This window comes from Cryptomeria japonica, chromosome 3, assembly GCF_030272615.1.
Source record: "Cryptomeria japonica chromosome 3, Sugi_1.0, whole genome shotgun sequence".
Classification (NCBI taxonomy): Eukaryota; Viridiplantae; Streptophyta; class Pinopsida; order Cupressales; family Cupressaceae; genus Cryptomeria; species Cryptomeria japonica.
This window is the reverse complement of record NC_081407.1, coordinates 791061238-791133326: the sequence shown is the minus strand read 5'-3', so window position 1 is coordinate 791133326 and position 72089 is coordinate 791061238. Positions and strand designations below refer to the sequence as shown.

General features: G+C 38.0%; 1 protein-coding gene across 9 annotated transcripts; it reads right to left on the bottom strand.

Annotated features, from left to right (window-relative positions):
• Positions 1–14350: 14350 nt before the first annotated feature.
• LOC131069594 (uncharacterized) lies at positions 14351–64323 on the bottom strand. Of its 9 annotated transcripts, none has more exons than XM_058005106.2 (9): positions 64094–64312; positions 62508–62923; positions 60384–60585; positions 60212–60284; positions 25497–25577; positions 25322–25385; positions 15118–15205; positions 14928–15012; positions 14351–14781 (listed from the first exon to the last, which is right to left on the bottom strand). In XM_058005106.2, exons 3-9 carry the CDS (start codon positions 60506–60508, stop codon positions 14680–14682), a joined length of 618 nt encoding a protein of 205 aa, XP_057861089.1. In that variant the 5' UTR covers positions 60509–60585; positions 62508–62923; positions 64094–64312; the 3' UTR covers positions 14351–14679. The 9 variants fall into 9 exon arrangements, with proteins under 9 accessions (XP_057861089.1, XP_057861087.1, XP_057861088.1 ...); XM_058005104.2 differs by lacking the exon at positions 62508–62923 and adding an exon at positions 60995–61049; XM_058005105.2 differs by lacking the exons at positions 62508–62923; positions 64094–64312 and adding exons at positions 60995–61049; positions 63685–63964.
• Positions 64324–72089: the final 7766 nt, after the last annotated feature.

Sequence of the window (72089 nt, the reverse complement as noted above, 5' to 3'; positions counted from 1 at the left end):
CCCGGTCTCTTTTGGACTTCGGGTCTTTATGTTTGCAAATTGGAAATTAACTTCCCTGGTCGGCCTAAGGTCGGGAAAATCAGTCTATCAGCCCTAAATGACAAGTATATAAACTACATTTGCCTCTCCCATTTGGGTAAGAAGGTCATATGTGTACAAGCGTGGAAACTATACTCAAGCATTCAAGCATTCAAGCATTCCTTCAAGCAATTGATCATTTCAAGTCTCCATTCAAGGCTAAGTGTTGCATTCAAGACAAGGATTCAACCATTGAAGAGGAGATCACTTACTACATACTACTACAACATACAACATACAACATCTATACCTTCGCACATAAGGATACAAACATCCTTACAACAAGGTATTAGTACTTGTTTTACATTACAAACATTTACATTTACAGCATTGCTCATTTCTTGGTTTATTCCAAAACCGGGGTTTGACCTAAAGGCAAACCCCTAATTCCTAACCCCCCAATCGTCTTCGCTTTTCTGTGTGTAGGTTGCAGGTACGCGGCTGAAATTGAAGATCTGGAATCCTTGTGCAGAGACGAACAGATCCCCCTTCGTTTCGCGGATTTTTTGGAGGACCGTGGCGCTCGGGCGCCATCGTCCTGACAACTTTCACTCAAATTTGCAGGACAGCGCCGTATCGACATTTTACTGCTAATTCCAAGTCCGCAGCTTCATACTGTATTCCTACCTCAGTTTATGAGCGAATCTTTCTCACTTTCTATGCATTCCTAACTTAATTCTTCTATCAACATTCTTTACAAAAGAGGGTAGCCTTGCTTTCTTAACTCTTGAAACGCATTTAGCATCCAATCTTGCATTGTGTGGGATTGGATCTTGTGGGTTTCAACCCCTCTTTTGAATGTAAAGTCTCTCCCCTAAGTGAAAACCATCAACCCTAGTGAATCTCCCTTCTCTCTCCTTGGAGTTGGAAGAGGGGAGAGCAACTAGGGTTCGATCGCGATTTTCCGCTTTACAACATGCTAGTTGAAAAACAATTTTTTTTTCAACATGAGTTGACACATGATCTATGTTCTCGCTCAAATCATATTACCGTTATAAGGCCCCAACATGGGCCCTTTTGAAGAGGACCAAGGCATCTATTGCCTCAGTCCTGGATATCAGAGGCCCATGATCTTTGGGGAAGGAAGTGTAAATCATGAAAATTTGAGTGAAATACATAGTGTGAGTAGAATCAAGACTTCAATCAGGCCTTAGGGGACGAACGCCAAGGTGAGGGCCCAAGTGAGGACAAAATTGTAAGGGAGTACAATTTAGGATGCTACAAGAATATTCTACATAAATAAGTCACATGGATGGTATATTTCTGCCTCAATAGTAGTGGCAATAGTAAAAGTTGATATTATCTAATCCATTCAATGCAAATGAAAAGGAAAAAAACCTTGTGTGCTTGTTAAAGTGTACAATGTTCATCAACGGAGGAAAATAGAGAAATGAAATCAACAAAGTGTTATGGTTGTGAAAAGGAGATGATTTGTAGGATATTTTTACAAGACGTGTCTATGGAGGAAGTATAAAAAATATTTAGCCAAATAATGGCAAAGGTTTTGCAAGAAATTGTAACTTAAGGTAAGGACAAGATTAAAGAGGCCAAATAAAATCCAAATTTCAAATGGAGTTTGAATTGCTTATATAAGATTTTCTCATGAACTAATTGTTAAATAAACCTACCAAGATGAAGTGCTTATACTTTTAGCCACTAGAGATTTGAATTTGAACTAAACACTTATGTATTGCACTAGTGGCCAAATTCACTAGCACATTCCCACTAGTGTTCATGTAGACACAAGTTGTAGGAAGCTAAGAATAGGTAGGGAATAGTTGGTGGATTAAGATTTGACTTTCACAACACTTTATAGGGTTTTAAAGCTTAGATATAGGCTAGATGAATCATAAAACATATCTATGAGAATGAATGGTAAAATCAATTAATTTTTCAACTCTACAAGTTCTAACTCTAGATGAAACTTCCAACAACTATCCTTCAAATGCCAATCCTTCTCACAATGAAAACATTGAAACTTCCCCTAAACTCTTTCCTTGGGATCAAATATAGTAGTGGCTTTTTTATCACCTTTTTTCTTACTCTTATCCTCATTTTTATAACTATTGTGTTGTTTGTGTTGTTGCTCCACCCTATTGTTTTTTCTTGCAAGAATTATTCCCCTTGTCCATTTTTTATCAATGTCTTTGGGTTTGGCCCTAAGTAAAAAAAAAAGGTGTCTAAACAACCCACCTATATATATTTCATCAACACATCACAATCCATAATCATTTCCCAACTAAACGACTCTCTTCCTAAACCCACTAGTATATTCTTCAACGCATTTTCCTTACCTTTGCCAAATATAATGCTTATGTATCACACATTCTTCTTCTTGGTAAATAGGGTAGAGTTGCTTTTTGAGAAGCCCTTTAAAATACTCGCACTTGGAGATTATTGGCAGTTGTTGAAACTAAAAACAAATGTGTTAACTCTCGTACCATATAAGAGCATGTCCAAATGGCTTAAGTCTAGCAAAAATGATTTGCTGATGAGGAGCCAATTGCTAGACACTAAAATACACCTCCGTTTGGGACACCCACTAACCAAGCTTCTCAACACTTATCTTACTATCAAAAGATTGTATGTCAATCTTTGCTTAAGATTTGATGAGTGTCTTTCCTTATTTTAGCTCAATTTTCTCAAGTACCTTATCATCTTGTTACTCTCTTAAGATTCTAAGTTTATTTGCCATTGGTAGCATCGAGTTCTCAAGCCTATCAATATTTCCCACTATTGTAAAATTTATTGCAACATCATCTTCTAGTTTCTTCAACTAAGCTTCTCCATGCTCCTCTTCTCTATACATATCTCTTGTCATTTTTCTAGTTGAAGTATTCCACTCTTTGGTATCAATCTTAGTCTCAAAAGTAAACAAATACCCTCCATTAGACCTTGTGGATGCCATAACCTATGGAACATTTTTAAGGATGTCCAAAAATTTACATTAATACCACTAATCCAAAAATTGTTGAATATAGTCTCTAAACAATTGTCACTAATTTTTTTTTCATTGTCAACCTTATAAACACTTTCAACATAATTGATATTATACTCTTAATGGTTCAAATACTACTTAATCATGTTCAAATAGCACCATCAATAACAAATTCACATAAACTATAATAGTGCAATGCATTGACATAACCGAGACACGCAATGACACTTGGAGAAAGCCTCAAAAGAGAAGAAAATTCTAGAAGACTGAACTCTTCCTCCTAATGTCACTACCCTCTAGTCAAGTATAAGTGTTTACAATGACTAAGGCACATTAGAGCTTTGACGTCATGCATAACTAGATATGTACACCTAGAACAAGTCTCTACACCCTTACAAATTTCTCGCATCACCAATGAGGAAGATCATACATCAAGAAGGCTAAAAGAAATGAATAAACCCTTGACATTCCACTCAATACTTGTGTTGTGATGCTTATGCTGCTTCTTATGGTGTCAAATTTATAACCACCAAGAATCATAAACATAAACATTGTGGTAGATGCAATTTTGCTGCCTATAGGAACTCACAAAAAATGTCAATTTCTCAAAATGCTCTCAATCACTCCAAACATTCTTTGAAAACCAAAACAAACTACTTGGCAACTTGATCAATCGAAGATCAACAAACGCTCGTTTCCATGTTCTAGAACCTCCACAACTAGAAATGACAACTCTTATCCTCGACTTTGATTGAATTTTTGGATTGTTCGAGGCAATTATTTTTCTTGGGCACTAATTTGTAAGTTGTTTCCATGTTTACTTCGAGCCAATTTCCTCTCTACACTTTATGGATTTGGAGTTTGTGCTTCCCAATCGTCAATCTAGCATTCTCTTCACCAATGAATCTACTCATATAATGTTCCTCCTAAGTTCCTCCCACTAAATCAACCACCACCCCATGAAATATTACACCTTCTTCTACCTCATTTGGCTCTCCCTTGTAAGTTGCACACTTGGAAAACCAAAACAATCAAATCATCTTATGTAACATTTCAAATTACCTTAACTAGTCATTTTTTTTTCAATATAATTTATAAGCATTATTAACTAATCATATTTGTTAGACGATAATTAGAATGATTCGTATAGATCCTTAAAATTCTCCCATATAACCAAGGCAACATGATCCCTCGTCGGATTTTCTAGCAGATGTTAGTAATTGCATTAACTATTTCAAGATTCATAATGCTTTTCCTAAGTCATTTATCATTCATCCTAAACCAAAAATGAATCAAACATATGATGAATAATGATGAACAATAAATACCCTAACTAGTACTGAGAGGGGGGGGGGGTGAATTAGTACAGACAAAAACTTCTCAACAACTTATCAAGTTAAAACAATTATAACCGGTTGTCTTCATCACTGAACTTAACCATGGCAAACCGGTTAAACACAATAAGACTTCAGACATCTAAACCAGTAAAACTGAATACTTCAAATATCAATCAACACTTGATAACTACTTCACCAATATACATATGCATGTGTTGTATCAGTAATACCATAACCATTAGCTTTGCATGCATAATCACCTAAACAAAGAATACTCAATCATCACATGAAAAATGCACAACTCATGACACACAAATTTTTCACGTGGAAACCCAAATGGGAAAAACTGCGGTGGAGATGAATAACCATAAGCTTGTTTTTGAACTCTTTTGAAGCTCGCTTTGTTAGGAGCCTAGTCTGGTTAAAGACTTTACAATAAGGTTCTGTTAGGAACTGATCCTGTTAAAGATCACCCAGTCAAGGGATGGCTATATATCTTGTTAAAGGTTGAAACCCTGTTAAAGGTTACCTTGCTAGAGGATTTGAAGAACTCAATGATATTGAGTCACCTGGTTAGAGGATTTACAATAAGCCTGTTAAAGCTACCCGGTAAAGAGATTTTCCTACTATTGAAATGGTTAGAAGACAACATGTTAAGCTCTGATATGATAACAACACTACATGCTAAGGCAGATCCTTTTCAATTCCTCTACTCTGCAATCACACTCTGCAGTTTTCCACTCACTGGTCTGGCAAGTATCTCATCACTCGGATATAAAACACAACATTTGCCAACACTTACAATAACAAACATCATCGACCTTATAGACAAGATTAGGTCGTTAACATATACCCTAAACCCTAAACATTTTATGTTTACAATTACAAGCGGTCCAATCCTGACCGTTCAAACACTTTGCATAGAATAAAATAAATTTCAAACAGATCACAACTCATTTTGCATCGTCCATTCTTCACTGCACATAGAAATCAGTAACCCATCACGCTTTCTTCTCACACCACTAAGAAGAATGTTCATTCCCGAGGTAGACATTTAATGCAATTGATCTTCACATGCAAGATCCTCAAGGAAATCTTTCACGTGCACAAAACAAACATGGCATTTCGATCTCATCCTTATTTCTTAGCTAACCCCTCACAGAGTATCACCGGTTGCATTGCACAAGCTATATTGCCAAACCGGAAACCCTAGCGCTGAACAGAGACTACCAACTGGTAATTACACTTAGTGAACCCCAACACCTGTCCACTCCATCCCGGTTGACCAAAACCGCTTCCAATCTTCGTACCGGTGCATACCAGTGTACCTATTTGAGCACTTATTGACATCAATGACAACATACTTTGTCACCGCTTCATCATATGCCAACAATCTCCCCCTTTGGCATTGATGGCAATACTCAATGTATCATTGCTCAGTATCTGCACCATCCTCAATAACATATACTGGTTGTCATAGACCAGTTCAAAGATCACAACCACCACCATCTAGATTGGTCAATGTGTACTCTGCCATATATCTTCATCATTAGATATCTTCTCCCCCTTTGACAACAATGCCAAAGTGGAGGCACAAGCTTCCATTCTCCACTATGTTGCTCCCCCTATGGAGTAGCATCCTTCAACACATCAACCTTGTAAGATTTGTCACTGTAGTACTTGACTGATGTGGAGCACACATTTTTAGTTTACTTCATGAAGGGGCAGAACCCCTAATTCACCTCTTAAATAGGTAAATGTAGTCTTCGGTAAGGGCTTAGTGAATATGTTTGCTAGCTGCTCCTTACTGGAAACATGTTGTAATACAACCTCTCTGTTTTGAACCTTTTCTCTCAAGAAATGATACTTGAGCTCAATGTGTTTAGTTCTAGCATGCAATACCAGATTCTTGGAAATATTGATTGCACTTGTGTTGTCACAAAATATACTCACCGGTTCAAATATAGGTACTTTGAAACCATCCAATACATGTTTCATCCAGATTGCTTGAGTGCAGTTCATAAATGCTGCCACATACTTCATACTCACTGGTTCAGATATAGGTACTTTGAAACCATCCAATACATGTTTCATCCAGATTGCTTGAGTGCAGTTCATAAATGCTGCCACATACTTCGCTTCAGCTATAGACTAAGAAGTACAACTCTGCTTCTTACTCGTCCATGAGACTAGTCTTCCACCAAGAAAGAACGCTCCACCGGTTGTACTCTTTCGGTCGTCCACATTACCTCCCCAATCTGCATCGGTATATACTTTGAGATTAAAATCACCATTGTATGGATACCACAATCCATAATCAACAGTCCCTTTCAGGTATCTAAGAATCCTCTTGACTGCTACCAAGTCAGATTCTCTTGGACTTTTTTGAAAACGAGCTACTATGCCCACTGCATGAGCAATGTCCAGTCTGTTGTGCACCACATAGTGCAACTTACCTATCATTGACCGATACTCCTCATTTACCAACGTTGAATCAGCTTCCTTAGTCAATTTACATCTGGTCACCATCAGTGTACCAAACAATTTGCTCTCCTCCATGCCAAAGGTCTTCAATACCTCTTCGAGATACTTAGACTGGGTAATAAAGATACCCTCTTTCATTTGCTGAATCTGTAAACCAATGAAGAACTTTATCTCTCCAATCAAAGACATCTCAAACTCTTTCTTCATTTCATCTGCAAATGCATGGCTCATTTCATCATCTCCTCCAAAGATTATGTCATCTTCAAACACTTCACAGATTAGAATCCGATCACCTTCAGATTTCATGTAGATGTTGTTGTCCTCCTTGTTCTCTGAAATCCTATCTTCACAAGATGAGAGTGTAATCGTTCATACCATTCCCTTGGTGCTTGTTTCAATCCATACAGGGCCTTGTGTAATCTACACACCATGTTACTATCTTGTGATAAGGAAAACCCATCCAGTTGCTCGATATACACTTCTTCTTCTAGGATTCCATTCAATAACGCAGACTTCACATCCATCTGGTATACCTTGAATCCCTTAAATGTTGCAAATGCAAGTAGCATTCGAACACCTTCCAGTCTAGCCACTGGGGAAAAGGTCTCTCCATAGTCTTCTCCTTCTTGAGCATATACCTTGCATACTAGTCTTGCCTTGTTCCTTACAACTGTGCCTTCTTCATTCAACTTATTTCTGAAGACCCATTTGGTACCTATGCCATTATTGTGTTCTAGTCTGGGTACCAAAGACCATGTTGCATTCTTTTCTATCTGCTCTAGCTCCTCTTCCATTGCCTTAATCCAGTCTTCATTTGTAAGTGCCTCTCTAGTAGTCTTAGGCTCAAATTCAGAAATCATGCAAGAGTTTTCTTTCACCTTTCTTCTTGTGAGTATCCCTGCATCTTTATCTCCTATGATCTGCTTCGGATCATGATGTAATTTCACATATCTAGGAATGACTCTAGTTGGTTCTACTTGCTTTTCTTCTTCTTCTTATTCTTCTCCATCTTCTTCTTCACCTACTGCAGCTTCTACTAGTACAGGAACACTGAGGTCTTTGCTTGTCTCTTTCTTAACCGGTTCGCAGAAGCTTACACCTGGTTCATCTTCCACTTGCTCGCTGCAGGTTTCCTCAGGCTTCTTAGGGAATTCATCAACCCTGACATTGATACTCTCAACAATTTTCTGAGTCCTATTGTTGTAGCACTTGAGAGATTTACTTTTAGTGGAATATCCCATAAATATTCCTTTATCACATTTAGCATCAAACTTGCTCAGATGCTCACCTCTCCTGATATAGCACTTACTGCCAAACACTTTAAAATAACCCACATTAGGAGTTCTCCCGTTCAAGTACTCATAAGGGGTTTTGTCTTTTCCTTTCTTGATGAGTACCCGGTTCATAGTATAGACTGCAGTGCTCACCGCTTCTCTCCAAAAAGTGTGAGTTATCTTTCCTTGGATCAACATAGTTATGGTCGCTTCAACTATGGTCATGTCATACCTTTCTACTATGCCATTCTGATGTGGTGTCCTTGGGGTAGACAACTGCCTCTTGATGTCATTCTCTTCACAGTACTTGTTGAATTCATCAAAAGTGAATTCACCTCCTTGATCGGTTCTAAGACACTTTATTCTTCTGCCGCTCTCCTTCTCAACCAATGCTCTAAAGGCTTTGAACTTTCCAAACGCCTCAGACTTGTCTTTCAAAAATGTGACCCACATCATTCTTGAGCAGTCATCAGTAAGAATCATGAAATACCTATCTCCCTGAATACTTCTATTTTTCATTGGACCACACAAATCGGTATGCACAAGATCAAGTAAGTTCTCTGCTGAAAAAGACTTACCTTTGAAAGTTGAGGAAGACATCTTCCCAAGTTGACATTCTCTGCACAAAGAATTCTCTGGTTTGTTTAGCAAAGGCAATCCTCTTACTGCCTTGATCTTACTCGCCTTTACAATATTATCAAAATTCATATGACAAAGTCTCCTATGCCATATCCATCTGTCATCAAACTTTGCCATCAGGCACTGACTAATCTTGGCATTCAGCTAAAACAGGTTTCCTTTGGTATGCTTACCGGTGGCAATAAGTTCACCACTCTTCCCAATTATTCTGTAGAATCCACCTTTGAACTCCAGAATGAGTCCTTTGTCGTTCAGCTGAGCAACACTCAAAAGGTTGTGCTTAAGGCCTTCCACCCAGTAGACATCATTCACACTGCTTTTTCCATTCAGTGAGATGGATCCTTTTCCTTTCACCATGCACGGTGCATCGTTGCCAAACCGGACAACATCTCCATCATATTCTTTCAGAGACATAAACTTTCTTCGGTCACCAGTCATGTGGTGAGAACACCCACTATCAATAATCCACTCATTAGAGTTGTCAATGCGAGAGACAAGGGCTTTCTTGTTAGACACTTCTTCCTTTACAACTACAAATACTATGTCTTCATTTTCTTCATCCTCAGATTCTTCATCAGTAACACCTTCATCAACTACAACAAGACAATTTCTCCTACCTCCTCCTTTATACTTTCTAAACCTCTCTGATTTATCCTTATTGTCATTGTTAGGACAGTTAACAACTATATGTCCTATCTTATTGCAAGAAAAATATTTTAAAGGAAGCTTGCCTCTGTTTTTTCCGGTGCCTTTTGGAAGTCTCTTGGCAAGAAGAGCTTCAAAATCCATCAGAATCTCTTCAACATCCATACCTCTGCTTTGCATGGATTCATAACTTGTACTTACTTATTTTCCTTTTCTGGTTGGTGTGGAGGAAACAAACACTCTAAAGGCTGACTCTGCCTCCTGAACACTACCATCATAGCTATTTAATTCATATGCAGTCAACTTTGCAATGATAGAGTCTAGAGATACCTTTGTCTTGTCGATAGATCTTAACTCCTGAATAGCAGCAACCCTAATTGCATAGACCGGTAACAATGATCTCAGAACTTTACTGACAACGGTGGCATCATCAATTGTTGCACCAGTGCTCTTGATATCTCCAACCACAGTCTTGATCCTTATGTCGTATTGTTGAATGGTCTCACCTTCAACCATCCTCATGTCTTCAAATTTTCCTCTAAGGCTTTCTTCCTTAGCTTGCTTGACATGCTCATCACCACCATAAATGGTTTCCAATGTGTCCCATACATACTTAGGAGTGTCTTTACCTTGTACATCAATGAACTCAATATCGGACAGACTGCTAATAAGGGCTTCCATGACTTGCCCATTTTCTTGAATCTCTCTTTTCTGATCATCGGTTAGAGTGCGAGTGGGGATTACATAGGCATTCTCAACATAGCTCCAGTGTTGAGCACCCAAACTCTTGATATAAATCTTCATTTTGTCCTTCCATATTTTGAAGTTATCTCTATTGAACTTAGGACCTTCCCTCTTCATCATTAAAGCAAGATCTTTTACCTCAAGTGGTTAAGCTTATATCACCGAGGACCTGGAGTTGCTCTGATACCAATTGATGAATAATGATGAACAATAAATACCCTAACTAGTATTGAGAGAGGCGGGTGAATCAGTACGGACAAAAACTTCTCAACAACTTATCAAGTTAAAACAATTACAACCGGTTGTCTTCATCACTTAACTTAACCATGGCAATACTAGTTAAACACAATAAGACTTCAGACATCTAAACCAGCAAAACTGAATACTTCAAATATCATTCAACACTTGATAACTACTTCACCAATATACATATGCATGTGTTGTATCAGTAATACCATAACTATTAGTTCTGCATGCATAATCACCTAAACAAAGAATACTCAATCATCACATGAAAAATGCACAACTCATGACACACAAATTTTTCACAACTCATGAACCACGGTGGGGATGAATACCCACAAGCTTGTTTTTGAACTCTTTTGAAGCTCACTCTGTTAGGAGCCTAGTCTGGTTAAAGACTTTACAATAAGGTTATGTTAGGAACCGATCCTGTTAAAGATCACCCGGTCAAGGGATGGCTATATACCTTGTTAAAGGTTGAAACCCTGTTAAAGGTTACCTTGATAGAGGATTTGAAGAACTCAATGATCTTGAGTCACCTAGTTAGAGGATTTACAATAAGCCTGTTAAAGCTACCCAGTAAAGGGATTTTCCTACTGTTGAAATGGTTAGAAGACAACAGGTAAAGCTCTGATCTGATAACAACACTACATGCTAAGGCAGATCCTTTTCAGTTCCTCTACTCTGCAATCAAAGTCTGCAGTTTTCCACTCACTGGTTTGGCAAGTATCTCATCACTCGGATACAAAACACAACATTTGCCAGCACTTACAATAACAAACATCATCGACCTTATAGACAAGAATTAGGTCAGTAACATAAGCCCTAAACCCTAAACATTTTAGGTTTACAATTACAAGCGGTCCAATCCTGACCGTTCAAACACTTTGCATAGAATAAAACAATCTCAAACAAATCACAAGTCATTTTGCATCGTCCATTCTTCACCGCACATAGAAATCAATAACCCATCACGTTTTCTTCTCATACCGCTAAGAAGAATGTTCATTCCCGAGGTAGACATTTAATGCAATCGATCTTCACATGCAAGATCCTCAAGGAAATCTTTCACGTGCACAAAATTGACGTGGCATCTCGATCTCATCCTTATTTCTTAGCTAACTCATCACAAAGTATCACCAGTTGCATAGCACAAGCTAGATTACCAAACCGGAAACTCTAGAGCTGAACAAAGACTACCAACCGGTAATTACACTTAGTGAACACCAACACCGGTCCACTCCATCCCGGTTGACCAAAACCGCTTCCAATCTTCATACCGGTGCATACCGATGTACCTGCTTGAGCACTTATTGACATCAATGACAACATACTTTGTCATCGCTTCATCATATGCCAACAACATATAGGAGTATTTAAAACCAATGCATCATATCAGGTCATTGTCTATAAAGTCCAATCAAAATTACCTTTCAAATCAATTTGTTAATCTTTCGTAACTATTTTTCAAAATGGGCTAGGTCTAGGGGATATTACACAAGACCCATTACTTTATTTGTAAGGTGTTAGGCATTTCTTTGGTGGATAGATTTAAAATTTATGTAATGGAAGCCGACAAACCAATAATTAAGCTTTAGGTTAATTTTATGTATTATGAGTCAATGGGGCCTTGGTATGCTAGTGAAGTTAAATGGTTCTTAATGAGTCCACCAGGGATCAAGTCTTGCTAAGTGCAAGGTTCCAACATCATAAGGGATGAGGCCAAGATCGTGCCTTGGACGAATTTGACATAATGGATACCTTTTAGTCATTGGCTTTTAGTTGAAGAGGTTTCGGCCTAAGGCTTGTGCTCCTATATTGGATAGCTAAAATGACTATGTGGATAAGAAACCTCCATTAAATAAAAAAGTAATATGAAAAAAAATCAAAGAGTCTTGAACTTATCACAAATTCCTTATTTTCTCAGTGAGTTAATAGAGTGTATGCCTAACTGAAGACAATGAAAGGAGACATTCCCCAAGTCAGGCAGGTGAGATCGACTTGCAAAATTCCTCGAGCATCAACTAAGTGATGGTTATTATGAGTTTGATCGTGGGGACCATGGCGAGGGCAAGTAACAGTTGGAAAACAAACCCTCCATGAACACAGTCTAAGCCATACATTCTCCCTTGAAAATTTGAGTTTTTTTTTTCGTTCATTGGATGGAAATTTTGCATGAATTTTAACTCCTACCAATTTTGAAATAGTTGCAAATGATACGCTTTCATCTTTGGTTCTAGAAATCTTTATTTTTTTTCTATCACATCTACAAGAGGGGATCCATTGTTTAGAGCTCTCACTAGATCTTCAAGTTCTTTCCCTAATGAGCTTCTTTTCTCTAAGGGGCATGATGAATTGACATCATCCTCACCTTCCTCTGGTTTAACATCGAGTAAATTTTCATTTCATCCTTGTATTTTATCCTATAATTTCAATTGGGTGCTTGCATGATTTGATTAACATACGAAATTAATCACTTGCAATTTTAAAAAAACAATTTGTCTAACTATAAGCTTAATCAAAGTTTAGTGTTATAGACAAGTGGAGAATATAATTTATTGTGATTATTGATCATCTTATGCTATAGCTAGTGGATGATAATAACAAAGAGAAAACACATGCAATTGTCATCATTTACAACCTAGGAATTATAGCCAAATATTAACTTGAATTCTTGTTTTAGTTGGTCAATACCCATGCCTCTACTAAGATTGGATTTGGATAATTTATCAATGAGAAAGCTTACCATTATGCATACAGTAGATATTGCTACATACCACTGCTTGCAAACCCTAATGTAAAGTAGGAGTGGGTGTGACATTACCACATGTTTATTTTACTTTAGTGTGTATGTTAGTGCCATGAATTTTATTTTTCTTAATGAGCCCAACAAGGATCAAGTCTTGTTGAATGCAAGACACCAACATCAAAAAGGGATGAGACCGGGATTGTGCCACATACAAATTTGGTGGAATGGATACCCCTCAATCCTTGACTCTTAGCTGAAGCAATTCTCGAGCTACGAATTTATAGACAAAACCTCCATGAAAAAATATATATATTAGAATGACAAAAAACCTAACATCATTAGTGAGTCAATTAGTCAATAATAAATGTTGCATTTTAGTTGTAGGAAGCATACAAATTTATGAGGTTGACTCTATTCACAAATCAAATATCTCCTTTACAGGAGCACACCACTCACGAGTGACTAGACTAAAATAATAATATATGCGAAGAATCCGATGAGAGTCGCGACATTTGCATAATTTGTCATTTTCTAATGGATGTGAGGTACGAGGGAATGATGATTACACGTGACTATGAACCCAATTTATGGGTTGCATTGTTTTTTATGTTTTTTCCCGCAAGGTTTGAAATGACAATTTTTAGCTTCATAGTTGAATTTGCTTTTGGTTAAATAAAATAATAAATAAAGCAGTCAAAGTGGATTTAGAAATCAAATCCATGTAGAAACTGCAAGTCAGCTCTTTGTTTTAATATGAAAAGCACTATAAATTATTGCTGATTTCTGGTTACGATATTCCAGGGGCTTGAGGGATAATATCGAGCAATAGATAGATGTACGGCTCAACTTGTTAGCACGTACCAATCTTCGAAGCAAAAATGTTCTTAACGAATTCATTTAACACAACCTTGGTATGAATTATAGTTGATAAAAATAAATTAATTCCAAGTGAGCGGGTAATGAGTAATATACACATTATAGGTGAATTAAATTCATATATTTGGGAGGGAGTAATAATTGCAATAAATACTACATTACAGTTGAATAAAATTTATATTTTCATTGTGATTGAGCAATGCTTGCAAAACATGCATGCCAGACAGCTGCTCAGCGCATAACTAATCTCACTAGCATTTTTCTGCAGATCTAGCCAACATGCACCATTTGATCAACTCCTAGATAAACAAAATTCATCTATGAACACAGTATTGTGGTGATATCAGTGGCAATGACAGTCTTTATTTAGAAATATTGCATTCTGTTTTTATGTAGCATTTGAAGTCCAAGACATATGATGCTCCCATAAACATAACATAATGCTTGATGGACTAAATAGCTACCCACAATATCAAAAGACAGCACCACTGATTCTTGATGAAATAATAACCACACCATAAAATCAAGCGATTGGCAAGAGGTACTCATGTAAATTCATCATTTTATGGGCGTTTTGACTCAAATGATATTAACAGCTTAACCATGCCCCATTGAATATACAAAAGTGGAAGCACTAAAATTTGCCTATACCATTATCAAGAGTGACTAACTCTAGGCAAACACACTGCTGATTCCTAGAGCTTCTTGTGGCTCTCTGTATGGGTGTGATGAATATCTTGATGTTTGAGCAAATCCCCAAAGCTGCAACACAAACTTCAAGAATTTGATATTCTTATTCTTATAGCTTCCAAGAAACTCAAATAAGCCAAGAAGTGCATTCTATGATAATCATGTTCACTAACCAAAAGACAATCCACAAGCAAATTTTAACATCTGTAGATAATGGATGAACTAAGTACCTCAACATCTGTCACCACAAAGTCCTCTGTCTGAGCAAGGCAAGAGTTTCCAAATGTTTCAGAGGTAGCACTGGATCCATTCAATCTTAACCAGGAGAACATGATACAACACATCAAGCAGTTTCACCACATTTTTGTTCCCTCTTCCTATCCCAAATTAAGAACAAAAGATTTTAATAAACCAACTTACAAATCTTCATCCAAGTAGAGTGCGAAATGCCCACCCCCACCAATTGCTAGAGAGTCATTCATACATAAAATAAAATATCGATTAGCACCTGCAAGGAAAGCCCCAAAAAGGTGTTACTAAGAAACAAATAAACATACTAAAATTTTTATGGATGAGAATTGAATGAAAGCGCCATATTTCTATTAATCCAATTAAACTGCAGAATATCCAACTATATACCTTCAGAATTTCAAACCCTTGCTTTCTTTAAATTCTATTGCCAGGATTGGGAAATTTCTGTTATGGCACAATATTCCTATAACTATTAGAATTATAATATTCATAATGTGAACTAAACATAATTTTATATTCTAAGAGATTCTCAATTTTTTATAGCAAGCCTATGTTCAAGATAATTAACTCCATACCATTAGGGAAATGGGAGCGTTCAGGAAGAACTTTTAATGCAAATTTACTTTTAGTCTCATAGAGGAAAAGTATTGTTGGAGATTATTATTTACCTGTATTAGCGTCTATCAAATATCCTTAAGCAGATTTCTTTTTCTTTTTTTCATTCCCTTAAAATGGGAACGTGGAATATGATAGGTGTCATGGGATAAGCATATGTTCAAGATAATTAACTATTCACACTAGTAGAGAAATGGAAGGACTAAGCATGGGCTTTAAATACATAATTCAAACTCATAGAACAGCACTATTGGAGATTAAGCATTAATAGGATATATCAGATATCCTTAGTGTTGAGGACGACTATCATTTTGTAAATTCCCTTAAAAATAGAATATTATAGGTGTCATGAAAATATTCTCCTACAATTATTCTGTCTTCCTATGTGGAATTACTTCGATATTTAAAAAAGTTGGCACCTTGCATGGGGGAGTTGGTAGCTATTAGATTCTTCATCTATTTATGGACTTCAATAGGTCTTTTCTTAAGATTTTATTTTCTCTCCTCATGTTTGTTTGACTATCTTCTTGAGAATATATTGTAAGATCATTGCAACTTTGCAAACTTTAAATACATGGGTTTTTTTCCCGTCAAATGGTTTATCCACTTGCCCACTTGATGTCTCAATAGGTGTGGGTTGTAAGGTATCTTGAACTATTATTATACACTTTTACTTGTGACTCAAATATTTTAGTAGTTGGTCTAGAATCCTTTCTTTCAATGGTCCTCCATTGATTTTCTTTCAATCTTTCTATGCGGGGCAATTACACATTAAACAACATTTTAGGCACTCTAACCTGAGGAACAATATTCCAAAGTTTGAGGGAAGTCTTATGAGTAATTGCTAAGGACCAGGAGCTAATCACAAGTCTACACGCTAAATTGTGGTCCTTGCCCCAAATCTGTCCATGATTTAGTCCATTTCCAGTCAGATTTTTCTTGTTGTTGGAGTAAAATATATTTACTCATAAGCTTAACTTAGGCTAATTATTAGTTATTTTGCACTTGGGGTTGGGCTGTATTTCACATTTACTATGTGCATTGATACTTGCATTAGGGTAGTTGGTCATACATAATCCTTACCTACCCTTAGACCTCATTGGTGCTCTCATAACCGCTCTTGCCTTTATAAGCAGAGCTCAAGCTCATGTACATTCCATTTTATCTCAATCTCAATTCATTTTCATCTTCTAGTGAATTATATTTCTCTTGTGAAGGCTTAAAGCTGTTTGCATGTCTTGGGAAATTGATAATTCCTACACTTTCATACCAGCACTAAATCTAGCTTCTCTTGTAGGAAGGTAAAGACACAAATGCAAATTCCCATGCAACATGGGGATTATTGAGCTTGCAATGCAATTCCTCTAAGATGGTCTTCTAGGAAGGACAAATTCTTGAAAAAATCCTGGAAGCCATGATATTTAACATCAATGGGTAAATTGATGTTAGGATATCTAAGAAATCAAGAGTGACTTTTCAACAGAAATTCCTTGGTTGGCTAGTTATGAAACAAGTCTACCTATTAAGATTAATATATGAAATTATGATTTCTCTAATGACTGTTTGATCAGTCGCCAAAAGGAAGAAATTGTGTGCAGTCCCTTCTGGCAATGTCTAGTTACCAGGGCATTTGAAACTGGATATTGTCATAAAATAACGGCTTTCTCCTTGGCCCTCTTTGTTTGAAAGGTGTGTTACAAGGTTAGATGTGTACGATTCAAAACACCAAAAAAGGACTACCATCAGGTTGGATGTGGATGATATAACACAACAAAATAGGAATACAATCTAACTTCTTGTCTCTCTTTTCTTTGGAGGAGCCAAGTTAGTTTTCATAAAGATTCCAAAAAACTGCATTTGGAGAAGGTGGAGTCTTCTAAAGAAAATTCAGCTACTCATATTATTGTTAAAATAGAAATTTTTAGATACTGTTTTCCTAGGTGCTGGCGCCAAAAAAGATTTATCAGCTTCCTTGATTGTGCTGGATAGGACCCCAGTATCAGTAAATAAACTGCCAATTGTTGCTCTTACAAGTTATGTTTTCACTTTTAGATGCAATCTATGATGCCTAATGACGGGGGTATTTAACATATGGATGCAATGAACATCCTTGTGAGCCACAAGACAATCCTAGAAACAATGTGGAAGCCAAAGATATCCAGAGAAATTGTACATTTTGGTCATTTCTAGGATTATACTATTGACAAATGTGTAGAATGAATTATTCAATGACAAGGGAAGTCTATTATGCCAACCATTTAGTTTCCATGCGAATTCTGTTATAACTTATTGATGCAGAAGACAGTGGGGTTTCCAACCATGAGATACCCAGTGACACAGCCATAGACACTTCAACACACAACAACAGTCTTAAGGACATTAGTACAGTAGGAAGAAAAGATTCTATTTCGTTAAAGTGAGGAAATACAATTACATATACACAATACAATAGTTTTTTGGAAGCAATATGGTTCACAAAATCAGACGAAGTCGGCATCTTGACCATTCAGATCATGTCATTTTAGCTCATTGGAGTGTAGCAAAAACATTTACGTGTAAAATCATCATCAAACTGGTGTGTTGGGGATGTAGAAAGGATTAGTGCAAGCCAAGGATGATATGTGACTCCTTGATATTACATTCATTCAAAGTTGCAAACCTGAAAATTGGCCAAACAAGTGAGATGGTAAATTTGCCAGTTCAAACAAGTGGTGAATGCTCCATTTGCCCCTATGAATTATGGTTTGCCCTCATGAATGCCCTGATGATGAGCAGAATTTGAGATGTTGTGGTATTTAAATTTCCACTCTGGCAATTCGCCTTTCAACTTCTTGTGTTTGGAAGGGAAAAATCATTCAATTGATGGTGATAGTGAATTTTTCGACTGTTACAAGTGATGTAGCAGTTTACCTTCATGTTGAAATGACACGAGTTCTTTATTGGAAGTTGGGGGTTGTAGACCTTCACTCAATTTTGTGGATAGCTTGGGCATGTATTGGGCAATCATCCTGTTGATGGGTAGAATAGCAGTTGTAGTCCATTTCTCCATATGTTTTGGTGATTGTTGTAAAATTCTGTTACTATAGCACAGGTTGTAGGTATTTGTTGGTGTCAAGGCATTGCTTGTGCTGCAGTTATTTGTTGATGTCAAGGCAATTTCATGTGTAGAGATCTGATACTTGCCATAAGGATGCTCTTGTATTAGTCCATGAGGTATGTGATCATTTGTATTGGCTGTCATATAGTTGTATGAGGAGTTATTCTTGTTGGATTTTTTCAATTTGAGGGTTTTTTCCAGTAGTATTTGTTGTCTTGTAATTTGCATATGAGTTGCACTGTTTTATTTATTTCACATTTGGATGCTTAGTTCTCTATTTGGCAATTCGCTATGTGGCAACTGCCTTTGCATGTCAAAATCCCATTGTAGATACCCAATAATGGGTGGGATAGGAGGTGTGCAACACATAAGGTAATCATTTTTTTTGTATGAAGGGACAAGGACAATGAGATGAGACAGTGTTTGCATTTATTTGCAAAGGTGGTGGCAGATGTCAAGTATTGTGGTTACAGGTGTGGTCGTTGCCATCGCATGTTGTTTATGATATGCAATGTTGTGACATATGGCATCCCCACAAGGTTCTCAGTCTAGGGTTGGGAAAAAAAGAGATAGGAGTAAGGGAACGAAGCAAATCTTAAGAGAAGAATGTGAAGCGAAGGAAGAGGAGAGTATCAGGCCAAGAAATGATAGTGGATTTTATGGTGTATGTTGAGAAGGAAATAAAAAAACTGGAGCTTTTTCGTTAGGTGGTAAGAATTTGGGAACTCGCCAAGGACATGGATGGGGCACTAAGTGTGAGGCTTTGCTTGGCTATGGTGAATTTTCTGCCCGACACATCAATCAAGATAATATTTGAACTGCCTCCTTGATCACTTACATGCTACAAAGAAAAGGCAATAATGTTTGTAGCATTCAGTGGAGGAAATTGTGTAGAGTTTGAAGAGAGGTTTTGTTGGTGTGTGTTTTATTACCCACCGAACATAGAATAAAATGTCCAAAGACACTCCATCCTCTCTTGAACAAAATCACCGCATATGCTAAGATTGCGAGAAGATCATATGGCGATTCCAAGGTTTCTTTTGTTAGGTCTTGACGTGTGGATAAGATCAATGGGCGTTGTGATATGCTGGTAGTAATTTAATTCACAATGAAGGTCTAGACAATGAAGGTCTACACAATGAAGCTCTATCGTTTGGGTCTTGGATCATGGACTTCAAGGAAACTAAAAAGGAGATAAGGGTTTAGAAGTTCTAATCTATTCCTAAGAATTCAAGAGACGGTATTGACTATGTGAAACCACTAACCATGTTTGCTTCGCCACGCTGGGGACAACTACACAAAGTGGATGAAATCTTCAAAGGGTGTGCTTATGATTTTCACGTCATGAATGACTACCATCAAATTGAATGTATTTATCCAGACAAAAGTTAAGCATCCACAAAGTAAGCTCAGACTAACTTTGCACAATGAACAAAAATCATCTGTTCATCATCGTATGAGCAAAAGATTCACCATAAATCAATACTTATCAGATATTGCATTCGTCTAACATACATGAAATAAAATCTAAACTATGATGAGGGATAAGAACCATGCAAACTCCGAAATAAGAGAGGTAATCACCATCAATTCGAACAATGCATTACTTATTGCTTTGGCAATCGTAAGCAACAACTTGCTTATCTCAACATGTTTTGCAACATGCTCCCATGTTTTACAAATGGGGGGTGAGCTCAATTTATAGGCTCTCCAATTACAATTCAATGGCCATGATTGATTTCGAATCAACGGTCGAGATTACAAAATAAAACCCTAATTAGGGTTTGTTACAACTAACTAACTCTCGACCAATGAGAAAATTACATTTGGGGACACTTGTCCTTTTGCTAAATATAAACCAATAATAAAAATAGAAGGTTGTTGCATTGCAGAGTGTGCCTTATAGAAGCTTCAGTTAGGTTCATTGAACTTGGACATGTTGACTTGGAACAATTTGATTGGTTGGAAGATGACGAGGTGCCACCTCAGGGTGTTGGATGTCCTTCATCATTTTGTTCTTCTTCCACGTACTTGCCTTAGAGTATCTTTCCTTGCCGACAACTCTGTCCTTTGTGCTTGCTTCTTCCAAGCTTTGATCTTGGATTCCTTTCGAGATTTCGATCTCTTCTTCTCACTTGCATTTGAATCTTTGAGGTCTAAAAGTCTCCCCTTGGAGCAAATGTCTGGACTTGAAGTTATTGAAATTTTCTTTCCCGATTGCTTTGAAATTCCTCCTGCTTGAACTGGATTGATGTTATCCCTTGAATTCTCCAATTTGTGTCAAGAATTTGTCTAAGTATGGAAATTTGTTTGGAATACTCTTCTTGTCACCATTTGATTCTGATTTGGAGCATGTCTTTAATTCTTTAGGAGATGAAATCCTTCAAGAAGTTGCCCTGATTGCTTCAATCGGTCTGGGATTGTAGATGAAATCCCCCAAGAAACCCGGATTTTTTTTTTTATATTTTCACCAAGTCTGAGGACTTTTCTTTCTTGATGCCTTGAAATTCCTCCTGGCAATAGGCGTAGGCAATTGTCTATCGAGTCCATGCATTCTCTTTTTGAATTCTTTGAGATCAATATGTCCAAGGTTGGTATCACCAACCTTTTTCCATGTTGAAGACATCTTCGATTCAGATTGGAAGTCCTTATTTGCTTGAAACTTCATTTGTGTTTTCCTCAATGAGTCCGCCTCAGCTGTCATCTACAATCTGCAAAAACCAAAACATTAAGTTAGAATCCATACTTTGAGTGTAAATTTGAAGTTTTGATGGTATTTATGAGTTCTGATTTTGGTCCTTTTCACCTCAATTCCTCAACACTTTAGATAACCAACAAGCTGCAAGTGCAAAAAAGCACCTTGAAATTGAAGAAAGACTTAGTAAAATTTTGAAAACTTGGTCTGATTTGAAAGTTTGGGACTGAAATTGGTCCTCAAGAAATCTGAAAATGAAAAACTCAGTCCCAAAATCTGTGAATTAATGTTGAAATCAGACCCAAATTCTGGAAAATAATGTGAAAATCAGACTAAGTCACTTCAATTTTTTTTTAAAAACGCTGACCAAAATCCACCAAAGACGTGCCTTGAAACTTTATCAAAAGGCAGGAAATGAACTGAAATACCTGTCACCTTGAAAATGAGATGAGAAATGGATGGAAATCTTTGTTTGTGTCTGAAAAACTCTAGTTCGCTTCCCCTTCACTGCCTTAAAAAACTTTTGAAATGTCTTGGAAATCTTCGAAATGCCTTGCTCTGCAACAAATGTGAGACATTATTATAAGCATGAACCTTCTCGAGAAGTTCAAATTGCATTTTAGAAATCCAATCTGCCTTTCCAAATTCAATTTCGATTTGTTTCTATTTTCTTTACATTCATCAAACTTGGTCATTAATTAAATCGTTTTGTTTCTTTATTGAATTCAGTCCTCATGGCAAGTTTGTAATTTCATTTCTAGTTGAACTCATGACTCACTCTCTTTCCTGAATCGTACTCTATCTTTCCTTGCTCAAATTGGACTTGGTAAGTTTCTTTCCTCATGCTGGGCGGAGTTTGTGATTTTCTTTCCTTACCAAGGTGGACTTCATGAACATTTTTCCACTTGCAAATCAGACTTCACCAAAAAATTTCCTCTTCTAGGCGGGCTTAACAAAAATCCTTCCCAATGCTGGGCGGACTTGATGAAATTCTTTCCTCTTCAAAATCGGAGTTCATGATTTTCTTTCCTAGTCCAAGTTGGACTTTGCAAACATTTTTCCTTCCTGGTCCAAATCGGAGCTAGCAAACTTTGTGACATGTTGAGTAGGACTTTATTGATGTGCTTGCGTAGGACTTTGAAAATAATATTCCTACCTTGTGTAGGACTTTGAAAATAATTTTCCTTCCTTGTGTAGAACTTTGGAAATTCTTTTCCTCACTTGGGTAGGACTTTGGAAATTCTTTTCCTTGCTTTTCCTAACTTCTCAAGAAATTTTCATTCTGACAAATTTTGAAGATAAATGCTTTCCGGATAAATTTGAATTTGGATGATATTTTTCCTTTGCTTTTTCATCCTGGAGACACAAAATTTTACCTTTGAAAACCATGAAACCTCATGACTTTGAACAGACCAACCAAACCCTAGATCCCCCCTTTCCAAAAATAGAAAAAGCGAGAATCCCTAAAAAATAGGAAGAATTTTCTAAAAATAGCCAATTCGGGGATCGGTCCCAAAGTGCCAAAAACAAAAGTTCCTAAAAAATAGGAAAAAGCAGAAAAAACAAACTTTCTAAAAATAGAAAGTTGTCCAATTTGACCCAAATCAATTGCATTTTTCGTCCTATAGGCCCTCTAAGCACTTTGATGGTGTCCAAACACTGTTTCGATCATGATTTCCTGTAATGTCCCCTACTTGATCTATTTCAATATACTAAAATTGATTGATATTCTTCAATAAATTATTAACAAGTTCTTATTTATTTTCCTCATTAGATGATTAATTTCATGATTCTTTGTTTTTAATATAGATATCAGACCCTGCTACTACTTCAGTTTAAGGGAGAAGGGTTTATGTATGTTACCAAAGCGCTTAGAGACCAAATACAATAGGTTCCCTCAAAGTTTACAGATCCAAGCCCTTACCTATCTTGGGTCCATACCCTCAAGGCTTACGGGTCGCTGATCCCCACCCTATCTTGGGACTTAACCTATTGCTTGGATTTAGACTGCCCCTCTTTGGAACATCTCATTCTCATCTTCTTAAATACCGACAGTAATAACATGATTTAGACTATAAGTATACTAATTTCTTATGTATTATGAATATATATATGAAATTAAGTATGACTGTCATACATATCGCAGTCCTTATTAATATTACTATTAATTCTGCATGAAAATATTATCAGGTTTCATATATTAAGCATACATTCTCAGCTCATCCCATGCATACCACCAAGAACAAAGATGTTACTGCCTGTAACATAATAACAGTTCTGATCTTATCAAGGGTGATGTTATTGGATGCTTTGATTCATTTCCTTTAAATCTCTCAATGTGAGGGAGAGGTCACACCTCTTCATCATGCATGCCCTTTGGCAAGAGACACACCCTTTCACCATTAGCACCTTTTGAAAGAGTGCAACTCTTCATTATTTCTGCCCTTTGGAAGGGACATAACCTTTTATAATCAGATCTGCACTTCTTATTTAAATTAGATCTGCACTTCTCATTTTTCAAATTCTCCCCCCACCCTCAAGTGAGTTTCTCTTCTCCCTTTTATATCTCACGTTTGAGGAAGTCACAACTTATCATTTCATGCATTTTGACCTTTCATTAACTTTAATCAAATTCTAATTATATTTAATTATATTTTTATTTTTATTTTTATATTTATTCTTTTGTATTTTAATTTTATTCTTATTTATTATTAAATTATATTTCAAAGTAGGGACATTACATTTCCCTAATTGACTTTGATGACCACCAAGAAACTCTAACTCCTCATTGTAAAAAGACTGGTGATTCGTACTTGCGACACCAAGGCAAAACCCTAAAAAGCAAAAATAGGGGGTCCCCATTTGCAATGGGGCGATGTGTGGAAAGGTCACAACAGGGTTGCTTGTGGATTCAATTCTGACATTTTCTGAATGTTGCGATGGTGATGATTTGGATGATATGGTGGTTGTGGCTCTGCCTAGTAAGGTAGTCTCTTGTGAAAAATGTAAAGTTTTTGGAGGGGGTGCTTGAGGCCAGAGTAATTTGCCCAGCTGCACCATTTTTTAATTCTTAAACCGTTATGGTTCTGTGTTAGGGTTTGGTACATGGGCAAATTTTTGTGTTAGTTATGGTCTAGCTATTTTCGTTTAGCTATGGGATAGAATGGCTGTGTGTAGTTCTATTTCTTGCTTTTGGGTCAATACAGTGATTATATTATATGAGGCAGGTTTGTATGTTTTTTTCTCTCTCAGCTATTGTGGTCAATATCTCATTAGTTAGGCAACTGGTCATGTGTCTCTAATCTGGTATTTTGGCTATGTACCTGGTGGTTGTAATGATGCCAGCATCTGGGATATGATAACCATTTTGTTCTTCAGTTCCTGGGCCTTCCAGGTTTATTGCAAAAAAGAAATTCCATTTTAGATGGTAAGAATGGGTGTAAAGGAGTGTTGAGAAATCTGAGCAATGCTAACCCGTATGTTGATGACTGCATTTGTGGAATAAACATCGCAATTTACAGATCATGGTATATCCACATAAATTGTTCTAAAATCCACTTGCAAGATGTAGTATACTTCAAAGCCAATTATCTAGCTACCCACTTACCTCCAGATGGACAAGCAAGAAATAAGAACTGCCCTGCCTGCCTATATGCCTGTCATCCCTCCTATATGTCTGCCTACTTGTTTATCTATCTCGATCTTTTTTTCTATCTATTCATATGTAGATTATGCTCAGATGCATGCATATACAATATGCCAAAAACGAAAAAACACCATATCTTTAACAAATGTCAAATACATATAAAGGAGAGGAAAAATAGGACTAACCATGAAATTCAAACTTGATGCAGAGTTACACATGTGAGTAGAATTTCCTCTTTAAACATATTAGTGGAGATTAATGTATGTGCAATCTATGTCAATTAACTAGTTACATACTGGATAAGGATAGCAATATTTACCTGTTGGACGAAATATATCTGGCTTTCCAGAAACATTTGTGAAAACAAAAGTATTATTTGTTCCCTGTTGACATATTATTGACTCTTAGCTAACTATCAATACAAAAATCTTCCAACGTTTGAAAAATGAATGAAGATAATGCCTACACAGAAATACCAGAAGATCAAATTATACCTGATATCTTTTTCTAGTGGATGGCTGAAGGGGTGCTTCTAATAAACCACCCAAAATAGTACCTTCAGCATCCCTTGCCACCTGCTCAATTATTTTGGAAATATATTGGGAAAATGTTTTATTGCAATGATTCTATGTATGTACCTAAATAACATAACCACAAGCACTACATGAAATTGAAATTAATTTATAATTGCACATTACTTTCAAATTTGCTCTACATTTGTATATTGCCAACACAAGCAACAATAAAACACTTAGAAGCATGGATATAGGCCATAATGTTATTAGCCCACATAGGTATTCACTTAAGCAATGCAGATAAGTTGCATAATCCAGCTATTGGAGGACAGCCTGAGAATTACAAGAGACTAGAGATACAGATTAAGCCCAATATTGGTCGATGGCATAATACCAGTGTTCCACGGGCGTTGGGGACGGGGGGACGCGGGGACGGGACGGGGGGACCAAGGGCCTAAGTTTGGGGATGGCGGGGGGGACGGCGGCGGGGGGGGTGGCGGGGTGGTGGTGCTGATATAGTTATACATATACATATAGTACTTGAAAAACTAGTTTTGAAAAGATGTATGACAGTATTACAGTGTAAGAATTATATTTCAAATGAGACTATAGGAAATTTGAAATACTAAATCTAAATACCAAGATTTCTAAGTTGTGTTGTTATATGGAGCCTAATCAGACTCGGAGGTTAGATTTTCCCTACTTCTATCGGCGCAGTTTCCCCCTATATTTTTCAACGGGGGTTTGGGGGCAGCGCCCCTTGCGCGTCGGGTGTTATTTTTCTTTTGGCCCACATCCAATTAGAGTTACCCCTTAACCCTCAAAAAACTTTAAAAGTCACCTTTTTTTAAAATTTTAATATTAAATATTGCATATATGTGGGGGCAACAGGAGACGTCTGGGCGTCTCCCCATCCTTGGAGAGACGTCTGCATGTCTCTCGAAGGACGGGGAGACGCCGCGACGTCTCCTGTTGCCCCTTTGGGAGACGCCCAGACGTCTCCCAAGGAGACGTCACCACGTCTCCCCGTCTCCCTGGGAGACGCGGGGACGCGGGGACGTCTCCGCGTCCCGGCGGCACTTGGGTGGCGGTGGCGGGACAGCGGGGGACGTCGCGTCCCCGAGACGTTTCTGACTGGGGGACGCGCCCAAAAAGGGGGGGGACGCGTCCCCATGGAACACTGTGACATGACTTTGTCATTGTAATTCTTTTTCATATATCATAATATTTCCCAGTTTCTGGCCATGAAATCAACGATTTTTTAACTATCCTGGCTGACTTTACCAACACTAGTTATAGTGACTTTGTGAGTACATTGACTAAGGCCTATCAACATATAAAAATAGCCTTCATTAATAAATCAATCAGAAAATGTTCACTTTAGATTTATTTTGCTTTTAAGGATAGAAATGCTAACTACGATAGTACTGTTGTTGCCTAAATTAAATGACAATTTAAATGGTTTCTCCTATACTTTGTGTTGTGATGTTTTCACACATCGCCCCATTGCAAATGAGGACCCCCACTTTTTCGCTTCCTAAGTCAGTTGTCTTAGCTTAGGCGTTGGTAGTTGTTGAGTCTTTAGCTATTAGCCTTTCACTTGGAAGAGGTATAGCATCTTAAGTGGCCAGGAGGAAATCAGGCTAAGTCTCTCTCTTTAGGATGAAGTGAAGTTAGTTAGTTTTCAAGGCTAAGGAAATGAATGACTCGTATCTTTGCTTGCCAAATCAGAGATAAAATGCTAAATTTGGCTAAGGCATGAAAATTTCCTTTGATTGCCTAGATCAGCAACCAAGGCATTTTACAACACTTCCTTTGCCCAGCCAAGGCATAATCACTTCCACTTCTCCTAGCACTGCCAGTGGGTGCCTGTTGTGAGGTATTCACACATTGCCCCATCGCAAATGGGGACCCCCACTTTTTTCCTGCTTTCTAGGTCGTGTTTGATGTCTTTAGCTATTAGCCTTTGCATTAGAGAGGTATAGGCGCTCAAAAGGCTAGGAGTCAGGTGTATAGTCTTGCATGAGTATGAAGTAAGTTTACAAAGCCTAGATATCATGAGTTCAACCATGAGCGAGGAAGGATTGCTAATTTGAAGGTCATTTCAAAGTGCTCCTCTTAAAAGAACGAACTCCACTTCATGAACACTCCTTGTCTAGCGAACTCCTTGCACTTCTCCCACAGAGCGAAAATTCACTCTAAGATCTCATGTTGAGCATGTTATCATGTATTGAAGTTGAGTAAGTGAAAGTGAGCAAAGGAGAGTTTAGTCCTGATGTGAAATCTACCTCATAAGCAAAGCCTTCGGAAGGAGTTCATCTTCAAGGTCAGGTGAGTGAACTTTGAACTTCATGAACTGGCAAATTGGAGCGAACTTCATGCTTGAGAGATTTGGAGCGAACTTCTTCATGTTGAAGTGGAAGAATGAGGGAAATTTGAGAGCACTTGAGAGATTTGGAGCGAATTTCATGAATGAGCACACATGAATGAATTTCAACTTCATGAGTTGAGCTTTTGGAGTGAACTTCATGAATGGGAAAATTGGAGCGAATTTCACCTTCAAAGCTTCATGAGCGAGATTAGAAGTAGAGGAATAAAGAAAAATTGAGAGAACTTACTTCATGATCAAACACTCAAGAGTGAACTTCATGACTTAGCCTCTTGGAGCGAACTTCATGACTTAGCCTCTTGGAGCGAACTTTGTGACTTAGCCTCTTGGAGCGAACTTCATGACTTAGCCTTTTGGAGTGAACTTCATGACTTAGCCTCTTGGAGCGAACTTTATGACTTCACCTTTTGGAGCGAACTTCATGACTTGGCATCTTGGAGAGAACTTCATGACTTCACCTTTTGGAGCGAACTTCATGACTTCACCTTTTGGAGCGAACTTCATGACTTAGCCTTTTGGAGTGAACTTCATCAATGAGCACACATGAGCAAGCCTACATGAGCGAAGTTGAAAGGGAAACGAAGGATGATTGATAACACTTGCCTTGAATAGATTCAATTTGAAATGAACTTCATGAGTTGATGATTTCAAGCGAACTTCATGAGTTGACAAATTGGAGCGAACTTCATGAGTTGACAAATTGGAGCGAATTTCATGTTTGAGACATTTGGAGCGAACTTTACAAGTATACTTCATAAATCAATGAAATGGAGCGAACTTTATGCAAAGGTGAACTTAATAAGCTTACAGTTTGGAGCAAGGGTAGAAGAGCGAATTCAAGTGTATTGAGAAGCATGAGTGCGCTTCATGAGTTAGAAGTTGCGAGCGAACTTCATAAGTTGACAAAATGGAGCGAATTTTACATAAAATGCACTTCATGAGTTAGAGGTTGAGAGCGAATTTCATTATTTGAGAAAGATGGAGCAAATTTCCTATGAAGGTGAACTTCATGAATTTGAAAATTGGAGCGAACTTCATGAGTCAAGGAAATGGAGTGAATTTCGTACAAAGGTGAACTTCATGAATTCATAATTTGGAGCAAACTACATGTTTGAGAGATTTCAACCGAACTTCATGAGTTGGGATAGTGGAGCGAACTTCATCAATGTGCACACATGAGTGAACTTCATGTTGAAATTGGAGGAATGAAGGAAATTTGAGAGCACTTCATGTTCAAACACTCAAGAAAAAACTTCACGAGTTCAAGATTTGGAGCGAACTTCATAACTCAAGGTATATGAGCGATTTTTACATTTTGAGGACGAATGAACTTCACAAAATGGTGTATAAGAGCGAACTTCATAAACTCAACCACATGAGCAAATATCATGATTTGATCTACATTAGCAACTTCATAATCTCAGTAAGGTGAGCAACTTCAAAAGTCAAGGTATACAAGCGACTTCAAGATTAAAGCATGAAGAGCCAACTTCAAAAATCAATGCACATAGGCGACTTCAGGAAATGAGATACATCAACGAAGTTCAAGAATCCAAGGGTATGGGTGAAGTTCAAGAAAATGGAGGAGAGCGAGTTCAAAAGATAAGCGCAACTTAATGACCATCAAGGGTGGAGTAAACTTCAAGAGCTCCTCTCCAAGAGCGAAAAAACAACTTCAAGTGTCTCTTCATGAGGGCGAATTCTCTTCATATGCTCTTATTAAACCTATATATCAAGTGTATTTAATACTTGCTTGTTTGTTTTACAAGAGATGAAGAAAGAAATAAGGAGATCATACAAGAAGCATACTCTTACACAAAGACATGATCTACAACATCAACGACATGAAGGGAGTCACAAGAGAAGGAATTCCAAAGGAGAGAGATAGTGGTGACATCAAAAGTACATCAATACTTCAAAAACAACACCTACATCAAGCATGATCGAAGAAGCAGATAGTTTCAGAAGAGTTAATCAAAGTTTGCTTCTCATCATCATCATCACTTTAAGTAAGCTAGATAATGTTGAGTATCAAAAGATATCTCTCAACATCCCTTCATGATGATGAATCAAATCAAGTCTACAAAGTGCAAGATTGAGGTGGCATCCCAATCACTACTCCACCAATTAGAGGGGTCCACATCAACGCGTCCAAGTTCAATGAATCAAGCTCATATATGAAGGCACAAACTCCAATGTAACTACCCTCAATATCTATTGGTCCACATTCTCAATGGCTAAGAAGAGTTTGTTGTAACAAACCCTAATTAGGGTTTCATTGTAAAATCTTGGCCATTGGTGGAGATTCAATCCTGGTCATTCATTGTAATGAGCTCTTATTATAAAGCTCAAGCTCTTCATTTGTAAAGGTTAATAGTCAGCAAATAGTTAGCTAATAGTTAATAGCAATAGAAGAATAGATAGTTTTGAAGGATAGAATAGCAATTAGAGTAAAGTAGGAGGAGAAGGCAGAAATTGTTGCCTAAGTTGTAAATTAACTCCATTTTCATTGAAGTTATGGTGAAGTGTGTTGTTTCTTTACAATGTGCATGGTTTCTTGTTGGATCTTCATGTTAGATGATAAATAAATTAGATTGAATGGAGGAATTTGTTGAATGTACTCATGGGGAATCCGCTTAGTCCATACCACTAGCCTCTTACTGATTGTAAGTGGGCCTTGTGTGGTCAACTGGAGTGATATGAGCTTAAATTCAAATTGTTATACACCCATTGTTTATGCGTTAACTTGAATGGTAAGCAATGTTTGATGGTAATGATTTGAACATCTTTGAAATGTCCTTAGAAGATTGCACTGAGCTTGTGTCAAATTGTTCAGTTTGATGGTGAGACCTCGCTCGATTGGATTCCATCTAGTCATTAACTCATCTTCTTACATTCTAGGTTTTAGGAGTAGTGTAGACTTCTCAAACCCCATCCCTTTTGCTCTTTTTTTTTCCAATTGAGTAGATAGGACCTAGGATCCAAAAAATCAAGCATTTAGGCATTCAAACGTAAGTCCCCTTGTGATACCAGCAATTACATCAACCAACTGTGCTTATCCACACGTCGTGACCCAACATACCAGAACCTTGGAGTTGTCTCAAGTGATCCTTAACCCAATCTTCAGCTTTTGAGAAGCTTTGTTCAAGAGAGGATAAGATACTTTTGGGTATTTTATTCTGTGTTCACATGTGCATAAAAAACACATCAACAGAGACCACACCTCCCTTCCAACCGTAGAAGAAGACCTTCAGTGGATTTCCGTCGAAACAAAAAGGTTTCAAACAGCAAAAGAACACTCCACCAAAACCAGGACAGGAATCTAGAAACAAACTGCGCAGGAAAAAGTTATGTTTCAACTATAAGGAACCATGGGACCCTGGCCATTGTTGCCTTGGTAAAGGCAAAGTGCACCTCATTGAGGTAATATCTGAAGATGAAGAAGAGGATGAACAGGAGATTAGTACTGATAAGGATACTGCACAAGAGAATCAGCCATAGATAGAACTGGAAGACACTCCAACAAAAGAGACTCCTCACATTGCTACTTTATCCGGAGTTCCTCGCAGCCACCCATTTCGACTGAAGGGTGTCCTTAAGGGACAAAAGATGGTGTGCATAGTTGACAATGGAGCCACACATAACTTCATTGATGAGAGATTAGTGATGAAGCATGGACTTAAGGTTGAGGAGTTTCCAAGGTTCAACGTCATAGTAGCTTATGGTTTCCCTTTGACTTGCACTAAAGTGGTTCCCCAACTCCACATACAAATTGGAGATTATACATTGATAGGAAATTTCTCTGTGCCTGGGCTCAGTAACATAGATGTTGTTTTGGGCTTAGAGAGGTTGGAGTCACTTGAACGTTATGTTCAGGACTTCAAACAAATGCAGCTGGAATTTATGGTGGATGGTAAGAAGATGGTGCTTAGGGCAATGTTTGATAGGGGTCCACGAGTTGTATCATCCAGAAGGATGGAGGCTTTATTTCAGCATGGTGATGTGGATTGGGCAGTTCGGTGTTTTGTAACCACCAAGCCTACTTCCAACATTAAACCAAAATACCACGTGGATATTCAGACAGTGCTAGACAAGCATAGTATAGTCTTTGGAGACATACCTCCTGGTCGTCCACCTGATAGGGGATTTGAGCATGTGATTGAGTTGGAGGAGGGCACAAAGCCAGTGATTACCACACCCTACCGACATCCATGTCACTTTAAGGAGGAGATTGAGAAGACGATCGAGGAGCTTCTCAGTATGGGACATATACGACCTAGCTTGAGCCCATTTGCCTCATCGGTGGTTCTGATGAAGAAGAAAGATGGGACTATGCACATGTGTATAGACTACAGAACACTGAATAAGAAGACTATTAAAAACAGATATCCCATAACCAGGATCGATGAACTACACGGGGCCATGTACTTTTCCAAAATCGATCTTCGCTCTGGATATCATCAGATACAAGTCAAAGAAGAGGACATTCACAAGACTACTTTTCGTTGCCATTATGGGCATTTTGAGTTCCTGGTCATGCCCTTTGGACTCACAAATGCGCTAGCAACATTTCAGTGTTGTATGAATCATGTATTTCGAGAACAGTTGAGGAAATTTGTTCTAGTTTTCTTCGATGATATCTCGATTTACAACAGGACTTGGGGAGATCATCTCCATCTTCTGGATGTGGTCTTGGGCATCATGGAGACACAGTCATTGTATGCCAAGGCTTCCAAATGCGAATTTGGAATGACAAAAATCTTGTATTTGGGACATGTCATTAGTGCTGAAGGAGTCAAAGTGCACCAAGAGAAAGTTCAGGTGATCTTGGACTGGCCACCACCAACAAACATAACGGAGCTGCTTGGTTTTCTTGGCTTATGTTCGTATTACAAGCGATTTGTTAGAGGATTTTCACAGTTAGCATCTCCTTTGACAAACTTGACCAAGAAGGGTGCTTTCCTATGGCCAGAAGAAGCATAGAAAGCTTTTGATAAGCTTAAGGATGCTATGAGCACATGTCCAGTACTCGCACTACAAGACTTCACACAACCATTCGTCTTGGAATGTAATGCTTTAAGACAGGGTATAGGAGTTGTGCATATGCAATACAGGCACCTGATTGCTTATGAGAGCAAGAAGCTTAGAGATTTTGAGAGGCTGTATTCAACTTATGATAAGGAAATGCTGGCCATCATGCACACGCTAGCAAAATTTAGGCAGCACCTAGTGGGAACGAAATTTGTGGTCCACACTGATCATAACATCCTCAAGTATTTCCTAGAACAAAAAGACCTGAATGAACGTTAGCAGAAATGGGTAAGTAAAGTATAAGGTTATGATTTTGATGTTGAATATGTTAATGGAAAAAAGAATATAGTTGTTGATGCATTATCTAGGAGACCGACATTGTGCTCCCTCACAGAGATTTCCTCAGATTGGAAATCCCAGTTAATTTTAGAATATGTGAAGAATTATTTTGCTTCAAATTTGTTGGATGGGAAGGTACAAGATGATAGATATTCAGTGATTGACAATGTCATCTATTACAAGAACAAAATTTTCCTTGTACATGGCTCCAAATTGAAGGCCAAGATTTTGAGGGCGCTACATGATGTGCCCATGGCAGGTCATCAAGTCTTTTTCAAGACCTATCGTCGAGTGTGTGAGAGATTTACATGGAAGGGATTAAAAGATGATGTTCTGCAGCATGTTCGAGAGTGTTTGACTTGTCAACAGAACAAGTCCGAGCACACATTTCTGGTAGGCCTTCTACAAACACTTCCTATTCCTAAGCAAAAGTGGACAGGACTCTCGATGGATTTCATTACTGGACTTCCTCGCGTTCAGGGGAAGGATTGCATATTTGTGGTCGTAGATAGACTCACAAAATATACCCACTTCTTTGCAATTCCCACAAATTTTGGAGAGATCTTCACATTGCACGAACTCCCCAAAACCATTGTCAGCGACAAAGACAATAGATTCATGAGCATGTTTTGGCAGGAGTTGTTTAGGTTAGTGGGAACTTAATTGACACCCATTACCAACTACCATCCTCAAACGGATGGCTAGACAGAAGTAGTGAACAAGTGGTTAGAAGGGTACCTTCGCAATTATGTGACAGGGCAGTAGCGTGCATGGGTGAGATGGCTCTATCTAGGTGAGTATTGTTACAATACCACCTATCACATGTCCACAAGCATGTCTCCTTTTAGAGAACTTTACGGATATGATGCACTCTCATTCATGGACTTGGCATTTGAGGATAACAAAGTACCTCGGACTGAGGAGACAATTCAGACTTATCAAGATATTCTCCAAGCATTGAAGGACAACATTCAACATGCACAAAATCAACAAAATATGTACGCAGATAGACATCGTGTTGAAAGATCTTTTGAGGTTGGTGATTTGATTTTCTTACGCCTTCAACCATACAAACAGTCATCTCTAAAGAAAAGCGGAGCAGAAAAGTTGAAACCACCATTCTATAGTCCTTACAGGATTCTCAGGAGGATAGGTGAAGTTGTGTATGAGCTAGAGTTACCTAAAGGCAATAAGATCCATAATGTTTTTCATGTCTCTTGTTTGAAAAAAGCATTGGGCTAGCATATCATGCCATCCCCAGAGCTACCACCCTTGGATGAGGAAGGATGTTTGGTACTTCTTCCAAAAGGTATTGCTGATTGGAGAGAAAGGAGACTAAGAAACAAGGTGGTCTAGGAATATTTGATTAAGTGGAAAGATTTACCGATTGAGGATGCAACTTGGGGAGGAGAGGAGATTCTTCAGCATCCCAATTTACAATTGTTGACGGGCCAGCAATCTCGGGAAGGGAGGACTGTAATGCCCCTTCTCAATTGACAGGCTACAGGAAGTCAAATTCTAGCCTACCTTATTCCCTAGGCTAGAATAAATAAACAATAAAAGGGAATAATTGAAATATGGCCAAAAAAGCTAATGTATAATGGATAATTATTATAATTATTCATTATGACTTAAAGAGGGGCCATTTTTTAAGTCATAACATTATTTCATCTAGGCGATAGTACTTGGGAGTCATTTAATGTTTAATGAAGTTATATTTATTTTCCTAAGTTGCCAAGGGAGAAGCCTCTAGAAGTATCGATTTCTTTTTGGAGATGGTTGAAGCTGTTATATAAGGGGGTTCGATGCTAGAAGAAAGATTATTCACTCATCAAACTTTATTATATCTTGTGCTCTGCAATTTCTGCATTTACAGGACGAAACCCCTATATTCTTAGGCTCGACATAGCCCCAGGCCTGTGCTTGGTGAATCTTCAGTATTTCCCTACAGCTGGAGCAGCAATTCAACGCAGCTATCACTATTGCTGTGTTTTGGAGGAGACATTCCCAGCATTCAGCAACAAACGGCAGAATTTCTGAAGTTATCTGAGTCAAGTTAATAGCAGCAGCTTACATTGTCTTGCTTTTTCCTTAACGCTGCAATCCATCTCACTGCTGTGGCATTTCATTAGTGAGTTCTTTGGAAAATTTGTCACATGCAGATTAGGAAAGCAGATTGTAACTACTGTCTATTGTTCATGCATATAATAATAATCCTGTGCATGTAAAGTTTGAGAAAAATTAAAGAAGAATTTAGTTAAACTGTTGCATGCATTCAATTTCCAATAATTAGAAGAAGGTTCGGTTTGTTTGAAGAGAATCAACACTTAGCCTTGGTCTTTCCAAGAGATTTGGATCTCCCATAGAATTTGGATCTAGACTTATCTCTCTTTTTGTCCTTATTGTCTCTCTTTTGGTATTCCACAAACTAATAGGGCCTCCTTAGCTAATTTGAAAGAATTTCTCTTCATCTCTTCATAGTAATGCCACAACCTCATCCATCTTGAGTTTAAAGGTAGTGCTCTTAGTGACCATCATGAGGCAATCCCATAAGTTTAGTAAAGAACAAAGAAGTATCATGCAATGATCCTTCATTTCCAATCTAACAAAGTCAACTAGGTCACGATCATATTATGTGTTCATGTGCTCAGCTACAAAACCATCATTATCCATTGTAAGGGTATACAACTTCTTTCTCAAGAAAAGTTTATTCACCAAGGATTTGACCTAATAAATTTCTCCCAAATTGTTCCAAAGGGCTTGTGCGACATTCAACAAGTTTGCCAAACAAAATGTAATGAGACCCCTTGCTTTTTTGTCCCATACATCCTAGACAACTTGTGACATTGCAATAGGTTTGAATACAGATGTTGCAACCCATAGATCAAAGTTAGTGCCCCAAAACTTCTCCATTTCTATCCTAATGTGCTTGCCATTATTCCTTCAAAAATATTTCTTTCTGAACAAGCTCCCACTTAATTCAATATTGGCACAAAATAACATGTCCCTAACACCTAGAATGTGTGGTGATTAGGCTCTAATACCAAATGAGACGAAAAAAAAGGTGCAGAAAAATATTCCTACACTAATCTTTGAGGGAAGAATGAACAAAAACTATAAACATTTTTTTTTGTAAAAAGAATATGCAATAAGCATTATACCACAACATAGGTTTATGTGGGGAAAACACTTCCGAGAGAAAAAAACCCACATTCCAAAAACATGATCATTGTATCATTTAGCAACTATGGTTACACAACAATATCTAGGCTATGCATCTATAGGAGTATCACCAAAATGTACCACTGAAGCAATTTTGGCAACATAAGAATACTTGCAAATCAACTTAACAACTCATATAATATTCCATTTCCAAGCACCAATAAATGGGCAATATCAAACCATAGACCAAGAGTGGTTTTTCAAAAACATAGGACAAAACAATGACCCAAAATGTGAATCATACTTGGTGCAAATTCCAATGCCCAAGTTGGTCATTACCCCCCTAATAACAATCATAGCTTGTCATATCTAACTCCGCAATTTGGACACCCCATTTTGGCTTATTTAACTCATTCAAAGATGCCTCTTGACTTGTCCTAATGCTAGTCAAGATTCAAATGTGAACCCTCTCTAATGTGCTTGTACGCATCACAAGAATCTGTCACAAGTAACTCCCATCTTACAATGTCATAAGATGCTCTTACACATCATAATGACATTAGATGTTCTTATAACCTCTTACACACTTCCCAAATTATCTGACATATGGCAAATAATGCCAACACAAAGTGGGTGCCCCATTTCCCAATATAAGGCCAAAATAACAAATATTAATAAATACAAACATCAGGAATGCAAAGCTGAGACACCTTTTTCCAACAACCCAATGATGATCATATCCTGGAATATTCAGGGATTGAACTCCTTGTCCAAGAAAATTATTCTTGAGTTTTTTGGAGACATTCAATCCAAATATTTTGCTCTGATCCAAGAAACTAAGATTGACTCTAAGCAATAGCTCTCTCTCTCTCTCTCCTCTTAGAGGAAATTGAGAAATAATCAAATGCAATATCACTAGAAGCTCATATTGCAAGAGATCGTCTCTTTGGATATTTTGGTAGTTGGACAGATTCAAGGTATGACTTCTAAACTTTAGCTTTCTTGTCATTCAGTGATTATGATCCCCAAGTCAACCAATGGAAGAAGTGATGTCGGAACCAAATCAAAGATGAGGCATTTCAACCCTTGAATTTGTTTGTCTAGAAAAACAGGGAGGTTCTCAATCCTTAATGAAAATGCCAAATTTGTCTCTTTTATCACAGAATTGGATCTTTGGAATAGCAATCCCCAAAAGGATTGGTTTCATGGTCACATATGAAAAAGGGTGAGGATAAAATACTTGCTAAGATCGGTAGATTCTTAGCCTCCACTTCATGGTTTGATAACTAGGTTTTTTAAAGTTTGAGAACCTGACTGAAACCAAATCCAATCATTGACCAATATCTTTAATCTAGATAAGGATAATTTCCCCAAAAGAGTTCCTTTCAAATTTGAAAAGATGTGGCTAAAACATCTGAGCTTCAAATAGGTGGTTACTAATTATTGGAAAGGGTATCGTGTTTATTTTTGCACCAAGATGTATGTCTTCAGCAAGAAAATAAAATCTCTTGAACTCAAATTAAAAGAATAGAATTGACTAGATTTCCAAAACACCTTACATAAAAAGGTTCGCTTAGAGAACAAAATAGCTGAAATTCAAGCTCTCCTCCTAGATAATGAACGATAAACCTATCTTATGGAAGAAGAAATGTAGATAGAATCTCAATTTGGATTAAATGAATGTTTTTGATAGTGTTCATGAGACTAGGTATCTTATGGCACCCGAGAGTTGAACCCTATGCCTTCCTAGTGCCGAATCGAACCCTTCACCAAAATCGCCACTGTTCTGATGCAAGTGGCAATAATAAATAATTATCAGCTCCTTCACTCCTTATCAAGCATCTAACATCATCGATGAACACCTCACAAGTGGCCACTCCAATCTAGGACTGAATCAATGCTCCAAGATGAAGTTATGAGCAAAATCGTGGGGTACGGAAGGACTGGTCGAACTTGCTTCAGACCTGATATATAATCTGAAACCACCTCAATTTCACCTCCAATCTTTTCCTAAGGATATCGCCTTGCCTTCCTTAATATATCGATGCAAGCATAGATGACAAATATATCAATGAGCTGTAGTATTCTCCAAAATCGTCTACCATGAAAGCTGTCACAAAAAACTCAAGTATGAACGACTGAGGTATCCTTCACTCACAATGGCAACCCTTCGGAGGATCTTTCACCGCCTCAGTTATGCGTATCAAAGGGAGGGATCATTCCCAATGACCATCGATCTGCAGAAACTCTTGGCTCCACAAGTTCTAACACAAGAAGAGATGTCAAATAACCGATGATGTACAGCATGAGGCTCATTCCCTTTTTATCCTTTTCCCACACATGAATCAGCCTCCTTCTAGAAGATTCCATTTTTATAAAATAATATTTAATTACCTCCTTAAAATAATCTGTTAATTGCACTTTAGTAACTATTAAAATATTTCCATAATATAAAGTGCACACGTGACATCATACGTGAGAACACATTATCTCACCATAAAATCATGTAAAATAAAATGTAAAGCCATAAGTAGCTGCCAAGACAACCCCCTCATCAACTCCTTGGCCTACGAGGGTCAAAAAATAGGCCAACCCCGTGAATGTCTGCATACTAATGAGAAGGGGACATTCCACAATGATGTAATGTCATTTTGTTTCTTGTGACCTTGATGTGCAGAAACAATAAACCCTATCAACCATCTCCTGTTTGGGTGTTTTCCACCTCCCCATGTTGCACCTAAGATGGTGTGAGTTAGTTCTTAGCTAGTTTATTTGCATTTTCACTTTCCATTTTGTATCCACCCCAATATCGTTCTTTTTCTCGTGGTCGCATGTGGGATTGAATTGTTTGGTATAATATTCCCTTTTTTCCCAAGTTGTTTTGTCCACATTATGGCATTGACTTTCTCTCTAACATACCTTTCGATTTCTACATTTACGTTTAGGTGCTCTTGCATGTTAATTCATTATTGCTATTTTGCTTCATCCATGTGTTCTTTCTTCCATTTATTTTTTCTCCCATTATTATTTTGGGTCAATTATATCCTTCCATGTTCTCTACTATCTTCAAATAATCTAGCAAATGAATCATCATAGCCATTGCAACTAGAAAGGCTCCTGTTGTGACGTTTTCATACATCGCTCCATTGCAAATGGGGACCCCCACTTTTTGCTTAACTTAGGTGTCTTAGTTAGGTCGCCTTCAAGCTTGGCAATCCCTTGGATGTTAACCTTTGCTAGTGGATGAGAGGTGTGTTGTGTGAATGTCAAGATTGAAGTAGGTTGCTAAGGTTGTCTAGGTTGCTAGTGTCGTCAAGATGAATGATGTGGTGAGGGATTGATTAAGTGAGTAGTGGTAAGCTTGCTTGTAGTTTCGTCAGGAATTGCAAGCCCATCACCATGGAGCCATGAATTGCAAGTCTGCACTATGCAAGACCTAGGTCGGAAAAATGTGAAAATTTGTCTAAGTTTAGAGCAACCCCCTCAAGTTGTGTCCAAATTTGTGCAAGTCCAAGGGGGGTAAATTGTGCATACACTATCAAAATCCGACCAAGGTTTAGTTTGAGCAAGACAGCATGTAGAATGTGCCCTACTTTGTGCATGCCAGAGGTCAAAAGTGCAACTCATGAAAGGTCTAAGAGTTGAGTCAAGGGGGTGATTTTATGTATAAATTTGTGCATGCACACATGCAATTAGCGCCCAAGATGATCTTGTGCATACACACCAAATGCGTCCAATGTATGAAGAGGTACAAACTGTGATCTAGGTTGTGCAAGCACTTCATCCATATGTGCCCTTGCACCCCAAGTTAGTGTAGAGGAGCTACCCAATCAGCAAAACTTGTGCAAGCAAAAGTGCAATATACACTCAATTTTGTGCGTCTACACTCGCAATCTGCACTCAGCATCTTGTGCACTTCATCTGCTCAAAACCGTTCAAGAAGATATGATGTGCAAATCGACAGATGAATCCCACTCTTCACCTTTTGTGCATGTGCACCTGCAATGTGCACTCAAAACATTTTTGTGCAAGTACATGCCTCATTTCTGCTCTATTCTAGGCTAGTGCATGCACACTAGTCAAAGCCACTCAGCAAGGTTCTTTTGTGCATACACCTATGCAAGATGCGCCCTACTCTGTGTAGCTCTACCCCTGAGATCCGCTCATCATAATTTTGTGCATATATAGAGTTCAATCCCACCATTACAAGCAGGGGGTGGATTTGCGCCAAGGAAGAGAAAGGAGGGAGTGATTAGAGATGAAACTCAGATCTGCAAAATGTTAAAAATCAGGCTTTAAACATGAAAATTAGACCTCTTAAATCCTAAATGCAGATTTGAGTTCGTAGGGAAGAGCAGGCTTGATCAAGGTTTGAATTGAAATTATGAAATGTGAGGGTAGCTCCAATCTTTATTTATATCCTTTGATGTGCAAGCATGCTCTGGCCAACTTGATGGAGGGAAACAAAGCTAATTGTAAGGTAAGGAGGTTATAAAATGGAGATCAACTCATTCAATATCAAATGTACTCCAAGCAGACCTATGCAAGGCAATGCATGAATTCCGCTCTTCACCTCTGCAAGACTTCACCTAGGATGCGCTAGTGCAAGGCCGAGCTCCCTATACGCCCAAAGGGAGGGGGTCTTTCTGGCAACTTTGTGTGGAACTACAAGGCTTATGCAAGCTTATGGTTCAAACCCGCTCTGCAAATGAGCCTTCTAAATGCGCTCTATTCAGAGATTGTACAAGACAATACGTTCTATGTGCCAAACATATGAGGATCAGACAAAAGGCATAAGAATCAGACCTTAAGGAAGTAAAATCAGAACTGAGACGCAAGTAAATCAGATATCTGACTTAAACAAATCATACCTTCAAGCATCAGTCAAACCTGATTTTTGTTTTTGCGATGCCTTATGCGCTTGACCTATTGAAACCCGCTTATATGCACTTTTGTGCATACACTACTACCTCTAATATGTGCCCTTATTGTGCACAAGGGTGTCTTAAACCTGCTCTGTAAGGTCTGGGTCAAAATGTGCCCAATTAAGAAGTGAAAATAAGACCAAGAGATATATCAACTTGGACCTAAGAATCAAGCTGGGGGGGTTAAAAATCTGATCAAAGATCAAAACTAGACTTCACTTGCAGTCTTAGAAAGCAGACCTAATCAATGATTGATTCTGAGACTGTGTTTTGAAGGGAGTAATCAATGCTTATTTGCATGAGGTCCAAGGTAGTTGTTTCCCTCAGCCAGCCAACCTTGCAAGCAAAACTAATCTCTTCAAAGCCAACCTCCATTTGTGCAAGCTTCTACAAGGGATGTGCTCCAAAATATGCATGTAAGACCCTTAAGTACGCTAACCTTTGAGCATTTAACCCTCAAAAACCCACCCAGCATCATTGTGCAGAGGATCCCTCTAAATCCGCCATGCATCTCTAAGTCCTAAATGCGCTCATGAGGCATCCAATTAACTTAAGAACTTGAAAGGGATAATTTGAAAGGGTTAACATTATTAGTGTTTTAATTTGTGGTTTGTTTATTTCACAAGATCAAGGGCATGGAGATTATTACATTTAAACGCTAAGTAGAAGATATGTCAAGCGAGATTATAATATTACAAGAATCTAAGTTGCAAGCAGGTGAAGCAAATCATTCTAATCTCAAAAATTTGGCTGCGAGGAATACTTCAAGGACACCTTGGGCATGGCTGGAGGCTTGGGAATTTTATGGAAACAAAACAAAGTTGCAATTTACATCATCTCCAAAGCAACAAATTGGATCCTTTGCAAGATATGCAATTAGTCTTCTGATCTGGAATTTTTCTTATTTAATGTTTATGGGGCTATCAAAAATCAAGAGAAGATCAAATTATGGGAGTCCCCAAGCACACAAATTGCATCTCATATTTGAGAAAAATGCTTGTTGGGGGGGGGGGGCGGGCACTTCAATGTGGGGGCTTAATAACAGAACCCTAATTGATGAAAGATTTGAGGAGGTTCATGGAGACTAACAAATTAGGATATATTATCCCCAAGAAAGGATCTTTCACTTGGACAAATTGTCACAAGAGGTTCACCAACATTGCAAAGAGACTGGATCGATTTCTATACAATGGCTAATGGCTTAATACAAACATTTTGCTGGAATAAAAAATCCTGCCTCTATTTGGCTCAAAACCATCTTCCTATAGAATTGCCAATCACAGAAGTCCTCCCTCCGATGAAAGGTTACCTCAAATTTGAAAAAAATGTGGTTTAGAAGGGAGGACTTAGAAGATCTCATCAAAGATTGGTGGAACATTACACCTACCACATTTGGTATGAAGAGCTATATTCTCAACAAGAAGCTGCAGCACATAAAAAACAAATTCAAGGAATGGAGTGTGTCCTTCAAAAATATCTTTGATGAAAAACTCAGGATCAAACAGGAACAAAACACATTGAATGAAAAGATTATAATACATGGGATGAACAACAAAGACTATGCAAGGAAAAAAGAACCTTCTAGACGAGCAAGAGGAAATATTGGCAAAAGTAGTAAAATAGAGGTCAAAGTCCAAGGAACTTTGGCTATTAGATGGTGATACCAACACAAAATTCTTCCATAATTCAACTAAGATCAAAAGATATTAGAACAAGATAGAGTTTGGAAAGGATGCATATGGATACACTATCAACACCTCAATAGGAATACAAAAGGAAGACGTTAACTTCTTCAACAGTTTGCTAGATCTCAATGGGGCATTGGACATTCTTGAAACTAGAGAACTTCTCGAAGCCATGTTGGAGCTTGTAACGAATGCCAACAATAGAATGTTGATAGCCCCCTTTACAAAAGAATAAATTAAATAAGCAACATTTCAAATGCACCCCAACAAATCCATAAGCCCCAACGGATTCCCGTCTCTCTTCTTCCACCAATGTTGGGAATTCTTGGGAAAGGAAACATGAAAAATTGCAAAGAACTTTAGAAAGAAGAGAAGATTTGTCAAGGACTTGAACAATAGCTAATAGCCCTAATCCCAAAGAAGGTAGACTGTGAGGACGACTCAAACTATAGACTGATTTCTCTATGCAACACCTTGTACAAAATAATCGCCAAAGCTATGGCTATCAAGTTGAAGTCTATAAGGGGTCACCAAATTTCAAACAGTTAGATTGGGTTCACTGTGAGTTGTGAGATGGCAGATAGTATAATAGTGACCAATGAAGCCTATGATCAAGCGAAGTGGAGGTTCCTAATCAATGTAATAAAACAGTTTGGATTCTGCAACACACGATGCAAATTAATATACCACTATATCTCCATGGTAACACACTCCATTCTAGTAAATGGAAACCCATGTGGGTTTTTTGAAAGTACAAATGGATTGTGATACCCTTTTTGTTTGTCATTATGCTGGAGGCACTTGGGAGATTGATTGAAAGAAATAGAAGATGAGGCAGATTGAGAGATGTTCGAGTTGCACAAAATGTGGACCCAATCACTTATCAGCAGTTTGTTGATGACACCATTCTTTTGAAAGAAGCTTCATTGCAAGAGGCAAAAACAATCAAGGAGATATTAGGCCAAAACATAAATGAGGAAAAATCCAAAATCTATGTTTTCACACAAAGAAATCTATGCAAAAGAAGACTACATATCTCCTAAAATTCTCAATAGACATGATACCTTGCAAGTAATTGGTGCTTCGGTTTTCGCTGGCATAGGTAGGACAAACCTCTAGAAGAACACGATGGAATCTTGCAAGAACAAAACAACCACATGGAGAGGGAGGTTGCTCACTTTGGTTGACCGAATAGCGATGATTAAGGAGGTCCTTGCTGCTATACCAATATATGCCATGTCATGTATCCAACTCACTAGGAAAGAAACGGAAAACATGGAATGAACAATGAAAAAAAAAATTTGGGAGGGGTCAAATGACATCAAAAGAATCATGTTAATTCACTAGGACACAACCAAATAGAGGAAAGAGGCTAGCGAAGAAAGTATCAAACAAATCAAAGTCAAAAAAATGCTTTGGGGGCAAATTTGATATGGAAAATATATTAACTTGAAAAACATTAGTGCAAGATCCTACAAAACAAATATCGAGACAACAACAAACCTAAAGAATATTGAAAATTACTAATCCCCCCCCCGGATCCCATACTCGGAGGTTCATGTCGAACTTAACATGGCAAGTGAACAACGGTTGAAGTGCAAACTTTTGGAAGGATGCATGGAATAGGCGTTGCCCATTGATCAACTTAAAAAATTTGTCAGAATGTATGCCATGGCTATCCACCATACAAGTTATAAGGGTGGTAGATTATGTGGAAAAGGTAAGCTCAAAAATGGGAGGTGGACACTACTGGACCAAAATCAAGGCACTCTCGATTGGTGAAAAAGCCAAGAAGACACTATTAGATGTTGTTGTTTCACAACCAATCACACTAAATGACAAAGAAGAATCAATTAGTGTGCATCTAGGTCAGGGGATTATTGGGTTATCGAATTCAAACAACAATTGGTTTAATCGATTTGTGGCCCAACGAAATGTGTTAGAACAAGTGGATGCTACCAAAAGCCAGAGCATTCACCTAAACTACTCTCCACAAGAGCAAATTAACTGAGGATTGATTGAAAACAATTAGAATTGAAGGACCCTGTTGGTGTGTTCTATAAAAAAAAATGAAAAAACAGTCAACCACCTCCTAACCTGTCCGTTCACAGCTATGTTGGGATTGGCTATGTACCATGTTGGAATTGGAATGATTGAGCCCCCACCAAAATGAAATACTAGAGGTATTCCACAATTGAGCAAAATTGAATCACAAATCCTTCTAGATAGGCATCTCATATGCCTACCCACCAATACTAATTTGGAACATCTAGAAAGAAAGAAAGCAAAGAATCTTCAACAATACAAACTGCCACTTGCTACTATAATCTATAAAGCGGAGAAGAGTTTAAGTGAATGGATGAACTCACATGCCAAATCTCAAAAGAAAATAACTTTCACAAGATAGGACGACAAATTAATGAATAAATGGAGGGAGCTCAAATGCCCCCCCCCCCCCCCCCCCCACATTTGTTGCTAACCCCAAATTAAAAAGAAAAGGCACCAAGTGGAAGGCTGAAAATGAACTTTGATGAGGCTTCAAAGGGCAATGTCAGAGCCTCAAGTGTTCAATGTATCATAAGGAACAACAAGGGAGAGTTATTCTAGGTCTTATCTAAGAAAATTCCACATGGACCAAAGAAATTTGTTGTCCTCAGAGCAAGAATCAACCTATGCAAAGACAAGACATATGAATAATCGAGGTTGAAGGAGACTCTCAAATATGCATAAATGCGATTAGAAATAAAAAGTCCACAAGTTGGAGACTACAACCATGGGTAGAAATTATATGGAGACAACTAGAGAACTTTGAAGACTTCTCTCTAGCCCACATATACAAAGAATCAAACAAAGTTGCTGACCTCTTAGCAAACCATGGTGTGACTCAATTGGAAGACATAATCATGTAGAATAGGGCAGAGAACTAAACTGGCTTAGCTCAAGTTTTGGAGGACTAGACAAGCATACAAATTCCAATGAAGGGAGAGAAAGGGAGAATAAAGAGGTAAAGTGATCACTCTTTCAAGTTGATTGGAGAATAAGATTGTCTTGTTCCCCCCTAGGGTGGCACCAACCCTCGAAGATATCAATCTCATGACTGGTAGTTGAGTGAGAATCCACGCCATATGTGGTATGACAATGCATGCTTCTTTGATCAAATAGATGTACATTCCAGCATTGGAACTAGCCAAGAAAGGGTTGTAAGGGCCAAGGAGGTTGTTTAGTACACATTGGAAAGCTCAAAGCAAATAAGTTTAGATACAGTGGTTCAATTACTTGATAGTTGGGCGATACAGACTATCCCATGCAAAGTTGGAAATGAACTTGGATTAGAAGTCACAACTTGTTGGCATCCATTATGTGGCTTCTCTCATATTGATCAAATGATGACAAACTCATGAGTCTAATTGAAAATTGAATGTGAAATCACTCTAAGCTTTTTTGGGGTTCGATGGTGTCCTAGAACATCCTCCTCAAGATGACGTCAATCATGCTCCTGCAAAAGGTTAGAATATAAGAAGATGAACAAGCATTGTACCAAGCAAAGATGGTGAATAGGCAAAGATTAGACTGTGCAAAGGTGGACACAAAAAGTCAAGTTAAGAGGCTATTAAAAGTAGAGGAGAATGAAGTGAAGGATGCACTCATAAAAATTGTTGGGTCAGCGAAAAGGTCAAGAGGATACCTACATGATGGTTGGGTCTATCAACTCTTTCTAACAAACATACTCCAGCTCCAAACTCAAAAGACTTGGGGACATTCCTAATCCACAGTTTAGTGAAGCTTGCGAAACAAGAGGCAATAAGAAATGCTACTAACCATGAAGAAGAACCCGTCAATAGGCATGATTGCGAACATCTTTGATGCAAACACGGTAAAGAATAAGAGAGTAACGAGACAAGCTTTGCAACTCTTCAGGGAAGGCATTGAGAGGAAAAATCTACAAACATTCAATCACTAGATAAGTAACTATGGAGATTTGTTCTCCCTTCCTAGATTGAGTGCCTATCCAAAGTTATGGAAGGTTGGCTCACCATTAGATCCCATAGTTTTGAACAATAGAGTATTGTGCTCAAACATTTATGTAACATTTTTTTAAAAACTTTTAATATAAATGGTGTTGGCACGCTCGCAGAGTACTCGGCGAGTTTTTTGAGCTCTGCGAGTTTTTCTGACTTTAACTCGCAGAAAAAACTCGCCAAATAATCGCCGAGTTTTTGCCAAAAACTCGGCGAGTTTCTTTAAAAACTTGGCTAGACTAAAAAAAGAGGCCCAAACATGTCAAAAAATTATCAATTTTTGTTTTTTCAAGTCAGTTTCATTCTCTTCAACAGAATATACACATGAAATATAACATTTAAGTATAAGTGGCATTTCAATATGTCTTTTTCCTTTCTTATACTTTATGACACCCAACGCCTTTATAAAATAATAAGTTGGGGTCAAGGGGCAGCGCAAGGGGCATTGCCCCTTGACTCCACAAGGGGTGATGCCCCTTGACCCCAACTTGGGGGCGCTGCCCCCAAACCCCTGTCGAAAAATATAGGGGGAAACTGCGCTGATGGAAGTAGGGAAAATTTAACCTCTGAGTCCGATTATGCTCCAAGTCCATATAACAACATAATTAGCATTGAAGAAATCTTGGTATTATACATTTTAGAGTTGAAAGTTTGAAACTATGAGTATGAATGATGAAATTTCAAATATTGCGCGTTTGTAGATCTCCACCAAGATCTAGACCTATCTCTCTACCCCTCTTTTTCTCACCCTTAGACCCCAGCGAGGGGTGCTACTTTCAACCTAATTTTAATTTGCAGATGCTTGGTGGCAAAGTTGGGGTGGAAATACCCCAAATCTCACAAAATTTGCCCTCAGAATCTTATGTCAACCTTGTAGTTCATCCAATTGTGAGCACAATTAGAGCTTGTTTGAAGCCATCGACACGAAGAAGAGGAGCAAGCTAGCTCAAAAACACTTCAATGACCTTGTTTTTGTGCAATATAATCTTCGATTGCGCATAAGGAAGGTAGAGGAAGTAGCAGGTGGTCCACTTGACTTGGATGATATAGATCCTTACAGTGATTAGACATCACAGGAGCAGCCTCCATTGTTTTCTGAGGATGACAACATTGATTTGGAGAGGCAAGCTATGGAGGAGGAGGGGGGTGGATTTGGTTTCACGCTGGATGACATTGAGGAGGAAGAGGATGAGGATGAGGAGTCATTTCCAATGCCACAAGCAGGTGGAGACATAGCTTCATCCAGGATGGAGGATGAGCCAGCCATACCGAGCGAGGAGGCACAGTCATGCCCACTACAAACTTCTAGGACTAGACCCTCTAGTTTTACCTCTCTTCTAGTTTTACCTAGAGCTGGGAAGAGGACGTTGTAATTGTAATTTGTAATGATGTATTTACTTTTGGTTTTACAAAAACTATTTACTATTTTGCTTCCAGCCATCAGCATTCCTCATGAGGATGCGATTTTGTAGACACTTTGCATTTAAATATATCTAGAATCAGCTTGTTTCTTTTGTGTTATCATTTATTGACTCATTGGATGCATCTTCTCATTAAATTTTGCAAAAAAAATGCATTTTTTATTAAAATTAAGCGTGTTTTTACGTTGCCGAGTTTTCCCCGAGTTTTTTTCCCAGGGGCTTGGCGAGTCGAGCCGAGTCGCGAGTAGTTCAACTATGGGTGTTGCCCCCTTGCCAAAGCTTATATATCAAAAAAGAAATTTAATTTAATCCAGAATAAAGGGGCATGTGAAGAATTAAGACTATTGGAGGAAAAAAGGTATATAAGGAAATCCAAATGATAGAAGGAAGCATCAATAAATTGTGAAGAAATATTATGACATATTCCAAGTAAGTCATATAGCCGAAAAGGACGAAGCCCCTCCAAGGTTCATGAAGAAATTAAGGACGAAAACCCTTCACTTCTCCTATCAAGTTGGTGGACAAAAAACCATCACTTGAACACAAATTAGAGACATTCATACTATTGATGTGTGTTTTATGACACTTCGAACACAGAATAAAGTATTGAATACACTGTCCTCTCTTGAACAAAATCTTCTCAAATGCTGAACTATGTGATCACTTATGACTCCAAGGTTTCTATTGTTAGGTCTTGATGTGTGGAGAACTCAATGGTTTGATGTGATATTACTGGAATCACAAGGGGAACTTACGTTGAACATGAATGTTGGAACATGAAGACTTACTTGATTTGCAAAAAGACAAAAGGGATTGAGGGTTTAGAAAAATCTAATCTAGTTCTAAGATCAAAGATAGTACTAGATCATGCTTGGATGGACACATTCCTTAACCGAGCTTTGCTTCGCCATGTTGCCAACAACTACACAGAACCAATGCAATCTTCCAAGGGAAATGAAAGGTTTTCAAATCATGAACATTCATCCAAATACCCAATATACTAGCACAACTTGAATAAACATATCCACAATTGAACTTAGCACATTTTAAGGTTTAGGCTAACTATGCATTGTAATTGAAAATCATCCAACCACAAATAGTATGAACCAAGGAATTATTAACACCCACACATTACTCCATCACAATCAATGAACTTCATCTAACATGAGGATATCACAAGAAACCGTACAATATGCAAAAGAAACACCACCATTCACCATAAATTCAATGAAAAGTATGTTTATTTACATGCTTGGCAACACTTTTTGTTTTCTGCTTTCTTCTCCTACTCTACTACTACCTATTGATCAACTCCTAACTATTAACCTTTACAAATGAGGAGAGCAAGCCTTTTATAGACCTCCCTTACAAATAAATAACCAGGATCAAATCCAAATCAATGGTCAAGATTACAAGATAAAACCCTAGTTAGGGTTAGTTACAACTAACATTGCATTATATTTAATACTTGACCAATTATTTGATTACATTTTAGGAAACATCCTTCTTTGAATTCGAATCAATGAGAGATGAGGTTAGGTATGATAAACAATATTTGATAAAGTGACATGTGTCACTTGCTCCACTCTTGGATGCATTAGGTTCAATGTGTTTGGACATGTTGACTTGGAATGATGTGATTGGGTGGATGATGACTAGGTGCCACCTCAGCTTGCTCATCTTGTAGATCATCACAAATGTTTGTGATTGTAATTCTTCTTGATCATTTCACTTTTCATCTTTTTGCTTGGGAATTCCGCCTTTGTGTTGCATTTGATGTAGGCCTTGTGATATTTATGCTTGATGTACTTGACCTTCTCCTCGCATTGGTGACTGATCTTCCATGCTTGCTGATGAAATTTTCCTCCTAAACTCTTCATTCTTGTAATAGTTGCAATGCTTGATGTCATGATGTCTCTCTCTTGCATTGTTCAACCTTACTTGCCTTGCTGAAGTGTTCCTTGTTCTTTTACATTGCCTTGACCTTCTCTCATGTGATGAAGTCCTCCTTTGATGTCAGCCCCTTGCCTCTTATCTCACTTGTCTTTAACTTGAACTCTTCCATGTTGTTCATGGTGTGCTTGGATAGCTCGCCTTGATGTGGGGAAGCATCTCCATATGTATGTGGTGTATTTGCATGTGGAGTCTCTCCTTGTGAAGCAATGTTGTTCTCTGTCCTTGATTTCTTCATGATGTTGAGTCCTTCCATGTGGTGAAATCTTTCCTTGAAGTGCTATAGAGCCTTCATGATGTTGATTTTCACATTGTGGTGATGAGTCTTTACCCTTCCTTTGCAACGTTGATGGAATTATCTATCCACCTTCTTGTGTAATCTTGTGAAATCTTCTCCTTTGAGCCGCTTCCTTGTATCCTTCTACTTGCTAAAACTTCCACCCTTGCTACTATTTCACTTCTAATCTGATGAAGTTTGTATGTTCCTGCTCCACTTCTTGAATATGCAACCTGATTGTGAATCCACCTTTCAATTTGCCCTATCTCTGCTCTTAATTCACTTCAGGTCTGCTCCTAGGGTTTACTGTGAATGTAACTACATTTGATGTTTTGGAAATGAGTCCTTTGATGCCTTACTTATAGCACTCAACACATTTAAACCTATCATCCCTCCAACTAGGCCTACTTAGGCAAAATAATATCTTATTTAAATTAACTTCACCAACCTCAAAACAGAACAACCTAAGCATAAATCATTAATTTTATGTTTTTTAAAGTTCTAAATTTTCTTGAGGGCCGATCTATGGTTTTTACCCCCTCTAGGCGAGTTTTGGAGTGAAATAAGGAATCAAGTCGGCTAAACATCATTGTGGCTTTGACACATAAAGCAAAGATCGAGTTACCCTCCAATCGCAATCTCCCACCGAAATACACACTTGCTCTGCTCTACAAATGCAAATTGGGACTGCCTTTTAGGTGCGAATTAGGGCCTGCATATGCACTAATTTTAGGATTATAGGTCTGATTCAAAAATTTCTGAATACCTTTAAGGTCTGACTCATTGATATAGGTCTGAGTTTTATCAATTCATGGCTGGGCATATTTGAACCCCAATCAAGTCCTAAAATGGCGTGGATTCTGGAGGTTCGAGGATAAACATTGCCTTCCACCCTTAGGTTGTGGATTTTCTCATGTTGTGGACAAATTGCACCTCAACCTCAAGTCGTGGATTTTAGCATTTCGTGGATTTAGGAGGGTCGTGGAGTCCTCTCATGCGGATTTTTACTGATCGTGGATTTCCTTGGGTTGTGGATTTTATCCACTCAAAGACAATTCACTTGCCTTCATCTAAGTTGTGGATGCCTTGATCACTTCACCCTTCATCAAACTTAGTTGTTTACTTGATCAAATATCATGATGTTGCACTTACCTTTAACAAGTCATGGATTTTGCCAACTCAAGGATGATCTTTCTCACATCCACCTCCAAGTCGTGGATTTCTCTAGTTTGTGGATTTTTGCAAGTGGAGGATAGTCATCATCACTATTCAATCTCACCAACTCCAACACTTAGTCTATCAATTCACCCTCAATATAATTTTGTTCTTTATTCAATTCACTCCAAGTCATTGATTGAGTTCGTTCATCACTTCACCTTCACTTCATGATCAACCTTGCCATCTTCATGCTTGAGGGGTGGATTTTAGCAAGTCATGGATTGATCATCGCCACTCACCTTCAACATCAAGATCTCTTCATCCAGTTCACTTCAAGGCATCTTCATTATCGTTCATCAAGGCATTGGGATAGCATCACTCTCACTCATTATTGTCTTGAAAGTTCTTCAAGCCTTGAACCTCCACAAGACGAGGATTTTGGCAACTCAAGGATAAAAGTCATCACTCACCCTCTTAGGTTGTGGATTTGAGCAACTCAAGGATAAACATTGCAAGTGTGAACTCCACCTCGACTTGATCTTCATTTCATTTCACCTTGTTCGAGATTGTTCATCAACACTTGAGGGTGATGCAACTCACCCAATCCACACCTTCAACAACTCCCAGCTATGAATTTCTTGCACTCAATGACTAGTTAGAGTCATCATCACTAGGTCATGGATTTCCACGGGTCGTGGATTTCCATGAATCACGGATTTTGGTGACTCAAGGATAAACTCAATGACTTGCACTTCGAGTTGATTGCTTCATCGCTTGTCTAAGTTAATCATTTCAACACCTTTGCTTGCAAACTTGGAGGATTCAAGGGGTAAATTCATTCATTGCCACCTTCCATTTAACATCATCATCAAGACCTTCAAAGTTGTGGATTTTGGTGAGTCATGGATAACTCACTTCGACCACATCACTTATTGATTTCACCAAGTGTAGAGTGATTTGTTCACAAGGTTGAGTTGGTGTATTCTTTCCTTTCATCATCACTTAGACCTTGAATCATCTTCATCAAGCACTTCATCTCATTTGATTGATCATCACTTCCACGCACTAACCTAAGGGCATCCTCCTGTTTGCTTGACTACTCATCACACCTAAGACTCACTTTGACCTGATTTGAAGGTTGCACTGTGAAGCATCATTTAGTGATCATCTTGATCTCTATCCATTACTTGAGCATTGAGAGATATGATGGCTCTAATCTGACCTAAAGAGAGACTTGATTGCTGCTAGACTGCCCGACTTGATCACATCTTAACAACAAAGGCATTGCATCCCCTCACAAGCAAGAGGTTAAAGATACCAAAATTATTGCCAAGCTAAGCAAACTAAGCAAAAGCAACTATGCTACGAGCAAAATAATGGGGGTCCCCATTTGCAATGGGGCGATGTGTTAAAACATCACAACAAATACAAGGAAATTATTGCAAACTGAAGGAAAAATCATAGCTAAAAACAAGGATAAGTTATATTTTTAGAAAGATTTCATAAGCTTTAATTTTGAATATAATAATAAAAACTATAATTTTAGATAAATTAATATTAATATAATGCAGATATCATTTTGAGTTAGAATTATTGTTTAAAGGCAAAAAAAAAATAAGTGTTCTAGAATGGGACATTACAAGTGGTATCAGGGCAACAGTCCTGCCAGCTAGCAGATGTAATGTTATAAATGTAAATCTGCAATGGACACGTGAGTGAAAGGGAACCTTGGAGAAAGAATATGGATTGGTGACCTAGATTCTTACCAAAAGAAAAAGAAATAGATCCTATCCAAGAAGCACAAACAAAGGGCCAAGATTTTAAAACTAGCTTTTAAGGCAATTTTGTAGCAGCCAAAGAACTCTAAATTCACTTATCAGAACAAGACAAGATGATCTTGTTCGAAGGCTACTATAAGAGCAGCTGGAAAGAGATGAGTGCAAACTTATTGCCTACTGTATATATGAACCAGAGTCTACCATTTATAAATCCGATGCCACCTATGAAGAATACTTGGATATATTCAAAGAAAACAATAGAGAAAAAAACAAAGCAATTAATTAAAGAAGAATCAAAATCACAAGGAGAGGCTAAGGAAGAAAGCAGGAATATTTCAAGAGGAAAAAGAGACAATCCACAAAGAACCAAAAAGCAATGTCTTCAAAAATTTCATGAATATGACAAGTGGTAGTAATTTAGTAGGCAGCCATAAAAATGGGAGTCTAGATGACCTTGATGAGAGTTGTTGTAGCATAACAAATGATTTTGGGATCTCAATATTTGAAGCTTCAAGTCATAGCAAGATAGTCATTGCTAAGAGTGGTAACAACACAGGCCTTGGCAAAGAGAAGTGGACAACAAAATAAATCAGACTTTGGTGTGAAAACTTCGAATATGACAATAGTTCACTTAAAAAAGAAGATAGTGAGAAAGCTTGAATTTTAGAATCTAAGGAGACATTAATGTTAGTCATGATAGATGTGGTGAAGAAGATATTAAGGAAAATCTAGAACTGGTGCATGACGACATTTTCACATGTACAACTATTGTTGGTATCAAAGAGATGGAAGAGAAACTAGATTCACAAGTGTTGTCGGGTAATTAAGCAATAAGACATTTAATGTAATTAGAGTTAATGATGGCAATTAACTCGTCGATTGTCGATAGTTGACACCGGGTAACTGACCGGTCACCTTTATATATTAGCGAGTCCTTGGTCATGGAGACAGGGTTAGTATGGTCATTGTCATTGTACTGACATTATTATGAATCAATGAAGATCTGAGTTTCTTTATATTCTGTCATGTTGTATTCTGTCATGTCTATTATTTCTGCAATGCATTGAGTTACACTTTATTGGCAAAACATTTGGCGTCGTTGCCTAGACAAACTCAGGAAAAGGAGCGGATGGCGTACGGACACGATGGGCCTACTCGCAAGCGAGATTAACCCTGTGGCGGACGACGCACGAACAGAGTGGCTCTACCTTCATCCCCACGCAGGCAGGCACCACCCACACCTTCCCACCCTTGTATTCCTTCACCTCCAGGGGTTATCGACTTGGACAGTGGCACTAGAAAGCAGGGCGATAAAAAGACACCGCTGGTGGAGGAGGGGGCGGTATCACCGCAGCAGCAGCATCAGGTTGGACAGATTGGAGAGGGGAGACCTACTGCCATGGTGCAGTTCTTAGCCAAGATGGAGGAGGAGGTTCAGTTACTGGTTGCCTCGACAGTAGAGGAGTCTGTCAAACAGCTCACTTTGCGGAGACTCCTTGCATTTGCTACATCTGGAGTAGCAGTGGCATTTCAGCAGTGTTTTGAGCAGCATGGATGGCCGACGCTTGATCTTCTAGAGATGCGAGCAGAGTGGCAGAGCCAGGAGGTGGCCGGAGGGAGTCAGACACAGTCTGTGGTCAGACGGATTGAGTAGGCTGTACGAGATAGGTATCTCGAGCTTCGAGAGACTTAGCTCAGGGCGGATAGGGCTCAGGAGGAGTTGGCCACTTGCATCCCTGCATTGGAGACAGAGTTAGAGCAGCAGCGCACCCATGCTAGGAGTACAGATGAGATCCTTGCCACCGTGAGAGGAGAATTGAGTGCCGTGAAGGCAGAGTTGGCAGTGCAGTCAAATGAGAGAGCCTCAGCAGAATCGAGATTGCTACCCTAGCAACCAAGTTGGAGGCGAAGCATTAGGAATTGATGGAGGCAGTGTTTCGAGTGAGGAGTTCCCGAGAGCGGCAGTTGTAGGTTGAGCAGGACCTCCGATACCGGACCGACCAGGTGGTACAGCTTCGGGAGCAGTTGGCAGTAGCAGCCCCAACCCCACCACCATCAGGGACGCCTCTCTTACCCCCTCAGTAGTCTGTGTGTAGTTGTTATTTTGTGGGGTTCGTAGTTGTTCTCTGTTGTAGGCATATCATTCCCATTTTGTTGTCTGTCGTCCGGAAACGACATTTCTTTTTGGGGGGGATGATGTTGTCGGGTAATTAAGCAATAAGACATTTAATGTAATTAGAGTTAATGACGGCAGTTAACCCGTCGGTTGTCGACAATTGACACCGGGTAACTGACCGGTCACCTTTATATATTAGCGAGTCCTTGGTCATGGAGACAAGGTTAGTATGGTCATTGTCATTGTACTGACATTATTATGAATCAATGAAGATCTGAGTTTCTTTAAATTTTGTCATGTTGTATTCTGTCGTGTCTATTATTTCTGCAATGCATTGAATTACACTTTATTGGCAAAACAACAAGCACATGCAAATGATGGAATTTTTGTTTGAAAAAAAATCTTCAAATATGGCCATTGTGAAGAAATTTAAACAAAAAAATAAAAAGAAGAAACATGCTAAGACACATATAGAATCCTTGGAGAAGCCTATGAAAAAATTTGAAGAGTATCTTAAAAAGGAGTTGCAAAAGACAAATTTTGTTGATGAAGATTTGGCAATGGGGCAATGGCTTGTGAAAAAGATGAAGATCAAGGAAGGCAATCCAGTTTTTGGAATAAAGGCAAAGGCCTATCTCAGTTCAAGTTCCACAACTTGTGATGATATCACAGTAGCATAGTGGAAGATGAATGGTGAAATGTTTCTTCATAAAGAATAGCCCCCCAGAAAGTTAAAGATTCTAGGGATAGAGCAATTAGTAGAGTTGGGTATGACTCAAGAAACTTTGCAGGACAATATGAAATTATGAATCATCAAGCAAAATTGTTTGAAGACATGAAAGACAAAGTTGTTCAACAAGACTTAGCAATAGATAGGCGGTTAACAAAATACACTACATCATTAGAAAGATTAATAATATTTCCAAGATTGATTTGGGATCCTAGTATATCCACAAAAGACTTTGTCAGTGAAATTTTTTTCGGAGCATCTTAGTTTGCAATTGCTTGAGGACAAGCACTCATGGGAAGAGCGGACTGTAATGTCCCCTTTATGAAATGTAATTACAATAATAATAATAAATTAAAATACATAAAATATTAAATTTCAATTTAATTTAATCAAAAGTAAAGGGCATGTGAAGAATCACGACTATTGAAGGAAAAAAGGTATATCAGAAAATCCAAAAAGGAGAAGGAAGCATCAATCATTTGTGAAGAAATATTGTGACATAATCCAAGTGAATCACCCAACCAAAGAGGACAAAGCCCCTCCAAGGTTCATGGAGAAATTTGGAGAACGAAAACCCTTAACTTCTCCTATCAAGTGTGGATGAAAACCCATGACTTGACCAAAAATTAGAGACATTCATACAAAGGAAATTGCTGCAAATTGAAGGAAAAATCATGTCAAAAAACAAGGATAAGCTATATTTTTAAAATATTTCATGAGCTTTACGGATAAGTTTGCTTCTAGGAACCATGTCAAATGCCATTTTAAAATTGACAACACACGAAAAAACCTCTTTTCCTTGTTTTTCCCAAGCCTTTTCAATCAAATGCCTGAGAGTGATGCAATGGACAACTATTGAGTGCCTTGGCTTGAAACCTGCTTGTCCTTTCTCCCTTTTTCCCTCCTTTTCGACCCCAAGGCTAATCCTACACTTTACCATACTTCCAAGTTAGAGGAATAGAAAACATCTTTGAGCCTCCATTTTAGAAAGATTCAATAGGATCCTAGAGGATTGAAGGGTAGATGGATTTCTATTGTTGGTCACATGATGCTCCTAAAGGAAATCTTTCAAATTTTCTTATCTTTGGTTCAGCTCAAGAAGTAAGATTGCTGAGGACCTAGCAGGTGTCCTTTGTGTTTCATTCAAGAAGAAGAATGTAATTAATTAATCCTCCATTGTGATTATGTGAAAGGTATATAGGACCCTTTTTTGACAATTTCAATCTTAAATAGGTGATTGGAAGATCCTTCAAATATTTCTATGATTATTTGTCGCGCCAATTACTATAAATTTTCTTCAAGAAATATGGAAACTTAACCCCAAGTCTAATAGTTTTGGAATCTATGGCTAGAAGGAACAATAGAATTTGCAATGGTAAAGGGAAGGGCCAAGAACAAGCATGGAAATAGATTTTAATGGGCCTACTCTTGCTATATAAATATTTCTAAAATGGCTAAATCCAAGGAAGCAAATCCTAGAGAAGCAGCTATTTTGAGGAACTGGCTAGAAGTCAAGAAATACTTTGAGGGTATTTTACCAAAAACTATGGCTAAAAAGGAATCTAGGAAATGGTGCCCTCCTTCATTTGGTTGGATCAAATTCTTCTTTTGGGAGTTGCTTTACCGAGATTAATTTGAAAAACGTAGCTGAAGCTGAAGGGCTATTTTAGGACTCAAACTAGGAGCTCAACTTAGGATCCATAAGCTATGCATTGAGGGTGACACCAATGTCATCATCAATGGGAGCAAAATAGGAACTTTCACAATTGATGTAATAGACAAAATCTTCTCATAAGTTAAGTTTTTGTTGAGTGCATTTAGCAACTTCAGGTTTCTGCATGCTAGTAGAGAACTGAATAAACCAGCTGATGGGTTAGCAAATCTAAGTTTGAAGGAAGAATTTCACTTTTTGTGTCAAGTTGGCCACTGTTTTAAAAGATATGCGACCTTCAAATGTTTCTTAAGCCTTATTCTCAGCCTTCTTAAATTGGCTTTCCCATTATGGCAATGCTCATTAGTCTTGTGCCAGGGTTTTATTTTAGCAAGAGTTATCCAATCTTCATTCCCTTGCATAGTGCTTTCTAACTTTGTGTCATGGAAAGTTCCATTTGAGAGGAATCAGCCTTATATTCTATACAGGCTAGAGATAAGAATCAACATATGGAAGTTTCCTTACCCACTAATGATTTGTGCTAATTCAGATATTCATGATAACTCTTGCCATTCACAGGTCACTAGTATCAAAGAAATTTCCACATATCAAAAATGGTAATCAAGTTTCTTTTGCTGGCATAATCGGTTTAATTGTTTGTAAGTCATTTGAGAGTTAATGTGAAAGATAAAGCTTGTGGTTACCTTGGTCCACAGTTAAGTTTCTCTTGCAACTTGAGCAATGTTTTTGTGCCAACGCTTTCCATCTGAAAGTGTCTTTTTAATAGGCACACGGCTTGGAGGAGTTTGTGGGACCCTTCGCTTTTATTATTGTCATCTATCTTTGTGTTCTGCTCAGCTGGATATTCTTTTCCTTTACACTGTTTTGCATTGTCTTCTCTTTTTTCCAGATGTCTGCTGTCTAATAATGTCTATGGGGATGAGTGTCTTGCAGACAGTGCCTTGACTTTCCAAGATCCCTCACTATCAATTTGAATATTACTGCAGATTAGCCCATGCCATCCTTCTCAGAGATACAGAAAGCTATTGATTATCCCAATCAGGATTGAGCTTGATCTCCTTGTGAAGAAAAGAATAAAAGGAAAATTGGCCCCTGGACTCACAGCCCAGTAAACGAATCCATGGCAGTTCAACTGGTAATCAAGACAGAGCTTTGGAAGACATCAACGCTAAAAATGGTCGATGTGCTAATGGACTGGAAAATGATTCTACAGAATTTAAGTATCTCTATCCAAAATAGGAACAAGATAGAACAAGAGAATCTTTGATTGCTCTTACTGTCACCAACAGCCTTAATTTGCACCTCCAAAACATGAGCACTGAATCCATGGAGGGCACTAGCAGATTGGGCGATTTTTTAATACTTTAATGTCCATTAACGGTAACACTCGTGAGCTAGAAATCATATGTGAGTGTATGCACCTCCTCATTAATGATACAAGAAGCATTCAACACCACATGCATCACCATTTTTGCATTCTAAATCAGGGAAATGGTCAAAATTCTAGTCACCAAGTCATCTATTTTGATGTGAAAGAAAAAAATGGATCCTAGATCTTTCTCCTGCACCTGTTTTGCTTTATCGGGTATTTGTCCTTGGGCTATAATAATCAAACCTTGTTCTGAATGTAAAAGTGCCAGCTTTTTTTATATAAATATAGTTTTTGAAATTTTCAGAAAATCTTTTGAGCATAAGAATCCAAGGAAACTTCCACAAGAGCATCCCTGTCTCTGCTTTCACAACCCCTTTTGCATGCCTATATCCAAGATGCATCCTGGGGATGTGGGGACTCCTCTTCCAGTTACTCTGCTTTAACTTTTTCAGAAAAAATAGACTAGAAGATAAAATGATGGAAAATATTTGAACACAGGGAGGTTCTTAAATTGATAAACCACTAGAAAGTGCTCAATTTCAACCATGGAAAAAGAAATAAGTTGAATAATGAATAGAGTTGCAGTGAGAACTAGGAATGTATTCAAATCTTCAAACATTAAAGAAATACAAATAAAATAAAAAAATCATGTAAGGCCTAAACTCACCAGCAAACATGGGCCAGGGCAAAAGGTGCTTCTCCGATATAAAGTTCGAAGTGAAAATCCATGCCTCCGAGTACTGTTTTCAAGAATGAGATAAAGCAATCAACAAGCAAGAAAAGAAGACATTGTACAGTGCTAAGTCAAAGTAAGAAGAAGCCAGAGATGAAATTTGTACCTGTAAAGCAATACCCAACTTAGTCCCTGAACCAACGTTGGAAGTTCAGGATAGAGGAAATTGCAAAGATTTTCTGAAAGAAGAAACGAAGTTTCACACATTTCTGGATGCTGGAATTGAGACATGCTCTGTTTTTACATGTCAATGTGATTCAAGGCTTCTTTAAAACTGAAAGTGTGCTGCCTCTTGCCAGTCACATTTACTGTCACAACCGCAGCTTTATTTCATTAAACATCGCATTTCCATATCTCTTATTTCCCCTATTTGTATTAAGTGTAGTTAATGAACATTTCTCTACAGCAAAAATAGTAACATGACAATAATTCTTGCAATTGAATTTAAATGCACATCAAACTGGCAAGAGACATCATAACATCAGGTTGTAAACTCAGAACATGTCAAAAAAATCACTTATCCTACATTATATCCTATTTTTTTATTATTGAAACGAAATCATCGACTAAACCAAAACAAACGTAAATTAGCTAAGAGCTAAGACTACCACACCTTCAGTTAAAGTCAGCAAACATACCTTTGACAACCTACAAAACTCACCAAGACAATATAGTAATATACAATACAACAGAGAGCAGTGTAGGAGTACTGCGTACCACATATACTTCAGAAGAGCAGTTAAAATTTCTTGTAGGACACCCAGGTCGACAACTTCAGATCAAGATAAAAAAAAGTAAGCAGCTGAGTTAGTATTCACCCTTTAGTGGGAAACAAAATGACTACTGACCAAAATGGTAATGTCAGTATGTCTTAAGTTGCTATGTGCAGTTGGTGCCAACAATAATCTCCAATTATAACTTAATCGGGACTCTGAAATAAGCTCATTATTTCTGTTCACAACTATCTAAATGTTCATTATTGTATGAGTAAGAGATAACTAGGATACAAACATCCCTACTTATAATGAATTCTAAAAAGAAAAGACATTGGAAAACTGGAAATTTTTAGTGATAAGAGAAACTTTGATGAAGAAACTAGCTGAGTGTATATATCTTCCTCTACATGATCTGCCAAAACAATTTAAAGGACTCCAAATAGGTCTAAGAAGCACGTGGGAAGCTGGACTAATTGCATGGGACACATCCACTCTGCTCGATAGAAAAAAACAACCCTTGAAAAAGACAAAGAAATATGTGCCCTTTAAGGTTTCTTGGGCCTTATGTTTTTAATGGAAAAAACTGGTTTCATCTATGTTGATTGCAAATCTCAAAGTTTAAACTTGTTTAAATATCAAAATTTATCTTCAAAAATCTACAATCCAAAATGTTACTTTTTGTTGCTTTTCATATCAGTGACTTCTGCCAATTCTCCTCTGTGTTTAATAGAATGATCAAATATCATTTTATCTTCTATTGGCACTTCAAAATAGCTTTAATTTTTATTTTTATTTTTTTCAAGTTTTGGATATCCAAATTGTTAATATTCTGAAGCTCTCAACCATTTTATAGTTTTGAAATTTAAATGAAAATGTATATTTCCAGAAAAAATCTATATGACATCACTTAAACCTGTTTTTCCAAACGAAATTAAAAAATTGAGAATTGGTTTTCTCTCTTTTTTGGTTGCACTGTTTTCCTTTGATTGTGAATGTGGATACGCTGCACTCAAGTATAAGAATCTCAATCAACTTGGTCCTTAAGAAAGAAGACCTAAACTAATTGGAGATCATGATATGTAAATGGCATGCATATTGATTATATTGCAAAGGAAATCCATGGTGCGATGGTGATTCAATGAGTTAAGCCTACACTTTAAAAATATAGTGGAGTGCATGGTCATTGAAGAAACTCTACGGAGAAATTCTATGGTGCACTATCGATGCATATATCAAAAGCATCACGGAAGAATCAAACTCAAGAGCGGTCATCAACAAATCTCGTGATGCAACTGAACTCAAGCAAGAGACATTGAAAAACCAGATTCTATACAACATCCATTCCCTTACCTCAAGATTTAATTATAAAGTGTGACAAATTAAAGGGAAGCCAAAAGTTCAAAAGTTCATAATTAAGAGTTTAATGGGTGAGCATCGTATGACAAGAAGGGAAGTGGATGTAGCCAACTTTTGGCATGCAGATGCCATGTTCAAGATAAGAACAGCTCACTCACTTCCAAGAGAAGAAGTCGCCATCTATTCAAGCCTCGTCTTCCTGTCCTCTAGCATATATAGGATTAATGCCCATTGCTGGTGTCATTTGTCACTTGCTCCAATCTAAGGGAAATGAGAAGAGCAATCTAAGAACTCAAGCCAGAGGATTATAGACCATGTTTCTGCTAGAGCAAAAGGGATTGCCCTTTTTTAATTCAGATTGCGGCAGTGCATTTCATTTTGAGGGATTTCATTCCTTGTACATTGAATCTTTATATCCCCTTGCCCTTGTCATATCATAGTCCTAACTCAGAGAAGCAGACCCTGGGGAACTTCATGTGAAAAAGAGGATTGGGAAGAAAAGTGCGGAAATCCACGATAAGCAGGTGCAAAAATCAGCTCTTGTGGAACATTCATATTTAACTGCATATCCCTTCTGCATTGAGGAAGCCAAAGTAATCATGAGGGAGGATCATATGGGAGCCATTTCAAACTGAAATATATCTAGGCAATTTAAATACAGAAAAGGGCTTGGACTTAACTCAGAGATTGTCCATTAACTTTGAAAATGGCATAGGTAAAAGTTGAGTAAAAGAGCTTCCGGAGAAAACTATGCGTGTTTCTTTTCACCAACATTTCAGATCACTCCATGACCAATTCTTAAGATAAGAAAATGTGCAAATTAATGAGTTATGATTTTGTTTAAAATGGATATGCCTCTCGTGCTTAGAGGGAGTTAATTATATAAGGAGCTCAAAATTATAATTCAAGCTTATCATTCATCTCGTTGATGGAACAAAGTGTCATACGAAACATCCATATCCTCAAAAATGTCTAAATGGTTTATAAGCAAATAGAATTTGTTGCTACTTATTTCTTTTAAAATGCTAATCAAATGCAATTATTTTTCAAGGTCAGTGTTGCATATATTCATGGATCAATCACTTAAATCCGATAAACCATGAAATTTGTAGGAAACTATCCGAGTTTGATTATTATAAAACGGTAAATACTATTTCTATAATATATACGACCCCTAGAAGTCTTAATTTCAACATAGAGTGCTTTAAACAAAAATTCGGCAGATAGATAAGATTAATTGTAAGAAAATAAAACCAGTAAGGTAATGGCATTCTGGTGAGAACATATTAGTCCCTTAGAAGAATATGTAATGAAACTTGGTAAGAAATTACGTACCATCTGCAGTAATTTAACGGAGTTGCAACTAAAATAAATACAGAGTCTGCAAAGCCGCCCTTAAAAAAAAATTCTTTTTTTTTTTTTCAAACATTTCTTGAGTAGCCGCACTCATTAAATCCTAGAAATTCAAAATACGTTTAATTGCAGACAAACTATTTCCACCCAAAGCGTTTAAGCTTGTAGATTTCACAACTGCATAGCATGCGACTAATTCCTAACCATCGCACTTACAACATAATATTCAAACCCTAATTATTCAACATTCTTCACGAGGAGAAAAATCAGAATGCACTCAAACTCGACATCTGCAAATATTCAATTAATTGCTCCATTTAAAAAAAAAATACTTCAATTTTCAGAATAAAATGCTGGTAAATGCGTAATTGCCGCAAGACGGGGAATTTACCTTGTATTTTAAGATATGCAAATTGTAGCACCCGCCATACCGAGGAATTTCGATTTTTTTTTGTATTTGATGGTAAACAGGTAGAGTGCTCTGGTTAAAGTTATATTTGCCATTTGGCGTCTCATCTCCGCGTCAAACTTTTATGGTTGGACTGAGCTAAAACAAATTTAAAATCGCTTTCGGTGTTACAGGATATATTCGCAGCCGGAAAGGCTTTATTTATTGCTTTTTATCTATAAAGCATCTCGATTACAAGTCTGTCTAAAAGATAAAGAATACGGTTGTTTAAAAGTAGGCTTCTATTTCAGCGTACACCCTTACCATACAAGTCGCAGAGAATAAAAGGTTAAAAATTTAACTTACATAACATGAATTGGTAAGAGGGTAACCAATGTGAAAAAAAAAAAATTTAAATTTATTTTTCTACTTATTTGAGTTAATTTTGATAATTTGGATGAGGGATATTGTTTTATGTTATGAAATCGATAAAGAAGGATAGGGATATTTAATTTTGTATATGAAAAGAGGATGACTTAATGTCATTTTCTTAGAATTTTAATTTCTATTATTAAACATATAATTGTTAAATCCTAATAGACTAAGAAATGGCATGCACTCTATTCTAGTTTAATCCTAATCATATGGTTAAATTTTCTACGATAGTGACTTTAAACTTTGTACTTTGGGTCTTCAAGAAGAACTTGTTTTGCGAAGGGTAGGCTACCTTCCCACCTTGTGCCTTAGTCAAGCCCTTGGATTGATTTAATATTTGGAACAAAATCAGGGACATACCTAGTAAAAATACAAAAGTTTTTGTTTTGTCCTTTGATCTAACGTGTTGATGCAATGCTCTTAGATGCTCTAACAATCAAATGATGATGATTGTTGGATGGATAAAAATACTAGGGCTTTGTACTTGTATACAACACGCTTGCAAGACAATTTGAAGAACTAACTAATTAGAAGTTGACTTGGTTCCATGTTTAAATTTGAATTTGGAAAAAAGGTGGTTTGAGGATGTGCATAGGGTCTTGAACTAGGTAATGGTTGCATTTGTAGTCTTAAGCCAAGAGAAAAAAAAATGAATATGAAGATCGAGTCTAGACCATTAGGGAACATAGACTCAAAGTACACAAGGTGCAAGCTCAATGCCAGCTCTTATATAGAATATCATTTGGACATTGAGTTATTATAATTGGAGCAAGGGATCAGAGTGAATCCAAAGGGAATGGAAAGAAATAACAAAGTTAGTCTTCTCATTGTTAGGATAACATGGCATTAACCTTGCAATCCTATGTCATTCATGTGTCTTCATGCTCCTTGAAAAGTGTTCTTGAGGACATGAGGGAAAAAAATTGATTATATGTATCCTAGGTCAAATTGTAATTGCATTTTTAAGAGGTGAACATGTGTCAGTAATGGAGATACAACCAAATGGGCAAAGATGCCTCCTAGGTGTCCACTTTGGGGAATGTGATGTCATTCTTTGGGCACCCAAATTTGGAAGGTTAAAGGTTGTTCATTGGGAGATCCAAAGAGTCATCAAGGAGTTACAAAGCATCTAGAAAGTGAAAGGTTTGAGTGGCTATGGGTTACGTGCCCATGTTGGATCAATTTAAAATATTTAAATTTAATATCATGTATGTTGGTTATCCATTATCCTTGGAATAACTTTTTGCAAGTGATTTCTCGCCTCTCGTTTTGGATACCATGGTGGTTTTACCTCACAATTTTCTATAAATTGGAGGCATGAGATGGTAATTTATGGTATTGAATTCTTGCAAATAACATGGTGCTATTGAGGTATAGAGTAGTGAAGTGTATTGCTTTATGTCTCATTGAAGATTAATAATGTACCTGGCCTATTTTTAGTGTGGGGTTTTTCCCAAAAAGGGTTTCTCCATGCAAATTCGATGTCCCTATGGTTTGTTGATTTTTTCCATTTAAGTTGAATGTGCAATCACATATATATTTTAGATTTGGTAATCTTATTTTCATATTTGCTATCACATACATATGTTAATATTGCAATCTTTCTTCACCTTGTTTTCAACATTTAGTATCAGAGCTAATGGTTCACTTAAGGGGAGTACACCCTTTTTCTTTAAGTGTTGAAGGTTTTTCTTTGTTGTAGTAGGAGCTTTTGTTGTGTGACCTTTTGCAAATTTGAGAAGAGGATTGTAAAACATGGCTTCTACTTCTCACCAAGATATTAAGAAATTCAATGGCATGGGTAACGAGATGTGGAAATTGAAGATGGAGGATCACTTAAAAGAAAGATCAGTAGTTATAGATTTCACATGAAACAAAGCCATCGACAATGACTGATGAAGATTGAAAGAACCGTTCAGTTGTGTCTTATGGATTTTGTCCTCTTGAATGTCTCCATAGAAGACTTTGCATGTTGCAGACACCTAAATTGGATTAATTACATTAATTGAATTTAGTCGTCTTAGCGCATTTATTGAGTAAATAATTGTGTATTATTTAATTAATTAAGGTCATCCCCCTAGCTAATTTATATTAATTAATTAAGCTATGTCATATTATTAATTAATTAATGTATCTCCTTGATCATTTAATTAATTAATTTCCCCTTCTTCCATTCAATAACAAATAAATTAATTTGTCTTATTTAATTCACTTTGTCCTTTTCCTCTTGATCCTCCAATTTGAAATAAATAATTCTAATTAATTCTAATATGATCACATGGTTCCTAACCTTAACCATCCTCTAACTATTCCTCTAACCTCAACCCACTAACTAACCCTTGGTTCTAACCAACCTCATCTCCTTAACCAATTCTAAAAACCTTATCCTAATATGTGCACATTCCTATTTTTAATAAAGGAGGAAAAGAATCCAAATTTGTGTGTCTTTCTCCCAAATTGGCACTTGTCTTCCCTTCCACATGCCATCCTTTGCATTTCCACTTAGCCTCAAAGAGGACAAGTGTTGCATTTCTAGGCACCCTCATTTCCCCCTCAATTTCTATTTAATGCATCATTTTTCCTTCACGAATCATCACTCTCATTTCATAGCAAAGTTATCATGCCATTTTGAGTCCACAATTTGCATCCATTTTAGTTTAAATTGTGCATCTCATCATCAACCATATTGCATTTGCATCGTCGTGGAGCTACATTGAGCACCCTTGGAAGTATCAAAGTGAGCACACATCAAACATAATCGAATGACAAATCTTCATCAAAGGAGGCTTGAAGTTTGCATTTTCTTACCTATTTCTTGTTAACATCATTATATTGAGTGTTTGCTTCATATTTGTGTTGTTTAGGTTGTTAATATTGCATTTCAATCTTTTTTCTATTTACACAATTTATCTGCACACATTTCTGGCATGCCCGATGGGACCCACTTCATGGGTCAAAATCTCACGTTTTCTTGTTATTTTAGTGTGTTGATTGTAGATTTGAGGTTCTTGAAGGCAAAAACATGATATAGCAAGTAGATTTCTACTTCAACGAAAATCGTTTTGGCTCCAGATCCATTTTTATGAAACCGCAAGAACGTGACAACAGACAGCGGGAACACAATGATAAACTATGAGAACACATTTCCGCCATTCTACTTTCAAGTATATAGTTTTCATGTTTTAGATAGAATCAACGGGTTTGAACTGATAAACAGTGGGCTTGCATTGATAAAATTTTATCTTTTGTGTTTTTCTACTCTCAGGTCTTTGTTTTTCTTTAGCATTCTGAGAAATTGTAGGTTTGAACTAACATGCAACAGGTTTGTAGGTAGAATTATGAGTAGCAGGTTCAGACTGTGAAACTGCAAGAATGTTGTTTCTCTATTTTTTTTGCACTTTTCCAGCTTCTAGATCTTATTTGGGTTTTACTAATCCACTAACATTTCTTTATTTTTTGGTCCCACTAATTTTTATGCAAGTGTTTTAATTATAGAAGGCCCCCAAAGCGAAACACTAACCCATTTATGTGTAGCACCACCAAAGAAGGGTTTGCTCTAAAACAAATTTGGTTTAAAATTCAATCTCGTGTCTTCTTTTAGTTTAGAGCACACTTCATTTTAATAAGGGAATTAATCAAGTGTTTGGCATGTTTGGAAAAGTTATAATTGGTGTATGCTCTCCCCTCGCCTTCTATGGAACTTCGGTGATCACAAGCTTTGTAACTTTTCACTTTTTATTTAGTTTAAATCCATAAAAAGATAACACACAGGTATTCTCTCCCCTTGCACTCCATCCGACCTTGTGTGTAAGAGGAAGTGTACTATCTGTATACGGTGAAAAATGGATACAAACAATGATGAAAGACTATATGAATTCAACCACAAAAACCCTAGCCTAACAACAACAAAGATCCACCATAACATATGAAGATTACCTAAGACAATGCAAATCAAATGAAATCACAAAGATTATACCATCACATGTCCAATAGGGTTTAGATCTCCATTCTTCCTATCTCCATTGATCTTGCTTAGTGTAGTCAATTGATCAAGTAGTCAGATTGATTAGTTGGGGTTGATAATGAAGGAAGCATCCTCTTATATAGAAGACACTATATGAAATGGAGGGATAAGATTGAGAGGTGTAAAAAGAGGTCGGCTATGATTAGAGGGTAGGTAAAAGAAATAATAAAATAATAAAAGGGTAGGTAGTGTATGAATTAAGAGATGAATGACATGTGTCATGGGTGGAAAAGGCTAATGAATTAATTAAATAAACAAAGATTTATTTAATTAATAGAAGAAGTGGGATTAATTAAATAAATAAGATATTTATTTAATTTAGGAAAAAGATAATTTAAATAAATAAAAGTATTTATTTAAATGAGAAATAAGGCTAGAAGAGGATAAATGAATTAATTAAATAAATAAAGATTTATTTAATTAATAGAAGAATTAGGCTAAAATAATTAAATAAATAAAGATATTTATTTAATTAGACATGACAATTTCAGGTGTCTACATTTTGCCCCTCTTTGAGACAATGCAGCTTGTTGCGTTGTTTCAAAGAAGATAATATGAACTAATACAAAGTTGCCCCAAGATGGGAATGATATGCCCCCTCGAGAGATTGGATGAAAATGTCTGGAAAGATCGCAGACAATCTCTCGATAAGAAAGAAAGGCTAGAAAGGACTGACCGGATGGAGTGACAAAGTCACGGGATAAAGAAGACTGACTCGGGAAATGAGGGCTAGGGCAAGGGCTAGGGCAGTCTATAAAATAGACCACGAGGGCAAAACATCCTCATTGTCATCCACACATCCAAGAGATCAGAGTGCAGAGAGAGAATAGAGCAGCAACAGTCAGCAGTGATGGCTTTGGTTCACAGATTTGATCGCGTTCGCCGATTTCAGAGGCCAGTAGAGGCAGGAGAGCTGGTAAGTACCGCAAAACCTCCTTGTACTTTGTCGCAATAAATGTTGTCATTAATGCATGCCAGGTAATGTAATAAATGCATATTTATGTCTTCTAGGCTGAATCGACAGTTCTGTGATGAACATACGTTGTCGATTGGATAAGCTGTTGAGTGGATACACTCAAGTAGGTCCTCTGGGGAAGACTAGGATAGATCGAGGCACTTTGTGATGAACAGGGAGTACCAAGACATAGTACTTTGTGATGAACAGGGAGTACTAATATGAGCAGCACTTTGTGATGAACAAGGAGTGCAAAATACGTAGTACTTTGTGATGAGCAGGGAGTACCACTAAGATAGAAGCAACACTTTGTGATGAACAGTGAGTGTCACTAGGATAGAAGCAACACTTTGTGATGAATAGTGAGTGTCACTAGGATAGAGTATCATATGATAGATATAAGCACTAGGATAATAAGCAACATTTTGTGATGAACAGTGAATGCCACTTTAACTGACACAATTGATTTGCTTGACTGCAGGAGTACCTACCTATGTTGGAGTCACGGGAGAGATTCCCATCGACTCAGAGGTTACGACCAGAGCTGACATTTGAGGACAAAGTCGCGATTGAGATTATGGGTTTGCGATTTATTCTGTATGTGCCTGAGTTTCAAGTGAACATGGGATTGCTGACTGCACTTGCTGAGAGATGGCACTCTGAGACATGCACATTCCATTTGCCGATGGGTGAGATGATAGTCACCTTGGAGGATGTATACAGGATACTGTGGATACTGATCGATGGGGAGTTAGTTCCTTACGATGGAGATGGAGATAGGGAGGCCCTGAGATGAGTGTTCCAGGATCTGGGACTGGAGATGAGGGCTGGACACGTGGCATGGGACATGATGACAGCGACAGGACTAGCACTACCAGCAATGTTAGGAGGAGTGATCAGTGGGTTCCTATGTCTAGATAGGGCGACACGAGGGTTGGCTGTGGGTTGGGGGAGCACCTTGGAGACATTGGTTACACAACATACCAGATAGGCCTGGGGACCGTGCGTGTTGGCATACTTATACTATGAGCTGCATTAGTTTGTATATCATGGATCCGTAGGATTGGGCTACGGAGTTACATTGCTACAGGTGTGGGCATATGAGCATCTGTCGGTTACCCGACCGATACATTTCAGGGGTAGGGGTCATGGACACAAATTTGTTCACTTGTACGATATGATTACATCATAGCCATGGATTGGCAAGTTGGAGCATTGGCATCAAGTCCTGGATGAGATCGACACTGTGATATGGAGGACGTACCGTGAGTGCGAGCAGTGGGAGGAGGACACTGTAGATCTACCTTATACCTTTCGGAGCAAATATTTGATTGGGTGGACACCCTATGTATTGGAGAGACAACTAATTGACAGGGTGTGCAGGTAGTTTGGTCATATTCAGCGGATGCCACGGGGTTCCGGGATGTATGCTTGGACAGTCAGGGATCAGGCACACTTTGAGCCATTGTTGTCGTATGATCAGGTCATGATGCAGCTAGTAGAGATGGTGCCTATGCCATGGGATATGTGGTCAGAGATTGAGGATGCAGGCATGGATGCAGAGTACACGGCGTATTGGGCTGAGCATCTCTTTCCATGACTGACAGACCCAGGGGAGCCTCTAGATGGAGATGGTGGTGGGGATGGAGATGATGATGGAGATGGTGGGGGGAGAGGCCGACGGAGGAGGCGGGGTGCAGTTGGAGAGAGGAGGGTGGCTCCACGGAGAGAGGGTGGGGAGGAGAGACAGGCTCGGGTGGTGAGGGGTCGCGGTGGATTGCCACTAAAGGTGCCAGTAGCACAGGGTCCTAGACAGGTGTAGGGATAGGGGCAGAGGTAGGTACAGGCAGAGGTATAGGTACTAGTACAGGGGGAGCCACAGGCAAAGGCACAGGGGGCCGAGGAGGAGGAGGATGAGCTGCTTGAGCTGAGGGAGATCTGCCAGGGACAGGCAAATGAGATCCAGGACCTGGAGAGGGAGATAGCTAGGCTCAGGAGGTGACTGAGGGACACAGAGCATGAGCGGGATCAGGCTATCGAGTGCTATACTAAGGCTGAGACAGCACTGAGGGCTGGGAGGCAGGCGACAGAGGACACAGGGGCTGGATATGCCTATGTTCTACAGGCAGGGGAGGAGATAGGTTACTGGCGAGACCTATACTACGGGGCAGTGCCACCAGAGCAGTGGGCGAGGAGCTTCCGCAGACCATCGCGGACAACGACGACTATGTGAGGGAGCCAGAGGAGATAGGCATCCAGCGATGGGGTTATGGGTCCTTCACCACCACCAGATAGAGGGGGCAGGAGAGATGATCCTAGGGTGGGTCCTTCTAGGGCTTAGACTCTGTCGAGGCCAGGCGGCTCCAAGGGAGGGAGTTCATCATAGCCATAGAGAGCTCCCTATGTATCAGTTTTGTACTATTTTGTATGATGATGTAGACACCTTCGGGTGATTTTGTAGCCATATGTATTTTGACATCATTGTATCATGACACTTTTGATTATATATATATGAGATGATTCCTCTTTGCGGCAGCTATATGCATGTGTACCTATGTGATGAGATGTTTCTATGTGATGCTTAT

Excerpts from the sequence above, each read along its gene's own strand:
- LOC131069594 (XM_058005106.2), bottom strand. The coding sequence starts at position 60,508 with ATGTCTCAATTCCAGCATCCAGAAATGTGTGAAACTTCGTTTCTTCTT. Across the intron at positions 60,285-60,383 it reads AGTTGGGTATTGCTTTACAG|TACTCGGAGGCATGGATTTT; the intron begins GTACAAATTTCA and ends TCTTGAAAACAG. Across the intron at positions 15,013-15,117 it reads CTCTACTTGGATGAAGATTT|ATTGAATGGATCCAGTGCTA; the intron begins GTAAGTTGGTTT and ends CTCCTGGTTAAG.